We start from the raw sequence: 72,089 nt of genomic DNA on the forward strand, positions 1-72,089 counted from the left end.
CTCCTAGATACATGGCACATAGCATCCCCTCTAATGAGAGTAGTCCCCACACTATGAACAATGTCCTAAGAAAAAAGGTAATATAATTAAAACTTCTCAAATCTAAAAGAAGCTTTGTGAAAAATTACCATAGCCATCTCAATCATAATAAGACAATGATCAAAAGCAATTCGAGGAAGATGATGTTTCTGATAATCTGGATGACTTTGAATCCAACCTCCAGTAACAAAAGCTCGATCAAGTCTCTCTCATATCCTCGCTTGATCAATCTGATTATTACACCATGTAAGGTGTACACTTGAATACTCTAAATCAATAAGACCCTGTAAGCAATAAAAGATCGAAATCCACGAATACCAATTTTCTCAGTAAAAGGTTTGCAATCTATTTTGTCAGATGGCTTATTAATGCACTCACAGTTACCCGCAAGAACAGTTATTAGACCTTGATTGAAAATAATAGAAGCCTCTACCCATAGCAATCAATGATGCTGATATTTTAGATCCACATAAATGGCTAGAAGAATCCAAGGATGTTTTCCTAGCTCTGTCATGACAAATACCACTTACTATGAACTCTTATTGAAAGCTTCAATCTTCACATTATCTTGTAGCCAAATTGCAATAATACCATCCTCAAGTCCCTAAGACTCCACTACGGGAAAACACCAGCTTGGTGGAAGATGAAAATGTGCCTTATCTAAACTTCCACCAGATAATCTTGTTTCAAAAAATACACAAATATAAGGATCATGTAACTAAAGTAGTCGTCTAACATTTGGTAAAAATGCAGGTTTATCGACCCCTTTATAATTCTATAATAAAATCTTCATTGTAAATTAGAAGAAGACTGATCAATGTCCCTCTGAACTTCACCTATTGGTGGCTCCAATGGATGAATGCATTCCATCTCATCATCTTGTTCCTCTGTCGAAGTTTCTAACTCCAAAGCCTACTTTATGGAAACAATTGTCTGGTTCTGCTTATCTTTTTTGATTTCTTGTCCAACTTTATCTGCCTTGTGGTTCCCATCAAGAACTATTGAACTAGAAGTTTTCACTAGTAATTTAACATTCTCTTGACCTGCAGATGATGATGATTCACCAGCCCCCTACTGTGTGGCAGAAAAAAATACAAAAAGCTCATTAGATGGTGGCCTAGGAAGAGAAAGATCAATCATCATAGCTTTTAGATCTGCCAAATAACTGGAGCCGCTTGGTATGTGCTATTTCCGACAATTTTCATGGTGTAGTTTGATCTCCAACCTTGTTTCCACCCTTTCGTGTAGTGCTAACTTGGCCATAGTTAGCTGCATCGTAGAATCCTTAAGCCCAGAATCCATAGTTGTCAAAGGTCCAAATTTACTCATTGGGCCAAATCTATCACACATAAAAGATTGGTGCCGGGCTAAGTTAGTGTGCTTTTCCCAACCCATTTCGAAAATTTCCTTGTCAGGAGAATCAGGTCTTTGAGTTAACTCGGGTGAGTTAACTCACTATAAGCCCATGTTAACTCACTATGAGACGCTGATCTAGTCAATCTTACATCACTCGGATCATCTTCTTCAGCATCCATGCCACTTCAAAGCTAGGGTTTCTCAGGTTTTTCCCCCAGCTCCACTTATCCGTGGCCCAAACAATCTCTTTGGCATATTAACTCTGTTATTATCACCGGTGATGTGAGGGAGCTCTAACTAATCATCTACAGCCTCATTGATAATGATAAAGTTCCTCTTACAATAATCCCCTTCCAGATGCTCCAATCGACCACATCGGTAACAAACGATTGGGACATCCTAGAAACAAATGGTTGCCAAAATGAGTGCTTAGCCCCTTGAACCATCTATCTCGATTGCAAGGGTTTCTTGAGATCAACCTTAACACAAACCCTAGTGTAGCCAAGTCGTTGGACTTGTAACGTGAAATCATCAATAAACACAAGCTAGCCGACCATCAAAACAAGCTTCAGTAGAGTTACCCTATTCCAGTACTTTGGTGGGAGATGAGGTAAATGGATTCAAAGCAATGTTGATATAATCGCATCATCTATGGGGAACAAATCCAGCGATCGTTGCTCAACAGCAAGGATATGACCCCTGATTAACCAAGAGCTTTTTGCAAGCATAGCATCCCTAATTTCCTCAAACGAAAAATAGAACAAGTAACATCCCTTTCCCATCGAGAAAGATTCAAAATCATCCACGATCCAAAACCTTGCTCTGATAGATTGGGCAATTATATCCATTGAAATTTGACGACCTAAACTTCAGACAAACAAGGAAGTCTTCTTCCACCATCTATGAGCCACCACCAACTCTTCCTCCGACAGAATCAAGATGTTGAAAAAGTGTTTCTGAAGTTTGATGATTTATTCACCAATGATTTTACTTATGTACCAAGAAGATTTCCACCCTAAAACCACCCCCTTCCATGTTCGAGAACTAGAGCCTTGAATTGGTGTAGCAGCCATGAATCCGATGATCACCACCGACATTGCAATATTAATAATGAAAACCCCTAGAATTGCATGAACACACGTAAAAACATAATATTTTTCTTAATCAAAAAACTCACTCAAAATTCAGTTTTCCTGTAGGCCATTTGTAAATTTGGAGTGTTGAAACTAAGAGTACAAATGGATCGGTTTGGAACGAATCATGAGTAATCCCAATCCAATCCGATTCCTTGATCGAATCCTAATATTGGATCCAGATCCAATCCAATAAAAGATTGGATCAGATCAACGATCAAAAATTTTACTCCATTGGATCATTTAGATCGGATCAGGTCTATATATAATCCGATCCCAACCTAAAAAATTTGAATCTGGTTCAAATCCAGATCCTAATCAGGCTTGGTTCGTATGATAGACCAATATATGAAAAGTTATGACAAAAGAAAACAAACATTACTTTACCTGAACTATTAATTTATAAACAATCCATAATTTTTAACTACTAAAGCTCAATCATTATTTAAAAAAAAAATCATACGAAATTTCACAAATGAACGAATACCATCAAATATTATAATAACTTTGATACAAGAGCTAACTAAAATATAGCTATGATCTAAAAGAAAAAAATGAATACAAAAACCAACTTGAAGATATTCAGTTCTCCGCAACATCTTCATCTTTTCTTGATAACTGAAATATTCTTTTTATTTATCGTATGATGTTTGTTCTATAACCTAAGTAAACAAATCATAACAAACAAATAGATTAATAGCCTTTGCCTTGATAGCATGTATAAGATAAACATAATATATAATATCAGTTGGCAAAGACCAACCATCTAAGCATAAATACAATTTCTTAAAATCTCACAATTATATTAAGTAAAATTATATAACAAATAGTAATACTACAAAAACATTTGAAATTTTAATCACACTCTATTTATTTTATGATTTACATGTTAAAGCTAATACTAAATTCAGGTTGGATCTAGTTGGGTTCGAATTCAGTAAATCCAAACCCGACCTGACCCCACAAATCCTTTAAAACGGATCAGATCGGATCTAGATGGATTGGACCGGATCGGGTTACAGGTCAATCCGACCCATTTGCAGCCCTAGTTGAAACCCTTCATTCTCAGCAGAAAATGCCCTCCACAGATCTGAAGTCCCTACTTTCTACTGTTTCATTGAAACTTGTTTTAGTTTGGATCTCTGGTTGGATTACTGGGCTCAACTTGTTAGTCACAAGCACAAAACACAAAAGGAATAAAAAAAAGAAAAGAAACATGAAAAAACGAAATACCATGATGATTGATGAATGAGGATTAATTGCATAAGCAAAATACTTCTAAACACAAGTCAAGCACAGATCAATATCCAACTTTGGTAAAGCATAAGTTTAGGGGCAGGTATTTGTGCTGCCCCATATCATTCACCGGTCTGACGACAAAAGGATCAAAACTCTCCTTAAATCTAACAAAATGAGAACTGAAAACTTTTATTAAATATAATTGCCCAATCTAAGATCAGAAGTAGTGGATGCTAGGTTATCATTTGACAATAAGGATAAACAAACTCCTCCATGATCAGGGTAAATCTTTCAAGGGCATCATGTGGACCAAAAGAATCTTCAGGCTGGAACGAAACAGAAGGTACAACACTTGCAGCTGAAGCACCAAACGGTAACATGAAATTTCAACTATCAGCTGATGATTATCATATCTTGGTTTCCATCATTCAGATTATAATTTACAACTATGCAAATAAGACAAAATTTTCAACTGCTGAATCATAAGTTGCATTGTCATACCAGCTCGAGATATTTCAACTAGGGCACTGCAGTGCAGTAAGGTAGAAAGGATGTCCTCGACTTGTACCAGAAGACCATCTTTTTACATCATTACCAAGTCTTTCCTCGGAAGGTTGTAGCTTCCAATGCAATTCATAATTTGATAAATCATATGTCCCAGGCGTAAATATGCAGATCCTAAGAGGAACTTCAGCAGTGCATCCTGGCTCCAGTATAAGCTGAGTAGAGCTTGCCCCACACCAAACATAGGGAGAGATGCTTTCAGATAATGGCTTCCGTGGATGGCTTGCTTGAACGTTGGAGATTACCTTAATTTCATCCACCAGAGATACATCATGCCATCCTCCTTGATTTCCAGAAAGATCAGAAGACTGAACAGCATCACTAATTTGGTCTATTGCTGGCAGGCTATCAAAGGTTGCGAGCCTGATGGACACACTGGTTTCGGAACAATTGTGGATGGTTACACAGAAACTAGCTTCGCAGAAAGAAGTGGAGAAATCATGATAAATCATTCGGAGCCCATCCATTAGCCACCATATTGGGCTCTTGCTGGTGATACTGGAAAACAGAAAGGCAATAAATCCATTAGAACATACAAGATCCCTGGAAGCTCAAGCACAACCAAGCAGTCATCTGGTTTTAGCTCTTGCCTGCAATGACATGCATGACTGGACAAAAGCTGTGATGATGCTTCCGGCACAATGTCTGGATTACCTCCTAGGGTCCTCGAGATTAGGATGAAGTCAACAATGCTTGGACTTCCCTGAAATGCAAAGTACAATTGATGAATCCTGTCGAATGCTATGTTCACGAGAAGCAAGAATAGGCTAGTATCATTCATTTAATATCTCGAGCATGAAATTACAAGCGTTGCAACAAACATAGATTAGTTCTACAGGTAGTGCGACCAATATCAATATTGCCAACACAGATATCTGTCAAAAGGTTTAACATCCCCTATGCAGATTATATATGTGGGATATCTGCAAAACAGAACAGCCAAAGGACATCACAAAAGAAACTGACATAATGACAAAACAATGGGAATCACATTTCAAGAACCATCTATCACTCATAAAATTTTAGGTAACATTGTTATGCATTTAACCGAACAACATTCGACCTGAAAAGTGACAAAGTCAAATGACATTTGCTGTAAGAATTCAATAATTTGTCAAAAAATGATGGTAATACAAATGGTAAAGTTCCAAAAGAGGAGATGGAGAGAGCTTTAGAGTATAACAGGGATTTGAAAGAGCTGAACCTACGCAACCTCCAGGCATGAAGTAACAAGACTTTGTACAATTTTCCTCACAAATTACAGAAGAAGTATTAAGATAGATCCTAAGGTATCACTAGGAACATTTTGCATTTGGAAGCATCAAGATACAGAGTGGAGGGATGTGAAGAACCAAGTGCAAAAAGTTGAAGTGTTTGATAGCCATCCCAAAAAAGATGGCAAGATTTTAAAGATTTTAATTTCACACAGTTCCAGTTGTTGGAGAATTTGGCAAATTAGTTTTTAAAAAAAATCAAGGGAGTCTCATAGCCCTGTTCAAACAGCTTGAGAGAATGAAAAGCTCCAAATGCCTAAGTACTGATTATAAATGTGTTAAATTTGCCAGACCATGTAAGCACCACACAGTTTATTCAGATAGCAGTAAAAAATTGATGAAAAATTATACAAGAGTTCACAACTTCATATAAACAATAGTGAGTATAGACAACCAATTAATATAATTAAAAAACAAGTGAAATCTGCTGAACCTGCACCAACTTCCCCTGGTGATATCTTTCATGGTGGTGAAAATCAACCAAAGGTGACCTGGATATATCAATTAAAACTTTATTGCTTCCCTGAGAACCCAGTAGTACATCACTTCCTTGGACACTAAGATTTCTTTCTTTATTTGTTCTTCTACAATCCTGAAATGCAAATAAATTTAATGGAGTTTTAAATACGAAATGGCAATGTAAGAAATTTTGTATAGCCCATTACTTTTTATTTCTATAATTTCTATCGCCCGACTAAGATCTTTCTGTAACAACATTTTTTTCCTTTTTCTTGGGGTACAATAAAGCTTGCAAACCTTTAGCTTAAAGAAGCATGATAATGCCTGACCAGCAGATAAACTTTGTGTTGGGCAGACAGAAACACATGCTGGCAGTGCTGATATTTCCCACTGATCACCAACACATGACAGCTGATTAAGACAGAATGTCTCTGAACTTGTCCTGTTCACAATGTCCATGCGCACAAGAAACTCCTGCAACCTTGATGGGCAAGGACTGATCAGGAATGATACATCTAATGATGGCAGTACCTGCAAAATGAAGAAATATTACTTGAGAATTCACAGTTGCAAGACTCATCCGAAGATCAATAGTCCAACAAAAGACTTCCAGAATCATAATGAACCAGAAACCCTAAGAAATCATTTGTTAGAAAACGATCCAGAAACCTTAAGAAATCATTAGTTAGAAAACAATCTGCTGAGACGGTCATGACTCGTAGAAACACGTTTGAACAAGGTCAAGAATTACAAAGTAAAACTTTCTATGGAAGAACTTTAACCCAGGGAAGAAAGTGGGAGTCTCATGGCGGTCATCTCCATTGACCCGGCGGATTCATCAAAACCAAACTTAACATATATGTCATCTTGGGTCATCATCAGGTTGTCATAACATACAAAGCAAACCCTTGAAGATATATCTTTTTGTAACAAATCTAAAACACACTAATTATCTGTCTTCAAGATCACATTGATGTAATAGAAGAAGGAACCATGAATTTCCCCTTTTTTCCAACAACACCATGATCTTCTCCGATATGTCAGTAAATTTTCAAGAATACAATGAGATCAATTTCATGGATTCTACTTCTGCGTTGGCTCCTATACAGTGCAACTCGAAAACAAGTGCCTTTAAATTCTTCTGACCTTCCAATTAAGTCTTCTTAAAACTACTCTTCAACATGTTGAAGAGATTGAGAGCAGTCCCCTTATGATATTTATAGCATTCATAGTTGAAACTTGAAACTCATCAATATGTTTCAAAATGGGTTGAGCCTAGCACCATAACAAGGCTCTCGCCATTCCAATAGTAACCAGTTAAAATCAACCTTGATAATAGAACCTTATAGGAATGTCATCTATAATTAATATCTGATATAACACAAAGTGCAAGGTGGAGGGTTTCGATCAAGTTTACAATTGAATGTGAGGTGAATTCCCAAAACAAGGTATTAATCTACACAAGAAAATTAGAAGCAAGGTTCTCAATTCCGGTTGGCCGGCGGCACGGTCCGGTATGGTTCCGTACCGGATCAGACGGGCACGAACCGACAAAGAGAGGAAAGGATGAACCGAAGAGGAGAAAAAAGAGAGGAAAAGAGAGGAAGAGAAAGAGAGAAGAAGAGAAAGAGAGGGGGGTCCGTCGGAGAGGCAAGCCAGAGGCCAAGAGAGAAAAAGAGAAGAAGAGAGAGAGAGGAAAAGAAAAAGAGAGGGGGGCCTATCGGAGGGCCTCCGGCTGGCCGCCGTGGCCATCGAGCATCGTAAATGCCGCCTGCAGCTCCACGGCATGAAACAAGAACGATCGCTCCTATTTCACGGATTTTTTTAGAAAAGTCTGATAATAGTGAAGTCAACAATAGATTTTCCGACTTCACTATTTCTCAATTTTTTTAAAACAATTTGAAATAGTGAAGCCGGCAAATCGATTGCCGACTTCACTATTTTTAAACTTTTTTAAAAAAATTCTAAAAAAATGAAGCTAGCAAACCAAATGCCGGCTTCACTGTTCTTCCTTTTTAAAAAACGTGAACAAGGACAGTCACCCTTGTTCCGCAGCCGCGACTCCACCCGCACCGCTTCCGTCGTCCGGTGGCCGCGGCGGCCACTCGGAGACCTCCGACGGCCCCTTCGCCGTCCCGTCCTCGTGTCTCCGGTGGCCTCCCCCTCTATCTCTCTTTCTCGCTTGTTGCGACAGCCCTATCGGGACAACCAAGCCACCACCGGCCTCCGACGGCCTCTCCCTCTCCTCTCTCTCTCTTCCTTTATTTCTCTCTTTCTTCTCCGGCACTGGCGTGTGCCATTTTCGTTGCCGAAACCGTCCCGATTCTCCACCAGTCCGATTCGACACGCCCCAAACTGCCCAATTCAGTACGGTTCTGAAAACCATGCTTAAAAGTCAGTATGTGAAGAAGATAATGGAATGAGAGAAGTTGTTTCTTCATTTCACAAACTCATCAAGCTTTAATGAAATTACAGGACTAGTTACTCCTTTTATATAGGCCTATGTTCAACTAAAGATGTATGTTTTCTACTGCAGAAACAGAACTTTAAATCAAATAATATCAAAGAAAAAATAATTTTCTATACACTATGAATCCCATCAGTTAAATTTGAAAAGCAAATATAAAGAATGAGGCCGTATGGCGGCCGGGCACACAAAATATTCTCCATATTGTGGTTGGCCACTTCTAAATTCTCCCAGTCTTCCCTCTCTCTCCCTCTCCTTTCTCCTTTTTATCCTTTCTTTTTCTGCTATCTTCTCATTTTTTTTCCTTTTTACCCCATTTTTCCTCCTTTCTACCATCCACACTCTTCCTTTTCTATCTCTTTCTGTTTCTCTTCTTAGAAAACCATCCGGCATCCTTCTATTTCCTCTTCTCTTATGCAGAAGGGTCCACTTTGACCAACTGATCCCCCAAAGACTAATTACTACAGGCTGGCCCCTTATTTTCTGCAGAACAAATAAGAAAACAGCAAACTAATATAAGAGAGGTCTTTTAGCAGAATATTACACCAAAGCTTCCATCCCATCTAACGCCAGCTCAGATAACTTTCGTATTTTTTGAAGCAATGAAACTGCTTTATAAGCAAGATCAGATTACACAAATAATTGTTTTTAATCTAGCAGAGCATTTAATTAGAAATATTCCAAGAAATCAGTAGACAATAAAATACTTTTCTTCTTAGAAATTTTAAGAATATGATCATGTCTAATTAATTGCATTTTTGTATAAATAATTTAAGAATTGCAACACCAGCATGCATGCATGCACACACTTTCAAACTATTAAGGGATCCTTCCTGGAGCATTATGTTTTGTTTAACAGTTAAAGCATACAAAGGACATGACATTCCATAACAAGTTGAAGCATCAAAAAATCTGTCTCTTCCCCTATTCCTTCTTTATAGCATAATTCCTAGGTCAAAACTCTACAATTAAGCTAATGAAGGTCTTAAGACTGACAAATAATAGGCACTATTACTCACAAGAAATCTGCAAAGCAGGACAGTTAATAAAAAACCTTGTTTACATACTTTAATTAACTTGGAAATTTATTGTTTATATGGAAGGGGCACTAAAATATTTTGCTAAGTTGTCAACTCAATAAAGTACCCAAATATTATCCCAATCCAGTGGTTATTTTAGATTAAAGGATTTATTGGTTTACGAAATCACATCGAGAATTCAAATTGAATGTATCATATATATGCTCTCTCATTTCATCTAAACAAAATTTTCATATTTTGTATTTTTAATTTTCATATCCTTGCAAAGATCTAACCATCACCCATCAATGCAACAAACTATGTCTGCCCCTTTGTAAATGATTTTAGATTTTTACAAATCAAGCTCAGTATTCTTTCTATGCTACAAACAGTTCTTGCGATTTCATCTTTTTTATAGGCTAGACCAAAATTCTAGCTGGAATAAAGCTTGCATGATGGTTGTTCCGGACTAGCATCCACTGAAAAACAATACTTCAAAGGTGTCAATTCTCCTATTCTATGCTACTCCAAGGTTTGTTCTAAATTAGGTATTCTTAACTTTGTTTTTTCCCAATTTTGGAGCAAGTTACCTCAACATCCTCATCCATACCGCAATCATCTTATGTGGGTTAATATTTTATGCGCAACAATCAAAATGTTCTCAATTTCATCTTATAAAGCTTCCTGCTAAGCATATTATCTGTGGTGACTTTATTTCCTTTTATGCCACCTCGTCACTTTATCTCTTGCCGCATGTAGCTGGGATAAAGGATCCTCATTATGGCATTTATTCTAAAATTTCATGTTATACAACCTAATAGTCAATACATGTTTTCACGTTAAAATTAACTTCCTCATACTCTTTTAGTTAAAATCAAATAAACTACTTCAAAGAATTCCTTCTTCATTCTGGTTTAACTCTCCCCCCTAACCCAGTCAGAAAAACTACACTTGATCTTTTAAAATGACATAAACATGAGGCCCAATCCTGAATGCTGGAAGAAAATATTAGCACAAGCTTTTCTTATACATGCAGGCAGAAATTCAATAATTGACTTCCACCGGAGAAATGGTTTGGTTGCTGATTAAGTTAATAAAAATGGATTTTGAGCATTTTCTGCTGCAGTTGTTGATATAATATGGTTAAGCACTTATCTAGAAGGACCTGTGCTAACTCATCTTATCCATCTTAAATTTATAAAATGTAATGTACCCAGACAAATAGTCAAATACAAGAGCGGCAAGAATACAGCCCAATGTATAAGAATTAATGAATAATGTTTTCTTTTTGTTGTTTGTTGGCTGTCTTCTAGGTTTATAGAAAAGTAACTTAAGTGTACATCGTCTCTCACATTTGGAATGCAACATACCTCTTTTGCTGAGTTAGACATTTTGTCATGTACTAAAAGTGTAAAAGCTGTGAATGGAGCCCCACATCCTTCAGTTACTAACCTAGTCTAAATCCATATGTAAGTGCTTAACACACGATATGCGATTGCATTTATCTCTCTTTAGGATTTTGGGCAGCACACAAGTGAATCCAAAAACTTGCATCAAATATAATTAGTTTCATAAAGCTATCCAAGATTAAAATACAAGAATGACTCTAATGAAGCCATAATCTAAATTTCATTGTCTTACCTCCAAATTATAATGCATGCGCAGTGTGCGATAAGTCATGTCGGTAGAATTTTCCATCTCATAATACACTGATACATAGAAGGAAATGCTCCCACAGAGTCCAGCATGAAACCAAAGAGGCCACATAAATGTTGTCCCCCCTTGAATACTAGCATCCTGTAGATATAAAGATAATAAACTCACAAACCATTGAAAAAGCACTATATTTTTCCAAGTAAACTAGAATAGAGGGCTTAGGGCTTAGCATGCCAGTGTCATTCTCTACTCACATTGGGAAATGAAAACAAAAGGCTCCTGGACTTCTCCATTATATTTTCTGGTACATCATTGCTCGCAGAACTTATCTGCTTTTCTAGACACCGAGGAAAATCCAGGTTTAGGTCTGCTGAGCTCCCAGGAATCAAGAACCTTGCGTGACTAATCTTCATTTTCATGTTCTGCAAATTCCCAGTTCATTTGAGCAAGTTGAGTTTGAGCATTTGCAAGTGGTATAATGCAATAAGTACTTTCATTCAAGCAATCAGTACATAGGAGGATAATGGCATAGTTCCATACTTCCATCAGTTACAACTGGCATACCATCTCTATTTCTCAGACAATGCCTATATATTGCTCCTAGGCTACGGCATTACAGATTCAGAAGAAAATTATGACAAAAAAAGGAAATAATAGCTGCAAAGCAGAAAGTAACATATGATCAAAGCATCGCAGATCAGACCTTCACGGAATATTCTGACTGGTTTCTCAGTTCCAGCATGAGAAGTCGTAAATCACCTGTAAATACATTTTTTGGTAGGTGATGAATACATCCCTCGAGTTTGGGTAGACCCTGAATATAAAGAAAGAGTCATTATTCTTAAATTCCAACAGATATCAAAGAAATAGAGGAAAAAAGAGAACCTTGATCACAATAAAATTCAGGTTCCTCTGCAAAGAATGCCTAGCTCCCTTTCTCCCTTTCTTGTTTTTCTTTGTATCAAACTCAAAGTACTGATAACCTACGACTGAATCTGATAATGTCCACCTCACTCCAACTATTTTCAGTATACCTTCGACTCGTGGAGTAACTTTTAGTTGTATCTGAAAGTGAACAAAAAATCACATATTTTGTGACATATGTAAACTGATGATTGTCAAAGAATGAATTTTTCACAAATGGTAAATCATGTGTAAATTGCAATGTTATGATCTTGATCAGTGATTCAGTATAAGTTAAAATGCATTAAAAAGCAAAAGGAAGTGCTCCTCCAATCCAACTATAGTTGTATCTGTCATTTTATATCTCTTGCTAAAGTATAAAAGTGGAAGTTGAATGGTAACTCTAGGCACACATGTTAAACAGGGAGCTAGATTGTGATAATTTAGTAATGGAGAGTAGACAATATATGACAGCGACTTTTCATAATGGTAAAAAGATAAATGCAGGCAACATGTTTCTTATGCAATTAAATTTTCCTGGAAAAATGGATTCTATTTGGTTTAACTAAAATGGGGAATGGATTGGAAAACACTCACAAAATACCCATAAAACCAGTATAAACTGAAAGGAACATATCAAGGAAAAAAAAATCAAAGAGAATCACTTCTAGACATTTTTCTAGTATTTCCCATAGTTTCTCTTGCACTTCCCACATAATTGTCACTTGTTTTGCATCATTGTCTCCTATTTGCGGCTGTTAAAATTTATTGGATACTTGGTTTTTGCTTCCATTTCATGTACTATTTGTTACATCTGTTTCTGAAAGTGATAACTGTTATTTAAAATGCAAACGCCGTTACACTTTATTTAATTTAATGCCATTTCTTCTAGACACACAATCTGCTATGAAAATTCATGAAGAACTTACAAGTCTACAATTATTCTCAGAAGGTTCCTAGAATAGACAACAAACTTCATTAGCGTTTACTGCTTTAAAGTAGAATCAACTCCTAACTCCCAAATGTAATCTATCAAGCATTTAACTCAAAAAGCAGGCATCAGAGGAACAAAATATTCTTCTGGAAATACTTCCTTGCATTAATACCTGATTTGCTTCATCGCCAAGCAACGGCTTGCATAGGACATCTCTTTAACATTTTTTAACGGGTAAGAATTGAAGAAAAATTGTCTTGGAGAATGGAAAGTAACACTACTATATTTTTCCACTAAAACCTCCATATCTGTAATGTTCTTCTTGTGGACAACTGATAACTCATTGTCTTCAGTCGATTAATTAAAGCTAGAAGACATACCCCAAAAAATTTAGTGACTGCCTCGAGTTTTCCTTATCATATAATATAATAATTTATTGTATAAAAAAATTATAAATCAAATATATGGATATACATCCATGTACCAGGATAGATAAGGTAGCATGTTTGATAGTGACTTGATTGCTACTAATCCATTTTCCCATACATTCATAAATAGGCACTCAAGTTCATGGAAGAGGTTAAAGTATGTGAGATATTAACTAACTGCAAAACATAGGAGATATAGCATACACATGCAGGAGATATCAGAGTTACTGACTAGATAATCCAGAAACTCAAATCCCTACTCGCTGCCATTCTTGAATTTTAATGATTAAAAAAGAAATCTTCTTAATCAAATTCTTACCTTTTTAGTCTCGCCTCCTTTAAGAACAAAATCAAATTTTGATAACATTAAGGACGAGTCATCACTAGGATCCCTGCAACAAGCAGCCATGACAACATTTAGTAGTAGCAAAAGCAATGTTGACCATCTCAGTACCAAACCCATACTGTACATGATGGAACAATGTTGGGACACCTGATATAGGCTTGGTATGGCGACACACATGAAGTCTCAGTTTGGTATCAGTACGATACGATATGCCCGGTATGGGGTGGTAGGTACTAGTGAGGTTGCTAAATTGAGACTTAGAAGTTATGGGTTCAAAACACGAAAACAATCTCTCTGCATGTGGAGTTAAGGCTATATACATCTAACCTTTTCTAGACCCCTAGACCCCACAGCGGTGGAAGCCTTGTACACCGAGCTGCCCTTTTATGAACAATTAAGAAGATTTTGGCATCAGAGATTATTTAACATAAACAACAAGTACCTACAACTAGGAGGCTCTGTGAATTCTGCATCCTCCTGAAGGGCCGTTTCTGTTGCACTATTACCTGCATAATTGGTTCAAGGGAGCAAAATTTACAAACTTAAATCTATATGGGACAAACTGGAATATGAACATATGCAGGTTGTATACCAAAATTTGTTGCCCCAGATTCTGCAGAGAGTTCGCATATAAGAGAAACGCCAGAAACAGAAATTGAAATCTGAAGAGGGTTTTTGAACTCAAGATCCAGTTTTATTGCTTCTGCATTAAATATATTCCAGGCTTCAGAACCAAATTCATAAGAAATGCTAGAATGTCATAACCGTCAATTCTTTAACATCTACTACACAATACTATGATGCTATGAAACATGGACATCGCTTTGGGGTATAGATACCACATTATATGAATAAGCTAATATACAAAATTCTGGAATGATAAAATTTGATAATGCTGGGATATGGCAGTAAATAAATAAATAAAGTGTACGTATATGTGAAAGGAATCTATGAAGCATGATAGGTTATCACAATGACAGCCATACTTCACACAATAACATCAACATCCACAAATTTCATCATTTAGTCATCATTCAAATTCATAGATCACAAACTATAGCCCATTCAATCGGCCATTCCATCACATCAACATCATAAAATCTAAAATCAACCTTCCATCATTACAAGGTCAGCATTCATCATTAAGGAAAAGCCATTCTGTGTCTCCCAAAATATTCAGGAAGTATCCTGGGCGTATCTTGGGCATACTTGTGCTTCCTAGCAATGATGGAAAGAGATTATATTGCAATAAGATTTATACTAATTTTTCAATGATCCTCTGGTTTCCTCTAAGTTTTCTCAATTCGCTTTACAAACCTATTTTCCTTAGGCAATCCAACAATAGGATATTATGAAAACAGATTCTTCGAAGAAAACAGTCACAGCACATTCTATCCACATAGCATTATAAAGCCTAATAAAAGTACTTCTGTAGATATGTGCATGCCAACACCAAACAAAGAAAGGACCAAATGTAAGGTACTACAAGAAATCAATGCAAGTTTTGATGAAGGTTACTAATCATCAAGAAGAAAAGGTCATCCCCACATGTTCTTCTATATCCAATAATTCGTTAGATAAATCAACAAACATACCTCCCAATTTACGACATCAAAACTTGTTACATGAATAATGTGAAATAAACAGGTAGATGAGAGATGACAAAAAAGCTTCTTGCATAAAATATGATTAAACACAACAAGTCAGTTTTACTCTGTCTTCAGTGGCCAACAAGCCTTATACATCAAATATGGGTTGGTCTTGAGCTTTAATTTTTTCCCATTAAGGGTTAATAACTTTCAAGTCCTAACAACTGCTCATACTTAGGTAGGTTTAAGCTTTGAATTCTTTTCTATCTACAGCAAATTCCTCAGATTTCCCTTCTGTAAGCAATGGGAGTATTTCTGGCTCTTTCTTAGAAAACAAAGATCATGTAATGACCTCCGAAGAAGATATTGAAATTCCTCCATAGGAATCAAAAACAAGGTTCCCAAATCACAAAACATATATTACAAAAATTTACTCTTAGTTGGAAAAGAAAGTAAGACAATCAGACTCTTAGGTGTAATTTAAACTAAACAAGAATGCATTCAAACATCACAATTTAATTATAACAAAGACAGTAAATCAGCATTCAGCCAAACCGACCTGAACTATAGCAATTCAAACTGACAGCAAATTATGATGGTTTGGTTTATAAAACCCCTCTGCTCTCCCTGTTCGATGATTTAAGTGTTTGCTTGCACTCTTGATGGTTCAAGAGCCCTTCAAGAGCTCTCTTGCTCGCTCGCTCTCTCTGCTGGATGCTCGCTCGCAGAATGCTCAGCTGCCCTCAAAGTAAGCCTCCCCCACTTCCCTCCCTCCCTCTCTATCTCTCTCAGCCAGATGCTCACTCGCACTCTCTCCACTCCCCCACCCCACCCCCCTCATTGATGTCGCAATATCAGCCACCCTCAAGGTAAGCCCCCCCTCTCTCCCTCTCCACAACCCACTCCCCCCCACCCCCCCTCCTTTTCCCTAACCAACACCCAACATCTCGACATGGCAACCTGTTGGCCATCCTTGAGGTAAGCCTCCCCCCTTCTCTCTCTCTTCCTCCCTCTCCCTCCCCATGTTTCAGTACGCTCCAACTCGGTATGGTACATACTAATACCATACCAAACCAATCACCGGCCAGTTGCAAACCCTGTATCAGTCCAACAGACCTTGCAATTAATACTTATAATAACTATTGATCTCTAAGTTTTACGTTCTCAAGCAAGCTACTTTCTTAGGTCTAAGTTAGCTGTAAATGATGAAAATTTTTGGATGATAGAAAAGGGAGAATGTTAATAATAAACTTAATCATCTAGCCTTTTCCCAACTATTTGGAGTCAGCTTTATGGATCTTTGTTCGCTAAGTGTTTCTATTTCGGGCCACCTTTCATATTATTGTAAGTCTCTCTATATCTTTCCTCACAACCTCCATCCATGTTAGTTTAGATCTTCCTCTCTTTTTGTTACCACCTTCGATACAAACCAAAGTACTCCCTATTGAACCCATCTCAAATCTTCATCATACAAGTTCATACCATTTAAATCAATTTTCCACCACTTTGTCCTTGAGTAATGAAAACAGTCACTTTGTGGTATCTCTTGGTCATAGTCTTACTTTGTATCATTTCTTCGTTTCCGTTCTCACTAAATTTACATTCCACAAATTATGAATTTTCTGCAACTATCTCACCATATATACACTGGCTCAACCCAGCACAAAAAACTGTAAACAGCTTTTCCCAAATAAAAACACAGTTAATTGCATTTTTACATCATATGTAAACTAACATTGTATGAAATCCATGTTCAAAATTTAAGTAATTTTGCTTAAAAATAATAAAATAATGTGATCAAGTGTGCAGATTCATTAAAAATGTTACAGCATAGCAAGTTCCCTATCACAAGAAAGCAACAGACTGAAGATTCAAGGCATCCTACATATAATTCCAGTTCCCGACTGCCTGTACATATATGCACACTAGTACTTTAACTACACTATAAGAATTGTTGCAAGCAAAACCTCTTCTGGAAACACCCAGTCACTAGCACAAGCACAGAAACGGGATAGTACTAAGTTAATAGTTTTACTTGTAATAGTTTAAGACATTTCAAGTAGAAAACATTAGTTGAACATTTATAAACATCTCATCCCCAAAACATACTATGACAGATTAATGGACTGGCCCATCAATTGATTGCTAAGAGAAGTTTGCTGATAGTACATATTAGTAATAGAAACAACGGGTTGGACCATACCAAGGTGTAATTTCATCACTGCATCTTAGTGGTGTTTGAATATCTGGCATACTGCTCAAGGCTAAGATGCCAGGATGTCCCATCTTACGATAAATATTTGCCATGTCAATATACAAGCATAGATGTAGTAGGATGGGAGCAATTTAAGATAAGGAGAGGTGTGCACTGGAACTTTGGAACATCTCTTGACACAACAAACCACCTTCTAGACATAATAGAAATAGAAGGATGAGATTGTAGATCATGGTCTAAGTAAATGGTCGATGTTGCCTTCCTTCTACAAGCTAATTTTCAATTTCAAGATAAGGTCATGTTCCAGCAATGCTTTCCTTGGATAGCATGCTGGCTCATCCGAACCTTTGTACCTGAAACTTCCACCCAAGACACCACACATGCTTCATAATCTTGCTCACACACCCAGAAAAGCTCCTTATAATTTGACTCTCAAATCAAGTTTGTTTTTTCCCTTTCTTGCTATCCTTTTTCTATTAAAAAAAAAAAAGTACAAACAATGCATGTATGCATAATCTTAGAGACAATCATCAAAAACTAAATTCTTGTATCTACTCAGACACTTCCAAGAGCACAAATTCTACAATCTCGCACTCAGCTTGGCTTCCACAATCACTTCTAATAAGAGACAAATTGAAGCACCCCATTAAAGTTTATGCATATTTATGTAAGTTAAAAGTAACAACATGATAGCTGCCAAACCCTACCTCCTGCCACACAAACACAAGAGCTATTGTCTTTTTTCAACGGGGAAGTTTTTGGCTGTTTATCTAGCCAGTTAGATCTGACAGTGGATATTGAAGGAACCATTTCTTCCTCCAAAGCTTGCCACATGCTTTCGCTCACTTGGACCTGCTTGAAAGAAACAATTCAATATACAAGTGAAGAAGTGAAGATTTCATTTTATTCCGCTGACAATAAAAGGCAAGCAGATAAACGAACTGTATCTTGTATTAAATGATTAGTTGAGATATATATAACCTTCTATAACAAACAGTTAAGCCATAAAAATTGCAATTTATCAACAATGCCATTCCATTTGTATATATCCAGATTATATAGAGCAGGCAATGGCCGTTCTTACAGAATTGAACAAAAATTAAACTAACACTAATATGAATTGTCAGTTTTTTTCTACCAAATCCTAAAATTAGCCGAACGAAATGCTTTGCTTGACCAATGATAAAAAGAAACGACTCTTACCAAATAACCTCAAAATCAATGTGCTATCTTCATTGCAATTAAGTTGCTGGGTCAAGAAAAACAAAGCCAGCACCATATAGATCAGGTAAGGCTTGCAGATAAAGTTGAATTTCATAAGAAAAATACAATTAATGTCCCATTTGGTATTGCTTTTGTTTGTGTTTTTGTTTTCAAAAACCCAAGAAAAAAAAACGAACTAGATTGAAACAACATGTATGATAATACCCTTCTATTTTTTTTTTTTTAACAAAAGTACTGAAAAGCAATGAATAACAGAGTTTTCATGCAAGTGATCTTCAAATCAGTTGCCACGGATATTTCACCATTTTGTAGAGAAACAGAAACACAACCAATATTGACTCCAAAAAGGTCCTTAATTAACATTCCAAAAGCATAGATTCCAACTCTCTGACCAGTGCATTAACATTTAGCTATTTTACTTCAGAATAGTTTCTACTTTCTTTTATTGTGCATTTGTTACACCAGGAATGACCGTTTCTCGTTTATTTTTCAATTGAAATAGAAATGCTGAATCTGAATGTATGAATAATTTGATCAATTATTACCATCAACATCATGTTTTTGTTTGCACTCGGACAATTGTCACTAACAACAAATACAAAATTATGGGCAGGATAACTATCAGTATCCAATAAATATACAGAGAAGGTCATAAATAGGAAACCATGAAGACAATTTCCTTAGCACCTTCAGAGCCAGAACCCCACTTGAGACTTTTGATTCCAGCTTCAGCAAACAGCCCAAAAATAGGCGAAATTTCAAGAACATTGCAATAAAACTCACCAAACAAGAACCAGCATTGCCAAGTCATGAATGACAACATCTACAACTGCCAGATACTCGCAATGGATAATATTTAAGGGATGATAGCATCATAACTATTTTGAACACAAGATTGTAAATGGAGAATATTTATTTTATGAAGAAAGAAACCTATATGTCCAATGTGACAGATTTTCTACCAACTCCAGAACCAAAACATCACTAGAGGCCTCAGATTCCAATTTCAGATCTAGCTAGGAAGGGACATGGATTGAAAAGCATAAAGACATCAGGAAAAAGAAATTAGAAACAAGCTTTGGTAAGAAAGAATGACAAGTTTTCACCCCAGTAGTATCAATGACCTTAAGGGTCCGTTCTTTTGTGAGTAAAAAATTATCTGGGAATCTATATTTTCCTAGGTAAATATTTCCTAAGCAACATTTACATAGGAAAATAATTTACCCATGTTCTTTTATGTACAGGAAAGTGGCTTTGAAATTTGTTATCCATGTTTTTTTTGCATTACTACTTTCCTCGGTAAGTTGCTAAAATTTATTTATATTTTCCATAATACCCTTTGGGCCCATTCTTTTGAGGGTAAAAAATTTACCTGAGAATCTGTATTTTTCTAAATAAGTATTTCCTAGGCAATATTTAGACAGAAAAATAATTTACCCATATTCTTTTATGCATTGAAAAATGGCTCGAAAATCTGTTATCCATATTCTTTTACATTACTAGTTTCCTAGATAAGTTGCTAAGATCTATCCATATTTCTCATAATACCCTTTATTATATAAATATTATTATATATAATAGTATAATATAATATATCATTATATTACATTATATTAATATCTTATATTAATATAATACAATATATATTATACAATATTATTATATAAATAATATTATATATAATAATATAACATAATATAATATAATATATTGTTATATTATTGTATTATAATATATTAATATATAATCATATATTTATTATTATTATAATATATTACAGTATACTAAAATATAATATATTGTTATATTAAGGTTTTCTGTACCGGTACACTCCGTACCATACCGGACCGGTGGAAAACCGGCACGGTTCGGCCAATTCAATCGGTATACCGGCGAAAGGAAAGGGAAAGAGAGCGAAAGTGAGAAAGAGAGAAAGAGAGGAGAGGAAGGGAAACCATGGCGACCGGAGGCTGACGGTGGCCCGCTGCGGCCATCGGAGAGCTTCCACCCACGCCTGATTATCGCCCAATAGGGCTTTTACAAGAGCGAAAAAAAGAGAGAAAGCTTAGAGGGGGTAGCGATGTACCGGAGACCGGCAGAAGGGCCGTCCGTGTTTGCCGAATAGCCGTCGTGACCATCGGATGGTAGAAACGGGTACACGAAGCCGCGGCTGCGGAACAGGGGCGACAGCATTTATTCATCGCCCTTTTTTTAAAACGAAGGTGAATAGTGAAGCCGGCAATCAGTTTGCCGGCTTCACTTTGAATTTCTTTTTTAAAAAAGGCAACAATGAAGCCAGCAATCGGCTTCACTTAAGTGAAGCCGGCAATCGGATTGCTGGCTTCACGTTTTTCCGACTTTTTTAAAAAAAAATCATGAAACAGGGGCAATGCCCTGTTTCACGCCCACGGTGCTGCGCGCATGGACTGCGCCATCCGACGGTCAATCGGAGGCCATCTGGCGGCCCCTCCGGCTCCTTGCCCACCCTCCGTTTCTTTCTTCCTCCCTCTCTCTATTTCTCTCTTTTTCTTTGGTTGATTCGCTTCCATTTGCCTTCGTCGATACGACCGCTAATATCGATTCCAAAAATCTCGTTATATATAATAATATATTATGTTATTATTATTATTATATTATTATAGTATTATATTATAATATATGATAGTAATATAGTATATTATATTATATTACATTATAAGAATTTATTATAATATTATAATAAAATATTTTATATTATATTATAATATACTATATTAAAAAAATAATACAGTATATTATATTATACTATAATAGAATATATTATATTATGTTGATATCTTATATTAATATAATATAATATATTATTATATTATTATAGTATTATATTATGTTGATATCTTATATTAATATAATATAATATATTATTATATTATTATAGTATTATATTATTATAATATATTATAATAATATAGTATATGATATTATAATAATATATTATATTATATTATATTATTATGAGGTTAAAGGTATATTAGGAATGAATTAAAAAGGTTATTTTGCCGATTGGTGAAAAAATCATTTAGCCACTCCTTGGATAAGATTTTCACCCATTTTATGAATAAATGCTATCCATGAAAAAGTAACTTACTCATGTTGAAAAACATGAGAACATAGGTAAGTTGGTCAATGGAAAAGTTGACCAACTTTTGCATGATATTTATCCACAAAAAACAGGCCCTTTATGCATTGAATGATGGAGGTATTGGAAATGAGGATGGGGCATTTTAGAAGTAAAATTAAATGCCTACTTTACTGGTTAATGAAAAAATGATTTAACCACCTCCTAGGTGGGTAAATTTTTTTTCCTATTTCATGGATAAATGCTATCCATGGAAGAGTAACTTATCCATCTTGAAAAAGCATGAGAACATAGGTAAGTTGATCAATGGAAAAGCTGACCAACTTTCCCATGATACTTTAACCACCAAAGAACGGGCCCTAAAGGAACATCATGCTATGGGGAAAAGATGATCGCTAGTACATGACCATGTGCAGAGAATATAAGTAACTTTTAGAAAGAAAGCTCAATGTACAAAGTAACATGTTCCCATCAACTCCAAAACAAGAATCTATTTACAGGTTTTTATAAACAAGGGTGAACTTATGGTTTGATAACTGTCCATAGGATAGGAGAAAACCACCTGGAACTAATTCTTCCAGTCAAGTTTCTCATTCAACACCATGCACAATCATCCATGAAAATCTGCTGAAATAAGTAATCAACTTACATCTGCAGATGATGCGTAAGTCCGAGTATCTTCATAAAAAACTTTGAGTGAGGCCATGTTGATAACAGGAAGTTGAAGCTTGTATACCTCAAATATCTTGCCCATACTCTGGTTTGTTCAAAGCAGCAGACTTGTCAACATTATATCAAGCTGCTAAAAAAGAACTTTTGTAACTATTACCTGAACAACACGAAAAAAGTCATTAAGAAATATAGTTTGTGTTGCCAAGGACTGATGGCTGCATGCGAGAACCTCCAGCATGTGCTTGATTGCAATGTCAAACATTCCAAGAAAAGCGTACCACCTTAGGTATATGAAGGAAATGAAATGCCCCAGATTAAAAATCTATTATGCAAATATAAAAAGAAAGAAACACATAAATTTTATGTAATACCTTCCAATATTAAAATGGACATGATTAGTGATATAAGTCCAAGCATTTCCTTTGTACACACAGAGTGCATTTCTGTATGCTCGAATTGCATGTTGTCTCTGCATTCAGCAAAATGAAACCCAGCATCGACAAAGTCTTTAGAAGCTTCTAAATGTCAATCATAAATTTGCTTATTCGATAAAGATGTCATGATGTTGTAACAAGAATTGCATACCTGTTCAGAGATATAGTAACGATTACCAGCCAGAATAAGATGAAATCCGTATTTGCGTAATAATGGTGGATTGGAAAGCAAATAGCAATATGAGGCCTGCTCAAGCATTACAGCTGCATGCAAACAAGGCTCCTGTAAAACTATGATCTGTCAGCAGCAGATATAAAAGCAGAAGTCTGTTTTTAATTCTTTAATTACCTCATTAGAAATGCGGAAATATACACTGGCTGCCTCCTTAAATTGGCCTCTGGCCTTGAGCATTTCTGCCCACCATAGCCCACATCTTGTTGCATTTCTTTGCCCAGAAGATCCCATTTTCTGTATGGAGAATGGTCAATCATCAATTAAGCGAAATTGTTACGCACAGAAGTAGATGACAGTACAAATATTATGGTGATTTAAGAAAAGATATTCTAAGTTACATGTGCTTAATTGTCTTAATCATTGCACAGAAAACTGAAGTGACTGAAATTACAGACCAGTTTAATCAAAGGAAAATAAATACAGAAGATAAGTAACACTCTTGACCAAGGTTGCTGTGCTGGTACCAGGGTCCATACCAGAGCCAGTGGCACAATTTTGTATGCCCCCCATGCCATTCCGTGCTGGGCCAAACCGATACAACAGAGAGAGTGGGGGAGAGGGAGAACTAGAGAGAGGAAAGGAGAGGGGGAGGGGGGAAGGAAGGAGAGAGGGAGGGCAGGGAGGCCGGTGGTAGCTGTTGGAGGTCCACCGAGGCTTTTGGATGGCCGGATTTTCCTCCTCGACCTCCATTGGATCAAAAGAGGGGCCAATTTCACTGTGAATCGAGAAAAAGTTTTAAATCCCGATCAAAATTTAAATCCTCTACTTCAATCCAATAGAGGCCGGGGAAGAAATTCCGGCCATCTAGGGCCTCCACAGCCCTCCAACAACCACCACTGGCCTCCCCGCTCTATCCTGCTCCCTCCCTCTCTCTCTCTCTCTTCCTCTCTCCAGAGGAGGGCGGAGCTCCGAAGGCACCCTCAACCTTTTCCTCTCCTTCCCTTCCCTCCTCTTTTTGTCTCTTTCCTTCTCCCTCTCCCCATCCTTGCTGGTGTTTCATTTTGAATGTCGGAACCGTCTCAATCAACTGTTGGTATGGTTTGGAACGGTTAGGTGAACCTTCCTCATGACAATAAACTAAAAAGTTCATCTAAATATTAGATGGCTTTTTGCAAATACAGATATTAGACGGCCTTCGTAACAAGCAAACCTCAAGGAATAAGGAGCAAAAATGTCTAAATATTACTTAATTTATATAAGTGTTCAAGCTTTTATATGTGAAGGTAAAGATGCCAAAGTCATGTCTACCAACATTCAACATCATAAAAGCCAGAGGTCAGTACATTTTGCCAAGTAGGGTGCTGCACCCTCCCTAAGATCTCACAATCTGTGTTCACTTCCTCACCCACTTCCCAACTTCAGCACTCTAATTTATCTCTAATGGCATATACAATTGCCACTTGATTTTATCCAAGTTAACCTTAGTTCCATCACAAATGCAATCACTTGAAATTATATCTTTTCTGAATATCTGAATCATGTAGATCTATAATGTGCATTGTCAAATGCCACTGCACAACGAGCTTGAACATCCTCAATTATTTGAAAGTTTTTCTTTCTGATTCCATCCCTCGAATTTGTTTCACGCCTACTCTTAATAGAAGCAACTAAATTCTTGAACTTGAAAACCTTCTAATGACAAGTATCCAATTTATAATTCAAAGATCATCAATATTGAGAGGCAAACTGGCCAGAGCAACTTATTCAATAAGTTAGCACAGGGTTCCAAAATTCCTGATGATAAAATCATAAATTAAAAAAAGTTTCTAATTTTGTTCCGACAGAATATCACTTTCACAATCCAATCCTTGAAACATCATATAGCTTCTCTATTTGCATAATGCAAGAAATGCCATCCAGTGTCAAGATGGCAACATGAACCTGCAAGTCCAACATATAACATTCGCACAGGCGCATGAGACTTTTGTATTAATAAGCACCATAATTTGGATCACAAACTCACAAACTTCCCCTTTAAGTTGCTCTTTTATTTGTTGATTAACATGGATTACAAATTATCTTTTCTTTTTCCAAGGAATGAAGATAAAAATCAGCTATTCCAATTGGAATAGTCAATTACAAGCAATGTGGTAACTAGGATGGGGTACCATCCGATATGTCAGCAGAGCCGTCTCACTAGCATCCCAGCATCCCGATTGGAAAGACATCCTCTGTTCCAAGTGTCGGGACAAGGCGGGATGGCGGCGCATCCCATTCCATGGGAAAATCGGGATAGCTCGTCCACAGGATTTAAAACCTTGCATATGGTTAGACTTTTGACCTTGTCTCCTCATGAATTCAAATTTTATATATGTTAGCAACTCATTTCCATTCCAATTGCAAACTAAATATATGCATGCATATCCATATCTACATATAATATCCAAATAAAAAGAACAAAATCTAAAGCTTATATGTTTTAGTTTGGAACACTATTATCATTTAAGCAGTGTTCAACAAACCGAACCTACAATCCTTAATAAGGATGATTTAGTAGTGCTACATTTCTCATAAAGAAGCTCAACATCTGCCAACATATTAATAATAGTTATAGCTACTTACTCTAAATGCTTAAATATCTCTCTAACATTTATAGGTTTCAATCATCTTTTCTGTCATCAAGCAAATAAAAGTCCAACAGAAAATTTAAGTAAATTTGAATTGTGAATGAAACCTCCACCATCTGTCCATATTTATTCTCTATTCATCTACTTCATAGTTGACTCATGTTTCAATCTTCACATTATATATATATATATATATATATATATATATATATATATATATATATATATATATATATATATATATATTTTAAAATTTTGAAACATCAGGAAAATATTATGATCTACAATCTGATCCATGATCTAGTCTGATCTGAATTAGCCTCTTCTATGATGTACAACTTGATCCTAATCTTAATAACATTTCTCAAAACCATTCAATGATTCAGAATTGACTGTTGGTCAGCTAATCGAAATTTCTCCATAAATTTTTGATGACAGTTTGTTAAGTTCTTATTGACTAATAATGATGCCTTTGTATGTCCAAGCTTGGGTCATAGATTTATGGACCCAATAGCCTGGCCTAGCCAGCCTGATATTTTTTATAGTATGTATATGTATGAGGTATACATATCACCCATGTATGGTACAAATTACAAAGAATACTAAATACAGCCTATCATGCAAGTAAAGGTTACTAATCATTTTAGAAGCTACTCTTCTAATTGGGTATTGTACATGAATTATTGAATCAGATTTTGAAATTATAAATGACAGGGTACCTTGACGGGTAGTTGCTAAAAATGGAGTCCTAGAGGTTTTGGTGGATAATTCAACTTGTCTGTTATAATGGGTGGGATTTTTATCTCCACAATCCAAATTCACTCAAATACACAATGGATGGCTTAGATTCACTAGTAATTTCTTATATTCCTTCCTGTAAAATTTAAAATTTATCAAACATTTGACATAAACTTGGGTTGGCCTGACGGGCAGCACAACAATCCTTCGTGGCTTGCCCAAGCTAGCATGGACTAGTCCAATTTCAATCTAAATTCACTTGTAGCTTCTTTGGACGAGCTTGGGCTCACACACATTCAGTGAGCATCGGCCTGGCTGATCTTCGGCCAAGAATCTAGTAACCAGTTACCTTCTCCAATGTTTCAGAAGATTGTAGGTGGTAGACTGGTGCCCAGGGGGTTGCCTAGAATCTGTGCAGCCAAAGATCAAGATTGCCCAAGCTAATATGCTCAGAAGTTCAATAGACATGAGGAGAAACTTAAAAAAAAAATATGTTAGAATATACGAAATGAAACATATAATTATCAAAGAAGATGTAACAAGTCAATATGAAGATTGCCAAAGCTAAGATGTTCAAAAGTTCAGCAGATAGAAGGAGAAACTTGAATGTTCAGCAGATAGAAGGAGAAACTTATATATATATATATATATACATTCAAGATAGAAGGAGAAACTTGAATGTTCAGCAGATAGAAGGAGAAACTTATATATATATATATATATACATTCAAGATAGAAGGAGAAACTTATATATATATATATATATATATATATATATATATATGTATATATATATATATATATATATATATATATACATATATTATAATCTAAAAAATGAAACATAAAATTATCAAATATGATGTAGCAAGTCAACAGGAAGCACCAATTTTAAGCAAAATTTGATATCGATTCATTAATAGTCTTCATCCTTCACACTTAACATGATGTAAAACATGATGAGATACACCTATGTGGCCATTTTTTTTACAACATCGTACATCTTATCATTGACAATTGAATAAATGTGCACCTTATATCTAATTAAAAATGACGTAAGTCCCCTTACAAATTTAATTATTTAAAGTAGAAAGATTAAATGTCATTCCTAGTTTACAAACATAGTCATGAACCATGCCATGGACATGTTAAAGAATCACAAATGATGATAGATTTGATATAGTAGCTCATGAGTATTTCTCAAACATGTCAGAAAACGGATAATAAAGAGTTAAAAATTCATCCAGGCAAAAAAAATAGTTTGCATTTCAAGCTTGCTGGTTGCATCCCCACTAACTGGATTGTGTATCTTTCACTACCAGTGAATGCCAAGTGTCTTCCAAGAATAATGTTGCTTCTATACCACTGTATATGTTTTTTTTTTCCCTAAAATCATATGTGCAAGCACATAATTTAATTTTGGTGTACGTCTAGTACTTCCATAATTTTATCTATCTCCCTCCTTTGAAAACTTATTTCCATGAATTTTAGATTTATTCGTGTTAGTAGTATTCGTTGTCAAATGTGATCTTAATATGATACGCAAGTTAAAACTATGCAATTAACATGTCAAATAATGATCCTCAAACATATGAAGGATAACATTTGATGAATCTATAGATTAGTTAAATTTTCAAAAAATCATCTTTGGTATAAGTTTGAAAGAATGATTAAAGCAGCGTACTCAGGTGTTTCAATTAGGGGTGGCAATTTTTGACTTGGACCTGCCAAACTGCTCAAAATAAATGGTGGCTTTTATAATTGGATCTGTTTTAGGTTAGTCAAGGCCAACCTGATGATATATAGGTGTGGACCTAGTGGTGTCACCATACATTGGACAAGCCCTTAAAACTGCAGCCCTGGACTTCTAAGATAGTGATATAGCATGGTGGCCTGTGTACCAGTCAAGGCTTGTTTTGAATGACTATAAAACCATGTACTTCATGATTAAGTGAATATACAACTAAAGAGAAAAGTGAAGAGGGAAGGATAAAATTTATAAAGTTCAGTTCTCCACTATAACTCTCTCTCTCCCTCTCTCTCTCTCTCCCTCCCTCTCCCCCTCTATACATACATACACACACATATACAAACATATCATTTTTTAAGGTATATGACTAAGTAGTGAAGCCTTAAGTTTGTCGATAGGTCAGATAAAGGTCCATACATAGAGTAAACAGGTCGGGTATGGGTTCATTCTTATCAATCCAATCATAAATGAGATGGTATGGGTTGAATATTTTATTGACCCTCCCTAAATTTCGCCTATCCAGGACCCAACCCTACTTGACCCATTCCCACCCCTAGCTCCAATTATGTATCCATATACAACAAATAGGCATTTCTCTATGCTAGTTTGTGCCAAGTCTAGGGGAATTCTGAATGATTACTCCTTAGTTGATTGAACTAAGTTGCAATCAATAAGGTAGATATCCCTACATGGCAATGGCCGTACAGGTTTTATGGTAGGTTTCTCACTTTTCTAAATCTGCCTTGGTTTGACATTCTGCATAAATTTCTATAGGGTTGACATCAGCCTGATCGCTAGTTGACAATACAGTCACTCCTTCCAAAAAAACTTCTCATCTTTAAGTTATGCTCCATAGTTGACCCCATATTTGATGAGAAAACATAGGATATGATGATATATTTTCTTCATACTAATAAAAGAAAAATTCATATCCACTTGAAGCTCTTTGACACACAATGCCTAAATACCCAAAAACATCTTCTCATGAGTTCATGCATTCATTCTTTCCAATGTTGTGTCCATACAATTGGTGATCACGAAGAGTGATCATATCAACAATAGTCTAATTTTATCTTTAATTCCTCCACCTCCTGGCCCCACAAATGATCATCTTATCAAATATCTTTTTTCAGGTCTCACCAATAATGATGGCAGAAATGTCCTGAACCGTCTGATTTGGGGCATACTGAGATATATCGCAACCGACCAGGATAATTCCGGCCTTCAAATCAAGAAATTGGCGGAGGAGAGGGAGAAGGACAAAGAGGAAGAGAGAGAGAGAGAGTCGGCATCAGTGTCAAAATAGGGCCAAGGAAGGGGGAGGGCCCTCCTCCATGCATCGGAACAGGACGGAGCCCCTATTTCAAAAGAGAACAACCTTCGGCCACTTCTTATACTTTTTTTTTCCAAAAAAAAGAGGGGCTTCGGCCCCTATTGACTTCACTTTAAAGAATTCAAAAAAAATATATAAAAAGGGGCTTAAGCCCCTACTCATTTAAAAATAGGGGCTCCGACCCTATTCCAAAGTGCAGAGGAGAGAGGGCTTCGCACTTCGGAGAGAGGGCTTCGAAAGCCCTCTCTTCCCCCTCCCTCGGCCCTATTCCGGCACCATCACCCTCTCCCTCTCTCTCCCTCCCTTCCTCTCCCTCTTCCTCCCTCTCTCTCTCTTTACCTCTCTTTCCTTCTCCCTCTCCTCCTCCCTTCGCCTTTCTCTCTCTCCACCGCCCTCTCTCGCTCTCCCCCTCTCTCTCTTCCCCCCCTCCCTCCTTCTCTCTTTTCCTCTCTCTCCTCCTCCCTTTCCTCCTCTCTTGCCAATTTCCCTATCAGTTCATGTAGGAATGGCATGGCATGGGACGTACCATACTACATCGCCGGCCTACCAACATGAGTGCCAATTCCGGTACTGTGGACCTTGCTCACCATTATCCACAACCACAAAGTAATCAAAGGAGTAACAATGCAATTCATCCACCTCACTTATATAAAGTTCACATAGAAGGTCAGACTTTATAACTCCAAGGAAAATGTTGTACATATAGAGTTGTAACTAGAGGTGGAGAGTGGAATGGAATGATACAACTTCACCAAGACTATCAACTAATTGCGACTTGCTGTACAACATAATCGTTGGAAAATAAGAGGACTGGAATCTAACATTAGCAGCCACCTCCCCCTTCTCCTCCAATGGGAACTCTTGTTAGTCAATAAAGTAGTCACTACAACATCCTCCTCCCTCTCCACCTTGCCCACAAAACTTGGGGGAAAAATGTGCTGACTGCTGAGCAAACAAAGCCAAGCTTATGTGCCCAAACTCCTTCTAGGGAGGCATAACACCACCATCATCAGGGATGAGGTAGGTCCTTATTATGTTCTACATTAGGTTCTAGTGATGCTACCTCAAACACAAACAGATCTTGCAAAAGAAAGCTGCCTCGCCATTTAACATTTCAATTGCTAAATCCACTGAATAAATACAAAATTAGAAAATCCAATAAAGAAGACAAAATCAAGGCCAAGTTAAATTCTCGAAAGGATAAAAAGAGCACAAAATTTGCTATTCTAATATGAAAACATATCTGGGAGACATATGTGAATAAAAATAAACAAATCATTCATTCAAATCTTATTACATAAATCCCTTAACATTTAAATAATTGATAGCCCTTATCTAGAAAGCAACATTTTTTACTATTTTAAGAAGAGGGAAAAATGTACCAAATATGTAGTAAAAGCATTTTCCATGCAATACTCGGATTCCTTTCTTGATTGATCCAACATAAAGTAGGAAAGCCCACTCATTTCCTGCATGAGCAACAAGATGAACAAATGATATATTAAAATAGAGTAAACTAAGTGAGAATATTTTCCAACCAAAACTGACACTACAGGTAAGAACGCAACAGAAAGAAACGAGAACAAAATGGAAATCAAATAGCATTGCAAAGACCATGCAAGAATAAAGCTCACAAAAAGATAGAAATGTGTGCCATGAAAATAATTAAGCTCTCTGTTCCAAATTCAACTAAAAACACAAAACATTGTACATGTACTATGGTCATTCCTTATGTCTTATTATGTGCAACATTTGCATCAGCAATTTGATGTTAAACCTCTAGCATTTTTCATGACAAAAGAAATGTCATGCACTATTCAAAATGATAAATGAATAACTAAGAACCCCATCATCTACCAAAGTTACATTTAGTGTTACTTCCACCAAACAAAAATAAAGATGTTAAGGACCTAAATTTACAACTCTTCTAGATGCTTTGAAGACTTCACACACCTGTCACCTGTCCAAGTAACATTGGATATAACTATTAATATTGCGCTGTACTAAATTGTATGGTACATATCATGATAGTGAGTAAGTAGCATGATCCCACCTTATGTATCATGTATTGACCCATATTGTTCTATACCATTTTGGCTCATGCCATCCGAGAAAAATATAAGGGATACCATGGAAACAAGTCAGCATAAGCTGATAATATAATACAAGCAACCAGACATCCCACACAAATTGATTTGCTTCAACTCCATTCAAGATAACCCTTTTCCCCCACTTAATGCACCCAGATCAAGTGGATGCCTCACCATTTGTTATGCACATCAGCAGTCAAAAAAAGGGGAAAAATAAAACTTTGAAAACTCAATGCTCATAAACATTGTTCAAATTCAGAGGAACATGAGCCCTACAACACTTAATGTACCATTTGTTGGGGGTGATTTCGTACTGGACGAAGACATGAAGCATGCGAGAACACGAAGGACCTCGGACTCAGCCAGCTTCTCCTGATTCGCTCACTTTGGATAGCTTCCAATCTGAAGCCCAGTAGGGGCTCGGCCATCTCTCCAATCCCGACCCAACAAGGCATTTGAGCTGGTCTCATTCGGCAAAACAGAAAAGATTGATCTTCAGCCCCCATGCAAATTCTCGAATCTTATAACCACCAGGAATAAATGATGACGAGCGGATAAGGAATAAATAACAAACAAATCTCTCCAGATAAGAGAAGGATAACGACCGAATCTCGTCAGATAAAGTAAGACTAGCCACCCGATTCTTTTTCCTTCTCCCGGCTCTTCAGCCTCCTATAAATCAAGGTCCACAGGAGACTCTCAAGGTATAAAAAAACTTCTCTCTACACACTCACTCCTTCTCATCTGTGCCAGAGATTTGACTTGAGCGTCGGAGGTTCCTCACTGGAGCCAACTGTGGTCAAAAATTTTTCTTGCAAACCCTGTCGCCGTCGTCCAGCCATCGCCGACCTGCAATCACCGCCAAGCTCCACCTGATCCGACCTCAGGATAAATTTCTACTGTAATAGATTGACGCTAAAGAAAGGATCATAAGCCCGTTTACGGGAAGGAGTAAGCATCTAGCAGGAGGAAACTTTGTTACATCACTCTAATGCCACCAACGCCAATGAGATCCAGGCCGACCATTTCTCAATCGACCGACATCGATCAAATCTAATCATCTCCGAACTAGTCAACGTCCTCCAAACTATCCTAATCGGGCTCAAAATTGGAGGGCTTGCAATCCAAATGAGGAAGGAGATCATGACATCCAAATCAGGATTCAAATAAGGAAAGAGATTGTCACATCCAAATTAGGATTCAAATGAGGAAGGAAATGATAACGTCCAAATAAAAAAAGATGATCCAAACAAGAAAGGATGTCGCAAGATCCAGATAAAGAATAAAATTATAAAAATCTCTTAATCATGATAGATTCATGTTTTCTCTCACATATTTTTGAATTTTTTTGCAGGATCCAAACGAAGAAGATCGCGATGGACTAAAAACAAACAAAATTTATCTTTTGATATTAAAAAAAAAATTCTCTTGAGATTAAAAAAATCTTTTGAATTCCGCTCTCCAAATCGTGAGGGATCCATGTTCCTCATCTTCAAGGACATCCCTGAAGAGCAGGCTCGGAGTGGGAGAGACTCCCACGACTCAAGATTCTCATGGTAAGGGGCTTTCGAGTTCTCATTCATTGTTTTATTTTCTTTCATCCTCGCAGGACCATAAGACCTTGAGCATCCGAGCCAAAATAAAGATTACGTCCAAATTGAGGCAAAGAACGATCAAATTGAAGTGAAGATCGTATAGAGCCGATCTCATGAAGACCAATTTCCCGAAGCTAAATATATTTGAGCAGCTGGAAATCCAATCATGCAGATCTGGCCCTCTACTCGTGATAGGCAGATTTTGGGAAGCGATCTGATGGTGTGGGTCATGGGGAGTGAAAGCACATGATGGCCTCCAATACTTGAAGGGGGGGGATCCACGACCAGTACAACAAGGGACTCGAGGGGTAGATCCTCCTCCTCCGGCATTGGTGGCGGCGGTCGAAACGACTATGAGGCCGCCAACACTGCCCTCCACACCAGACCCTTTGTCCCCGATGTCCATGGTAGCAGTATTTACAACCTCCTCGATCCCAACCTCGCCCTCCTCGTCGACTGCTCCATCTACATCATCTTCGTCGACTCCTTCCTCCCCATCGCAAGAGCCACTACATCTCCCTCTTCTGATCCATCTTCAACTTCGACGGCATGGGGATTACCTTAGCCAGACCTGCACCTAGGTACCCAACTTCGTCACCACCGCGAGGACCTCGTATACCTCCCAAAAAATTAGAACCTGCTCGGTTGGATCCGCAGTAAGCCCAACGCGGTAGCGGACTTAGAGGTCGATGAACCCTCGGCGGCAACCACCCTTTTGCCCTGCCACCGCCAGCATCAGAGGATAAAATTTGCACTCCCTCCAAGGCTTCGGGAATTCAGAGCCAACCCGAAGCAACCCAACTCAAATGACGAGGATTGTGTGGCCACATAGAGACTCATCTTCGGGCGGATCATATTGTACAGTGCATCGATCGGCCGACCGGCGAAGGTTGAAATGAAAGCGAGCTGAACCAACTTGATGGGGCCTATGTCACGCAACGAGAGGGCCTTCTCTAGATCGTCGAGGCTGAAGGCCTCCGCATGTACACGGGCCCTTGCGTGAAATCCCAACTCAGATCGCAGGCAACGCAGACCCAGCTGGCACGAGAAAATCAACAGGGACCTCTCGAAAAAATTGACCCCCGTAAGGCAGGAATGGGGTTATGAGCTCCCAAGGCAAATATGAAGTCAGAATCAAAACGATCCAAAGCAAAGGTCAAAAGCTGATCCGAAGTTAGAATCAAAGCCAATCCAAAACCAAATCCAAGCAGATCCGAAAGCAAAATCAAGACTAATCTGAAACTCAGATCTAGGCTGATCTGAAGCTCAGATCTAGGCCAATCTAAAGCCCAGATCCAGGCTAATCTGAAGTCAAAATCAAAGGCCGATCCAAAGTTAGAATCAAGGCTGAACCAAGGTACAGAACAAGGCAAAATTGAAGCAAAAATAAGACCAGACTAAGGCAAATAACAAGAAGAAATCAAGTAGAATCCAAGGGCTCTCAAACAAAACTCAACTCTCACGATAAGAGGCTCTCAAGCCCTATCTACTATTCTATATCCTTCTTTCAGAACAATAGGTCCTTAAGCACCTAAGCCGAAGCAAAGATCAAACCAAGGCCATAGTGAAGATCAAGCCCAAAGATGATGTGAGGATCAAGTTGAGGTAAAGACAGCCCAAGACTTAGGTCATCAGAAAGTCAGTCTTAAAAGGTCAATATCACCAGAAGGCCGAGAACATCAGAAAATCAATTTGAGCAAATCGAGATCGAGCTGTCAAGCAAAAGGCCAAAAGCTAAGATGAAATATCGGGGCTGAAATGAAGCTCGATGCCAAGATGAAGCCCAAGACCGATCTGAGAAGGCTGTGCTCCCGATGTGGATTATCTTAAATCCAACCTCGAAAGGTCCACCCTCCCTAAAAAGTGGACTCCTGAAAGTCGAACTTTCAAAGATCAACCTCCCAAAGCCGAGCTATAGAAAGCTAAAGATTTAAGAATGCCAACCAATGAAGATCAACTAGAGGCAAACTGACTAAAACAGGATAACACCACACTAATTATCTGTTATCCTCTTCACTCCAAAGCTCAACCTAACTTGGAAATCGAGAGGCTCAACCAGAGCTGATCAAGCAAGTTCTTTTTCTTTTTGTAGGTCCGTAACTCAACGGCCCAATAGCGCTCCTTGCCAATGGACAAGTTGAACAGAAGCCATGACGATAGCGACCTAATGGCGCTCTTTATCCACGGACAAGACAAACGAAAGCCATGGCGACAACAGCCCAATGGTGCTCTTTGCCCATGGGCAAGCCGAGCGGAGCCAACGAACTTCAAGTCATCCAGACCGAATACCTCGGTGACTATGAAGCAGAAGCTAACCTATAAGGACCCCCGAAGGCCGTTCGCTTTTCAGCGAGCCAGTGCCTATGAAGACCTTACCCATGCGAAAAGCAAGGACTAATCTAAAAGGACCCTCGAAACCCATCGATCCAAGAGATCAACAATGAAGACCTCGACGGCTAAAAAGTGGGGGTTAACCTATGAAAACCCCGAAGGCTGCTCGCTGAAAAACGAGCTAGCACCCATGAAAATCTTAGTCGTACGGAAAGTGGAGGCTAACCTATAAGCACCCCCCGTACACGCCGATCCAACCTACATAGGCAGAAGACCTCGATGACTAAAAAGTGAGGGCTAACCTATAAAGACTCCCGAAGGCCCCTCGCTTTTCAGCGAGCCAGCATCCATCAAGACTTTGGTCATGCGAGAGGCGAAAGCCAACCTAAAAGGATCTTCGAAGGGCTAACCTATAAGGATCCTCAGTCCACCGACTTCAGCTACACGAGAAACGAGAGCTAACCTGCAGGACCTCCGAAGGTCTCTCACTTTTTCAGCAAGTAGAACCTATGAAGACCTCGACGATCAAACTGAAGCAGAAACATGCGCCCCATGTCTTCGACAGCTTCGACTGGATATACTCCCTTTGTCCGGACCAACTCTGGCTCGAACTAGGGATTAGGGGAGCTTATGTTGGGAGTGATTTTGTACTAGCCGAAGACATGAGGCATCCGAAAACATGAAGGTACCTCAGGCTTGGCCAGCTTCTCCTAATTTGCTCACTTTGGATAGCTTCCGATCTAAAGCCTGGTAGGGGCTCGACCATCTCTCCAATCCCGACCCAATAAGGCACTTGAACTGATCTCATTCGGCAAAATAGGAAAGGTTGATCTTCGACCCCCATGCAGATCCTCGAATCCCATAACCACCAGGAATAAATGATGATGAGCGGATAAAGAATAAATAACAAACAAATCTCTCCAGATAAGAAAAGGAGAATGATCGAAGCTCGTCAGATAAAGTAAAACTAACCACCTAATCCTCTTTTCTTCTCACAGCTCTTCAACCTCCACCTATAAATAAAGGTCCATAAAAGACCCCCAAGATATTAAAAAATCTCTCCCTACATGCTCACACCTTCCCATTTGTGCCAGAGATTTGACTTGAGCGTCGAAGGGTCCCCCCTGGAGCCAACTCCGATCGAAGATTTTTCTTGCAGGTCCTGCCGCCGGCGTCCAGTCGTTGCCGAACTGCAATCGCTGCCAAGTTCCGGCCAATCCGACCTCAAGATGAATTTCTGTCGCAACACCATTTAACAAAGATTTAACTCACTTTCCAATTATTATTATTATTATTATTTCTCGTCTCCTTAGTTCTCTAGCCATTATTTTTAAGGAATTGTTGCAAAATCAATTGTCAATCAATGTTGACAAAACCAACATCAGCATTATAAAATGCCATTCAACACATCACCTTGCAAGAAAAAGAATGCCATTAATATTCTCGTCCCCCTAGTTCCCTAGGCTATTTTTTTAAAATAATTGCTTGTTTGCAAAACCAATATTATTGGTAAGACATGCTATTTAATGAACCACCTTACTTTCGCGTAGGATTCACCATCTTGGTACTAGACCCCTATCGATGCCATGCTGGTACAATGTCAATATGCTGGTACAAGGGTCAATTTGGCATACTGAGACTCGATATACCTCCGTACTGAGTCTCGATTTGGTAATGGTATGATATGGTATTCTTGGTACAAGGTGGTACATACTGGTACAATGAACCTGGCTCTCACCACTTGTGGTATCAAAAAAGTTCAAGAATGCAAGAAAAAAGAAAGGTATCGTAGTGCATCATTTGTTGTCCCATCTAAATGGAGATTCTTTTTACAAGCAAGAGTTTTTGTTTCTTTTTGAGTTATGCCCTAGTAATATGAATCTATTAAAAAATATCAATATACAATACAATTCCTAAATATAACTGTGCAAATAAAATTTATGCATACTTTCAAGCACATCTATTGTCAATAAATCATTTCATTCTACCGAGGTGCTCTCCAGATTTCTATCCTCTATGCAGTGGACCTTAAAAGCCTTCATAACTTGTTTGAGGTTTTGGGCTGGAGACACAAGCAGGTTTGAAACAATGAAACTGAAAAGTTCATTTTGCATTCAGCTGACAAATTTATGTAAGTCCAACATTATTTCAAAAATCACAACACTTAAAAAGAATCTAGATAAACCAATGAAATTTTAAGTACAGAAGTAACAGAACTGTAAGATCCAATAAAATCAAACTACGGAATATAGTGAACCTGAATAGTAAAATAATCATCATAGTACGAAAACACACCATCGATGTTTCTCCTTTTTAATTAAGAAACAAAGAAAGAAGATAGCCAAAAGGATTGCAGTCGAACGACATGTTTCGTCAACTAAATAGCAGCATGATAAAATTTTGAAAAGCTACCTGCACGCCTGCATAGTGTTTCCAGGCTTTATCAAGCTTGTAATCGGTAGAAAGTAATCGGAAATTTGACAAGGCAAGTTCATAGTCTCGCAACATGAAGGCATAATCACCCAAGACTCTAATTTGTGACTCAGTAGAGCTAAATGTATACCTATGGCAAGAGATATAAAAACATTTCAGAAGACACATAAACAGAAACTGGAATATCAAATACAAATGCAACTTCAATATGCTAGCAATAAAATCTCTTACGTAGGGCCATTAGGAGCTTCAGGTGTATCTTCTTTTCCTTTTCTCCACCACAAGTTTTTAATTTGATTTCTAAAGCCCTTCCTAGTTGCAGAAACCTAAAACAGGAGTCCATAGAATATAGGTACTTGATATATAAATATGATAATATTACTAAAGAAGCAGTACCTGCTGATTGAGAATCCGTATCTTTTGCTCCATATGTGGAATGATATGATTAGAAGCAAGGTCTAGCATGAAATCCCTTATCTTAAAGAAAAAAAAAAGAAGTTAAGCACATAAGTTTCCACTATATGTACTTGAAACAAAAGTGCACATTATGCAAGCACACCGTCAAACAGCCACAATTAAAATGTCAGATGCTGAAGCTAACCAAACAAATATCCTGATGAGGCACACCTGAGACACATCACTTTTATGGCCTCAGGAAGAAAACGACCTTAGCCCTAAAAATCATGTATTATAAAAGCAGAAATTTATAATTCATGGATAATGCATACTTACCCCATTAAGATCATCAACGTCAAGGAAACGAGCAATTTCACGGCTAAGCGAGGCATGAGTTTTCTGATGAGAATGAAAGTAAGCCATAGAGCTGCAAATTATTAGTTGTCCTAAACAAAGCATATGGAAAATCATTTCCAATTACTTGCTGCCTTTCCTAGTGAACTTACATAAGGTACCCATGAAATATCTCTCCTATCACCCACACCTTGAGCAGAATTGATGCACAACAATTTGCAGTCATTTGAGCCAAAAGTGGTCTTCATTTCTGCTAAAATGTTGGCCGCTCTGCAGGAAAAAAAAAACAAAGAAAGAAAGAAAAGAAACAGAATTATGTCTTGCGAGCATGAAAAATTAACTGCAATATCTTGAAATAAATAAACAAAAGAAAAGATCTGATAGATACAGAATTTAACCACCAAGGTCAGCAAAATATTGCAAACTGCAGTGGCGGTAATGAAAAGTATACATCAGGAAAATACTGATACCAATTAGTACAAGATAGTGCAATAACATAGATCCATTGGGAGAAAAAAAGCTCTTGCACTTTCTTGTCCCAACAAAGATCCCCATCACAATTTTAAGTTCAAAGGGCCATTGCTTGGTGCAGTGGTAAAAGGCTTGGACTGGGTTCAAGTCCTGAGGCAGCCATTTTGTGAACAAAAAAAAATAGCCAAATGTTAGATCTATCTCAGTTTGCCCCTCCTGGGACACTGAATTGCCGGGACCATAAATGGGTAATGTCCTTTTTCGATCTTTAAGTTCAACCAGTCATTGGTAAGTATTCCACAAAGAAACAGTAATCTGCTATTGGAAACACCTTCCCAATTGTTTGAACCGTCCCCTTCAAGAACCCTAGCAATTCCTCATAAATTAAAGAAATAAAACAATCACAAGAACTCCAAATGACAAAATAGCAAATAAGGGTAAAAAAGGCATGTCTGTAGTCATGAAATGCAGCATGCTATTTGCTGGACTTGCATTATGATGCCATATCAAAAAAGCCAGTACTTAAACTGTTTGGGTACTGCTAACAGCTTAGATGACCAACGTAGTTTTGGGATGGGGTTAGGCAGTTCCACCTAGAACTTCAATGCAACTTATGTGAGCTTGCTATTAAGTTACTCTAAGTGAATATCCCAAACAACCAGCTTAGTGGCATGAGAAAACTTGACCCGTGCATTTCATCATGTTATTACAAAAATAAATAAAAAAAATAAAAATATATATATAAAAAAAACAAGAAGAAGGAAAAAAGAAGCATCCATCATCTTATATGCAACCTGAATCCTTGCTCATATGATCAATTAACATTATCCACAGACAGTGTCCTCATTTTATTATGACTCATTAGGGAAATATAAATCCAAACAGATTCTGTCTGAAGTAGCATTTTTTGACAAGAATAAAAACAAACTTTATACCTGGACAAGAGAAATATATTATAAAGTATCAAACGATATATCCTTGCTAAAAAATTATCTCCCTGTTGAGTCAACTGTAACCACTTCTGACCAAACATGAGATGGCTTAACAAAATCAACAAAGACATCCAAAGGCAACCATGTCGACACTGAAGTGCCTGAAGCAGGAATTGGATATGGAATTGTAAGATCATTTGACATAAATGCAACAAAGAAAAAAAGAAATATATAAACATCTGCTTCTAACATGATTTGGATGTGTAATTGACTTTAGCAGTAGTAGCTCAAAAATGGGGCAACTTATTTGATAAAATTATAAAAATGGCAGCTGGAAGATTAAGTTGAAGTTTATTTGTACTGAGTCAGGATTGAGAACATGAAAAGGGAACTCAAAATCAACATACCACTCATCTATCTCATCGTAAATATATTAAATGCATTGTCTACAATAGCTCATACAAGGCTTACTGTCAAAAGAATAACAGGTTCAACGACCAAGTTGCAGGCAGATAAAATATAAGGTATAAAAGGAACAAACAAAAATACTTTTCTGGAGTGCCATCTTGGTTATCATGCAGTAACAGATAATGTTTCAATATCTTTGGATCCATGGCGCCATCATTCAGAAGAGAGGGCAACTGATCTGTGTTGAAAAGATCAACAAATCTGTTGACAGGTTGTTCATCCTTTGATGACACAACTAAAAGACCTGCACATAAATTCACATTCATGTTCCATGCACATAAGTGAGAATACAACATAAACCAATACCTAAAAAAATTGATAAAATAGAGGGTCACAGATCATTCATCATAGTACCGTCACGATGCTCTATTTAATAAGTATATGCATCATTTTAAAAAAAAACTGAGCACAAGTTTCAAAACTTACATGCCACTGGGTGGTCAAAAGTTTCATGCTCTGAAAAGGATAGAGTCCGTATAAGCTCTTTATTAAAGGTCTGAATCCATGATGGGCATAAGTGAGATACAGATTCTGCACACAAATATCAGCAAATACCAGACAAGTGAATGAGATTGTTTAGTTGTGTCCATAATTTTCCAAGATCAATGCTTTTTATAAAAGAATACTCTAACATCACATGACATTAAGTTCATCTTAAAATCTTAGCTGAAAGATCATAGATCAATTTACTAAGTTCATCCTTCAATTAAGCAATTCAGAAGACTGCATGTAAGAAATGGACAGTATTATAACAGAATGAAAACCATGCAACACAGTAAAACCCATGTAACACATTGAAATCAATTGGGATTTAAAACAGATAAACAAACAAAAGTTTCTTCAGAAACTCTCCTATACAGTAACTTGCACACATTTTTCTTTGCCTAGAAGGTACGTCCCTGCAAAAGACAGATGGAGAATTGACTAAAAGAGCTGATATAGCTGTGAAGAATGGAATGGAAAAAACAAATCTTACATTTATGCTGCCTCAACCTAGCAAGTCCTAGCAATTAATGGAATCTGAACCTTTCGAGGGAAAAAAGAAAAACCAACTAAGCTCTTGGGTTGGTTTCTGATTGAGAACCCTTGAGCAAAAAGTGTAGCATTGACTTATTTTCATGGTTAAAATTCTTCAAACAAATAATCATCGACAACACTTGCAGAAAATTTGTTGTATATCAAGGTCCGACATGTAACAAAAGGAATATTGAGAAAGAGGTTCCACTTAAAGGGAGGGCAAAGAAGAAAGGGCATTACTTTAAAAGATATGACAAAGGCAAGGAGACTAAAATATTACACTCGGATGGACTTGGATGGTTCAATCAGGTCTCTAAGATGCATATGACCCTATGAGATCTCATTAGAACTATTGCATATGAGTTAACCAGTCGTATGATTATTTACCCTATAACTAGATCCCATTCAGAGCAACTTTATGGTTCCATAAACTTAAAATATGAAATGAATGGCATCAAACTTTTGTAGTCACTGCTACATTTTTAAGTGGTCAAAACTGATCTAGATTTCAAAGATAGACCTCTACACATGTGCTCACAACAAGGCAAACCCTACAAGCACTTTAACCTATCACAGGGCCTAGCTCCTTTCATGTCAGCGGCTCAAGAGGGTTGAACATTCATGTGAAAACCGGGGGCCTAGCTCATGGTTCCCCACTTAGTGCGAGACTAGGTCCCTAAATGTGAAACATTCAAAGTTTCAAACCAAGGTGATAAACCATCGCAAACCTAATCCAAAAGGAATGTTCGAGTTTAAACATGAATTCCGTACAAGTACAAGAATTTAAATGGTTGGTGGTTGGCCTTGAGTGTCAAAATTTGCATTTACATATATTTGCACTTTAAGTTGTTCAAAGAAATACACAAAGCAAGGTTCCTAATCATTTACATGGCCATTCGTTGAGGAAAGTGAACTGTCTTCTTAGATGACCCTACAGGCTGCAGGGCGGAACATGAATCATTTTGTTGCATTCATACCTATATTATATTTTGATTGTCACCATCCTAAGCTTTTTTTTTTTCTTTTTGCTGATTAGATGTGTTTTAACTAATTGCTAGGTCAAATTGTAAGTGTAAAATATCATAGTATGAATAAATTTGCAAGTCAAGGATTACCTACAAAAAGAGTGAAAGCAGAAGTGGCAAAAGAGAAGCCACATAGACACTTTAAGTAGTGCATCCAAGAACTCAGAGACTAGAACCCTTGCAAAGTCTATGAATCAGCATATGCTTTTTCCAAACTTTGCTTTCCCTAGTATCTAAAATTCCCAGAAAAATGCATAGAGAATGAAACTGCAAGCCTTCAATGATTCAAACAATTGAGAAAGTGGGAGAGAATTAACCACACTAGTGTACACTTTGCTAAAGGTGGAAGCAAACCTTATAAAATAAAAGGCCCTAATAAGTGACGATAATGATGAAGATGAGAATTTCATTATATTCTCAAAGAGCACAAATTTAATAGTTCACCTGACTGTACAAAGGTCCAATGCAAAAATTTAAAAAAAAAAAAAGGAAAGACAAGTCACAACACCTGGCCAAGCATCCTTTTATATATTATAATCTAAATTAATCTAAATTATAGTCCAATTTTACCAATAGCTCATAAAATCTCCCCTTACAAGTAGGAGCAGCAATGATGATAGAGCTTTGCACATCTGCATGAAGTTATTAACATGATCCCTTGATTCCCTTCTTTTTCTTTCACATCCAACATCCTTACAAAGCTATCTCTATCTTTTTAATCCCACCTATTAGTAACTCATGATCATCCATCCTCTCACCCTCAACCTTCCCAAATTCATAAATCAGAAGAAATCCATCTACATCATGCCCCCACCATCCCTAGGACAAATACTTTGGATATTCCCTGATCCAGCAAATGAAGGGCAAAACCTTGAACATATGTAATGCACAATGGTTGCATAAAGAAGCTCTAACAATGGTACATCTTTTCCTTAAGCAGTACTACTGCACTACAAGACATATGCCTATCGATTTTTTCCACTATATGGTCAAATTTGTATTTATTAGTCTTCCCAAGTGTAAAGGAAGACTTCATTCACATGTGCATATCTCATTTTTCTGTTGTCAACCTTCATCTGGATTGTAAGTAAAGAAGTTTATGTAATGCCTCTTAGACAGTCATAAAATAAAAATTCAATCTCAACTAAATAAGTGGACAAAGATGCTAGTAAAAGGTATGTCATCTCACTGCTGAGTATGGTTTCAAGTTGTGGTGGATCAGAAAGCAAATCAGGGAGTGCATTTTCACTGGCATCACAAACCACCTTCTTCAAATGCTCTTCTGCAGCCTGATTTTAGAAAGTCAAAATCAATATTAGAGGACAGCAAACAGGCACTTGTTCAGTTGTTGCATGTAATTCACCAACAATAAACTATTGCATCACATATTCACATATTTTTTTTAACTTATCAAATTGTTTCTTTCATAGACACAACTAGCAAAGAAAATTCATTATTCACAGCACAAACAAATGATAAAGGCTTCACATAAATGCTTATACTTCATAATAATTTAGGCAGTAGATAGGGGTGGCAATTTGGTCTAGTCAGATCAGATTCAGGTTGGGTCAAAAATTTGTCACTTGAAACCAACCTGCTTGTTAAAGGCCTATTTGGATATTCCTACAGGATTGGGCTGAAAATCCTGTTTGGATTCATCCCGTATCAACCAAACACCACCCCCCCAAATCCTGTGGGAAGGAAAAAAGACCTCCATGGGACCTTTTTTTCCTTCCTGCAACCCAAAGGCTAGGAACCGGACTGGATTTAGACAAGCTTTCAGAAAATGTAAGCTAGATAGATCAACAAGCTCTATTCCTAGAAGATTTTCCGCCCAATCCTATAAGAATATCCCAACAAGCCCTAAGTATGTCAAAAATCCTAATCCAAACCCGACCTTGTTATTACCCAGGTAACCCAACCTATCCTTACTCAACAAGTTAATCAGGTTAAACGAGTTAAACAAGTTAAGTGGGTTTTTAACAGGTTAAATGGGTTTAAAGAGGTTAAATAAGTTAAGTGGGTCAAGTTAAACAAGCTTGAAATAGGTTAATAGGTTTTAATTTTTAAATGGGTTAAAATCAAGGTTTGTGGTACCAATTGGTACCATACGATACTATACCAATACCAAACCGACACGCAGTCTCATACTGTACCAACATCGGTACGTCTCACCATCTTATACCATGCCACATACCGACATTATAATAGGATGACACCGGTATGGAGTCCAATATTAAGGAGGCAAACCTTGGGTTAAACAAGTTTCAAATAGGTTAAAGAGGTCAAGCCATGACCTGATCCAATTATTAAATGGGGCAAAATAGGTATGTCAAACATTTAAATCTAAACCTGGCCTGTTTAATAAACGTAGATGGATTGCTTGTTTATAACCCAAAACCATTTGTGCCCAACCTGAATCTGCTTAAACAGGCAGATTGATGAGTTGGGTCATAAATTGCCAACCCTAGTAAAAAAGACTAGTATAGCTCAAAGGAGTAATGTTAAAGACATTGAATACAGTAAAATTAGTATTGTTGCCATGCAACACATGCAGAATTCAATAAGGATGAGAATGGCAATTGCACTGCAACAATGTGGTCATGTACAAAGAATAACATGACATCATAGACCTGAAGATAATCACATTTCCTGATAGGAACGGAACTAAAATTAGAATAAACTACAAAATAATTGGAAAGCTATTATAATGAAACAACTTAGTTGTGCTGACATGCGGGAACAAGAATAAGGTCCCAACTTCCAACATGCACTCCTAACGACTTAGAAGACTTTTTGAAAGAAGAAAACGGTATTTACCTAAAATAAATATTGATCGATAAAATGAATGAAAAATGTTGTACTCAAGATTTTAAATCCCGTAGGACAGGGCTGTCTTGGATTTCCCATGGAATGGGATACGCCACCATCCCATCCCATTCCGATGCTCGGGACAGGGAATGTCCCAAGATGTCCCGATCGAGATGCTGGGGTGCTAGTGGGATGTCCCTGTCCTGACACATGGGATTAGGGGTGGCAATTGGTTGGGTCTGGATCAAGTCAATCAATATTTGTACCAATCCTGCTATGAATAAATCTATATCTATACCCACCCCATACTCGTCTCACGATGGATAAAATAAAGGACATAGATTAGGTCGGGTCAGGAATACCTACTTTGTCGGACCGGATCGGGTTAGATTGGATCAAGTCTTACAAAAATTCTCAAACCCTACAAATAATCATCCCTCTGCTAGGATTAAGCTCTCAAAACCTAAGAGACTGACTCCCACAACCACAACTGGCACAAGATTCCCCCGATCTCCCTCAGGTGCTCTCGTTCCCCATAGATCTCCCAAAAGAAGAATGAAATAAAAAGAAAAGAAAGCAAAAATAGAAAAATCTCCCAAAGATATCCAAAAAAGAGAATGAAATAAAGGGAAAATAAACAAAAAGGTAAAAAAATAAGGGAAAAGTCTTACCTTTTAAATTTTTCTGTCTTTCCTTTGTTTGCATGGATCTGCCTACGATTTCCCCCAATTTTTCCTCTATTTTTACCATCCTCAAGAGTGTCAATCGGGCGAGAGGCTTGGAGCAGCCCAATAAGAAGGTTCCCCTAATTTTTCCTTTGTTTTTTCTATCCTCCCAATTGGGTGGAAGGCTTGGAGCAGCCAAATAGGAAGGTTTTTTTCTTGATTTTCTGCCAAATACGAAAGGAGCTCAATCATCCTGAGTCTCAATCGCGTGGGAGGCTTGGAGTGGCCGAATATGGAAGGAGATCAATCGGGTGGGAGGTTGAAGCGGCCAAATAGGGAAGCTTAGATGGCTAGGGATGTGTTGGATATTTATATATAAGAGATTAAATAAATTTTATATATATATATATATATATATATGTATGTATATACATACATACATACATATACACACACACATACACACATATACATACATATACATATACATACATACATATATATATATATACATATACATACATACATACATATATATATATATATATATATATATATATATATATATATATATATATATATCGGGTCGGGTTCGGGGCAGGGCATATTATTATCCATACCTGATCTGAATCCACTTCAGATTTTTTTTCTAGAACCCATAATCACCCCGGATTTTAATCAGATCAGATAAAACCCACCCTATTCAGATCAGGTCGGGTACCCGACGGATCGGACAAAATTGCCAAGCCTACATGCGATGGTACCCCATCCCATTGTCCCACGAGACATCCCGCCAGGATCTGAATACTTGGTTGTAGCCATAGATCCAGAGAAGTCAAACACTAGTTTTCCTATGCAAGATGGAAGATCAAATAAGAAAAAGAAAGGTAAAATACACTAGCAGGATTATAAATTTTATCTTCTAATATTCCTACAATTTTTTCGCAAGCTTATTGGTATACATTGTCACAAGTAGCCTCCAAAAGTGCACTTCACTTCAGTTGTCCCATTCTAAGCCTATTCAAGACTTCCAAGCCTCACATCTATTTCTCAACTTTTTATATAATTCAAAGAATCTTCTTGTGCCTCAGAACCAACTGAATCTTCATTTCTGCACCATAATGGCAGCACCAGTATCTGTGAAACTGCACAACTTCACAAGAAGAGTCATGACCATCCCTGCTTCACTTTGTTGTATTCTTTAAACCTAAACTTGGAAACTGTCATTCCTAAGAACTCTCCATGTTCTAATTTCAGATCCTCTGTTTGCTCCCATCTTCTACATGATAAAGTTCCAGCCATATTTTCTGCGAATAACAATATGGGACCTTTACCTGAATATCTGAAGTTACTGTATCTGCAACCAGTGTAAGGGCTAATGCTGAATTTGTAACTACACCATCTACCTAAGAATGGAAACAGAACATTCTATTCTATAGAAATATAACAATGAGAAGGATAAAAATATGAATGCATATGGGACTTCTTTTGCTTCAATCAAAAGCAAGACTCAATCTCCAATCACAATTTAAAATTTTAAGCAACAGAATAACTTCATATTTAATCTACGTAGTGATTAAAATATTACCTCATAATTTTGCTGGCATATATCAGAAGCATAAACCAGTTGTAGCTTGAACATCTGCAACCTGTAAGGTTGATCACTCGCAGTACGAACGGGTACTGAACAAGAAATTTACAGTAAAATGAAATTTCTGGTGGCAGAAATGTTTCGCAGAATGAAATAAAATATTATTTTCCTACCATCAATTTTGTTAAACAGAGAGAATGGGAGAAGCATCTCAACAAAGTTCAGTCCATTCTTTTGGCAAGCATCTTCCGCAAGAGGAGTTGACAGGACCATGACAACAGGAGTAAGCTCTTCCAGAAGCAATCTTCCCAAAAATGAATTTACTGGATCCATCTTATTTTCTGAAGGCAGTGACATCAGGGCTTCTATCAAAACAGATGCCTCTGCTATCTAGTGTCTAAGCAGGTAACAGCAATAACCAACTTTTTTTATCGGTGTCTCATCATAATATTGACAGGTATTCGGCAATAAACTCTCAACCTAAACCTGTGATTAGGACAAAGCAAACTATAAGCAAATGACATGCATAGTATTCGATAATGTGCAGCTATGCATAATGCACATGGAGAAAGTGATTGCCCAAGGATAAAATACAGCATAATCAAATAGTCCTATGTAGAAAGATCATATTAATGCAATATTTCTATGTGCACAACTGCTACTTATAAGCCCTACAATTCGAGCTACATCGGACAATACATTCCAAATTAAAATAGTAAAATTTTCATTTCTATGTCATCCCTTGAAACTGGGGAGGTTATTGGATTCTTGAATACCAATATATAGTCGCAATGGACAGTTATGGCATGCATAATTTCAATTTGACATTTTCTTTTCCTGAGACATGCTCCAGTAGTGGTTAAGTTCAAATATACAAGTAACAGCACGAAAATTTACACATCGTTGGTCATGCAAAAAGCTACAAACTTGAGTAAGCAGCATGAAAACAGTTCATCTCCTACTATTTAGAACATAAAATAGATCACATGATGAACAATTAGAAAAGCACCGACTATGGTTGTAGTCCTCACAAAGTTTTTGAAAATAACATTCTCCTAAAGCCATCAAATGCATAAAGAATTCAATATACTGCAGTAATCTAGCCTTCCAGTACAATAATGGCTGCCGATATTTACCCTTATTAGTTAAAGAAAACCTATAAAGATGGCAGAATTCACCATCTAAACAATGATGGAAGTGATGACATTACAATCAAAATCTAGATTCAAATTTCTCGACGACTACTGAGTGCCATAATAAACTGGTACCTCCAAACAGAGATCAAGGACTTCTCTTGCAGCAAAACATTGGAAGAGATCAATTTATGCAAGGACTGAAACCCTGGATCAAATTGTGTTCCTCCCCAATCCCTTTCTTGGAATGCAGCATAAACACAACATAGGAATCAAAAGGTTGGAGAAGAGATGCAGGACTAGTGGAGATAAAAGATGTGGGAGGGTTCTAGAAATCGGGCCTTCATCCATGCTTCGACCTACATTATTGGGATGGCTGGCGACGTCCACCAGCCGGGGCAAAAAAGAGGACTGCTGGTGGCTAATTATTTATTGGGCTTGATTCATCGAACCCAACCAGGCCTTAATGTGCCAAGCAATTGGAGGGTTGGAATGGGTTTTGCCCGTATAAAGCCCAATAACTAAACTAAAGAAATCTGGGGCTAGGGATGTACATGGTTTGAGTCAAGTCAGTTGAGGATTATTCTTGAAACCAAACCAAATACATTTCCAAAAACCGAAACCGGAATCAAACCATCCACATGCAAAAATTTATTCAGACCAAGGTTCGCGGACTCAGTACCAGAATCCATGCCGGTCGGTCAGTGTGGGTCCATATCGAATCGGACCGGCGCGAACTGACACAGGCAAAGAAAGCGAACTGGGAGGAGGAAAAGAAAAAAAGAGAGACATAGAGAGGAGAGAAAAAAAGAAAAGGAGGAAGGGGAGGCCATCGAACAACCTTCGGCTGGACGCCATGGCCGCCAGATGATGCACTCCATGTGTGTGGCACCGTAGGCATGAAACAGGATCATCGCTCCTGTTTCACATATATTTTTTTAAAAAAATCCAGAAAATCATGAAGCCGGCAATTCAATTACCGGCTTCACATAAATGAAGCCGACAAACCCATTATCGACTTCACTATTTTCGAATTTAAAAAAAAAAATCAAAAAATAAAACCGGCAAACCGATTGCTGGCTTCACTATTCATTGTCGTTTTTAAAAAGTGTCGCCCCTGTTCCACGGCAGCGGCTCCGCCCGCCAATGGCCGCTGTCCAGTGGCCACGGCGGCCATCCGACAAACTCCTATGACCCCTCCACCAGCTGCGCCTCCCTGCAGTACGTCGCTCTCCTTTTTTTTCTCTTTCTCGCTCATTTAAAAGTCCTGTCGGGTAACAGTTGAGCCTCAGAGGCTTCCGCAGCCCTTCAGCAGCCACAGCAGGCCACCACCAACCTTCGACGGCATCTACTCTCTCTCCCTCTCCTCCTCTCTCTCTTCCTCTCTCCTCCAGCATACCGCTTTCCCTGATCGAACTGTCTCATTCCCTATAGGTCCGGCTCGATATGAGGTGTATCAACCGGTTCGAGCCGGTACGAAATTCCTTGATTCAGACCAACCTGAGAAATTCATTCGGTTTGATTCGGTTTCTTGGGTTGAGTAGAGCTATTTTAGTTGGGCTTCCCATAAATAGGCAGTACAAGATGCTCATTGGGCTAAATGGGCTTCCCATAGGTTGCCGTGCAGAGCCAAGCGAGGGTATCTTTTTTACATGTAATTAGCACACAATAATCAGGCTATGGTCTGCTACCAAATGACTAGCTTGAACCAAACAATGGTTGCACCCATTCCTTATTTGAAAGCAGCAAGACTTGGTTAGGAACAGTTCACAACAACATAGAGATATCAAACAAATTCCCCAGCAATGAACATGAATGCCTTTGTGGTCTATAATTCTAGACCAAGCAATTTGTGCCCTTCCTTACCAAAGATGTAGTCAGATCAGTCACAACAAAATGGCCCCCTCTAGAAAAGAATATTAATCCTCATTTGTTAGGTTGGATAAGCAAGGGACAAAAATACAGTCTGCCAAAGCTAATGCAACACTCACATGCTTTGTGATATGCTACATCATTGACCCATTCCACAGGCATTTCCAAACATCAGCTGTTATGTTAATGATCAACCTGGCAATCTGTCCAAAAATTATGAAGAACACCTCAAGTAGGGTAGGCAAACAGGTTACAGGTTAACTTCCACTATTAGGATCCAAAAATAGGGTTCCATCACCATATATCCTACCTCTCATGCACAACCTACACAAGGCATCACAAAAATATTTCTAGTTCTAGGTTTATAATCTAAATTCACAGCCTGAAGCTGCAAGTACCAAATTTCAGCATACAGTATATTAACATGCAAGTAAATTAAATAGGAGGGTACATCAAGCTGCCACATCTAAAAGCCAAAAGCCAAGTCCAATAATTAAGTACTCTGCTAGTACTACAAACTGCAACATCCTACATGGCTAAAACAAAATGAGAATGGTATCAAAAGTATGCATGACCAAAGCAAGTTTAACAGACACTTGAGAAAGCCACAACAATCTCTACTAGAAAAGTTTACAAGACTCAGACTTTTACTAGTTTCAATAAACTTTCTTGATAGTTTATAGTCTCCATAAACTTTTATAGTTTCCATAAACTTGGCTTGTTCTGGATGCACAAAAGGGGACAAAATGGAAACCTTGCCAACCAAAACCAACAAGCACTCACAACTGCTGCAAAACCTAACTGAGAGAAGACAAAACTGTTGCAAAACCTTGCCAACCAAAACAAGTGAACATTCACAAGAGCTGAAAAATAGACACAGATGCAGATAATAATGAAATCACAAAAAACAAAAGTAAGAACTTTGGTGTATCTTTGCAATCAGAGATATCTTTGCTGCAATGTGAATATCAATCATTCATGGAATATCAATCATAGGAAAAATAAAAAGGAAATGAAAATACCACCAAATGTGGATCAATTTTTGCGCTCTGGCTTGCTTGAATGGGCAGACAGACGAAAACTTCTCACCCCAACGTGGGCTAAGGAAAATGGTTATGACACAACAAAAAGGGCGAAAACTGGGCTTAAAATGGACTGAGAAGTGACCTGAATCCACTCTGCTGTTATAACACCACAATATTCCTCCTTTTGGGGTTAATGCTCTCAATGGTGTATCGAGCATTCGCTATCCCATGGTAGATACCGATTAATGAGAGCGTGTGGCCTAGTTTTCACCAAGTCACATACTTCCACAATCATATCCAGATCTTTTGGTAGCGACACTATCAATTCAGAGTCCTTCCTCTTCTCTTATCATCAAATTCTTTTCTTTTTCATTTTCACAAAAGAAAAAAAAAAGAGAATTTTTTTTTCTTCATGTACAGCAATTCCACCAGAGAGAATTCAACCAAAAATAAAGGCAGCTTGAAGGGGAAAAGCCACTGATACACTGCAAGTCTTTTTCCCATGGCAATACAGCATGATTGCGACGATGCTAGGCCGCTCATCATTCTTTAGAGTCTCCTTAGATTTGTCGACATTCAGATCATTGTCAACGACATTGGGCTGTTCATAAACTTCTTCGGATACTTAATCTCCATCAGTTCTTCTATCAGCTTTGGGCCATGTTGTTCACTTCATTCATGATGGGCGGGGACTCAACAATCCTTTCCCGCAGAATGAAAGGCCAGAAACGCAGACCAAAGAAGCAGGTCGGCCAAGTCCCATTAACTGATCATAACGATATCATGGAAATGCTGCACAGATCCATATATATAGGAATGGAAAAAGAATCACCTTGCTACTAAACCAGATCGGCATGGGCTCCTGCGGCAAGTACTGCGCCAGAGGAAGGGAACGCCTTCGACTTTCTTGAAGCGGTGGATGAGATTGCCCGGAATTACTCATACCAAAACTGGAGCAAAACTTCCATCTTGGAGGGAGGGACAAGACTCGGTTGAGAAAGAGAGTTGGCCCAAGGGGATAGGTCTGGAATAAGTCTTGTATGAGTCCTTTAATCAAGTCTCTCTTCTTTAATAGGCGCTACCTATCTAATGATATGGAAGGGGATTGTCAAGTGGAAAAAAGACCATTCGATTCACCTTGACCTAACAGAATGAAATGCAAAATGAAATGGGACTTGCTTCTACTTTGCAATTGGCCTTAGATCCAACCGATATTTTTTTCTAAAACGATATTTTTGACTAATGTGCACAGCCAAGAGGCTTTCGTCGTCCGCAAAGGACCTAAGGGAAGACCATGCTCCAGCCTAGCAAAGCCAATGGAGTCATCTTTTCTCTTTCCATGCACACTAACCTATGCTACTCTAACTCTATGGAAGAAGCAGGCGTTTGCCGCAACTACGAGCTGCCAGTGCACCTTTAGTTGGGTTGCTATGGGCGATTCCCTCATTATTGTAAACCAAATGTCGATGTTGAAATATTCGAAGGTGCGTGATAATTCACTCGCTGCTGTATGATAGGGTAAGAGATCTGATTTTCTAACTTCAACTTCATAGACGCCATTCATTTAGTTAATTACCAACCCCACTTTTGGGGTTACTTCGGGCAAGCTCTTAGGGTATATTGTTAGCGAGAGAGGAATTGAGGTGGATCCAGCAAAAGTGAAAGCAATTGTCAACATGCCTAATCGAAACCTTAAAGAGTTTCATAGCCAACAAACGGAGGATTAGTGCGTGAGACCGTGATCCACAAAAGCATATGACCCACCCTTAACTTGGGAATGGAGAAGCAAAGAACCATAAAAGTTGAAAACTAGAAATGAAACTTATTGGAATAAACAATAAATCATCAAACTCATAAAAGTGTGGATTCCATCACCAAAGTTCTAAATTCTGAAATAGACAATACATTAAGTTATATTTTCATGAATTGAATGATAAACGTACTAAGCTACTAGCAAATAAAACTATAATTGAATAAATTCATTAGTCATTACCTGATTCAAGTCATTGAAGCTCATCCATGCTTTCTTCACAATAAATTGAAAGTGGTGAAGCTCGTAGCCAATCTTGTGCACATATAAGAGCCTCCACTAATTAAGGAGTCAAACAACTCCGCAATGAGTCAACTAATGTATATTGCTAATTAATTATTAACTGTACGTACATACTAATAAATAAACTTACCAAGCAGAAGAAACAGAAGTTGCTTCCTCTGTGATGCAATTGGTGCTTAAAAGAGATAGAGATGTATGCAAACTTCTTCCTTTTTCAAGATAATAATATTCTGAAACAGAGAAGTAACCAAAAATCAAAGCAATAAGATGATTTTATTTGCTGAAATCATTTTTGTAATTCCAATCATTAGAAACATTTTATTTGCTAAATCAGATGTAAATAAAATCATTAGTAATGATGACTATGCCAATATGCAAACATCTAATCACAGAGTATTTATTCTGATCGAATTGCTTTTGCATAGTTCTTTAATTCAGAAAGAAAAATCTTCACTCAGATTTCTTAACAACAAGGACAAGGCACTTGGCATCATGCACACAGTAACTGCTCTCAATTAATAGCATCTTCCTTGCTGCCAACCTTACATTCTTCAGCAACAATCCCCCATTTGCAAGGAAAAGATCAACATGTTACTTGAAATATCTCTCAGTCCAAAGCCTCCTTCACACTTCAAATAACATTCCCTTCTCCAAAATAACCAAATGTATGACTTCCCACAAACCTTCATGGCTTCGAAACACAACATTGATTTATGTTGAAGAAACAGTGAATTTATTCAAAATCAGTTTCATATGTAAAAGAGATGTAAAAAAAGCTATCACATTCAATACAAGCACGCATATCAATTTTACCAGTCTTAGTCTGCCAATGCAATAGATTAGGAAAAATAAAATAAAATTATACTATATCGGGACAGTCTCTTAGAAGCAATATGCTGAGATCAAGGCAACTGTACACAAACAACAGTATTACAACCTGGCTCCCTACATATCTACAAGAACAGAAACGAATTTATGAAGCATCCAATGCAAGATTGTTGTGGTCCTAGGAACCAATCTGTTCATGGACCTGATGGATTTTTCCTTTTTTCCCTGGAGGCAGTAAAAACCTGGATAGAGAAACAAAAATCAAGCAACCATATGTTTCTTCCATATCATTGTTTCTTCTATTCCGTGTAATAGCAGAACGCCAGTGAAATCAGATGCCTGATGATTGCTGTTACTGTCCTCAAGTTCTCTTAGGAGCAACTAAGTAGGAAACAATTTCTAATTGATTTGGGGTCTGTTTTATATGTGCTACCTGAAATCGATCTCATTACGTACATAGATTTCAGTTGATGATCTTGTTGCATCAGAAAGCAAAAAAACGGGATGCTAGACATAAATTTATAACTTGCCAAGGAACCTAATTGGCAGTCACGGTAGTTGATTCAACCTATTTTATTACTTAGCCTAATCTATTTGAAAGATGAAGCAGAACAGCATACGGTAATCTCTTGAAGGACCAATCTTTTAAGATCATTCATCACCAATGTTGCCGATCTCAGCCGAGATCTATCTGGGGAAGAAGAAGAGAAGAGGAGAGGAGAAGAGATCTCACCTGAGCCGCTGAGCGAGAGGTTGGAGAAGTAGGGTGGCGAGGGAGACCGGGAGGCTCCGCTGAGGAGGGTGGGCGAAGGGAGATTCCGAACAGCGGAGTGAGAGGAGATTTGTTGGGGGGCAGGGAGGAGGGCGATCCCGAGCGGCGAGCACGAAAAATAGTTGGGGGCGCTATTGCTGGCTGCGGCCCAACCCCGGCCTGGTAGACAATAGTCTGGCCCAGCGGAAACAGCACGGACCGAGCCCGACATAAAATTAAATTAATTATAGATTAATATTGTCACATAAACTTAAGTATAAATTATATTTTTGGTTTCTAACCTTTAGATCCATTTTTTGAATGATCCCTGAAGTTTAAAAATCTCACAATTAATCCTTAAAATTTAAATAATATATCGAGTCTTTGCCCATAATAATGACACACCAGATAGGGGATCGAGATCCACCTCGATTTTTTGAGGCTGAGATCTGCTTCGACTGACTGTGAGGCTTCTCAGACTGTACACATCGGAGTCCCTCTTGACTGGAGATTATGGTTCTAATAATGTGGAGGGCACCAATAATCCCACATCAATTGTGAGTCAAAGAGAACTCGTGCTTATAAGAAAGAAAAAATCCTTCCCATGTGAAACTCTTTTTAAAGGATAAAATCGTGAAGCCCATGGATCAGCTTATAATATTTTTTTATTTAAAAATATAACATCTATAAAATATTATTTTTATCAATTATATATTTTATTCTAAAAATAATATATATTTTATTAAAAATATGAATTTTTTAAAAATATTATTAATAAAAAATTAGTATTATTAAAATATATTATTTTATTTAAATATTATTCATATTATCAATATTACTAATATTATTATTTTTATTATTTTTAAAAAATTTATTATTTTTGTAAATATATTAAAATATAAATTTTTAAATTCTGAAGCCATTTAGTCTGATAATATAAATTATTAGATCTTCAAGAAAATTACATTTTTATCTACGCTACTTTACGAAGTAACCCCTGGACAGGCACGTGAGAAGCAGGTTTTGATGCTTTCACATAAGTTATTTGAATACGTAGCGTAATAGTATTAATATATTTTATTATATTTTCTAAAATTACCTATCTACCGTTAGGTGGATAAAAATAATATGTGGAAGTAGAGCGAGATGTCAAAACATTGTTTCTGGGTTATACGACCGCTGTGGTATGGACCCTATGAAATGCCCTTTCTTTACTCCTAAATTACAAAAATGCCTATTACTCTATAAAATGTGATAACATTATTTTTAGGGATATATGCCTATCATGGTATCCTTTGAAATATCCTCCAATTAACATATAATGGGATAGCATTCTACATGTGAAGCATTCCGCTTGGTATTAAATGACATTTGCATACATGCCATTTTAATGTATATATATATATATATATTAGATTAATCACGTATTAATATGGTCATATAAAATTAAGGATAAATTATATGTTTGGTCACTCAAATTAAAAATTTTTAATGATTCTTGAAGTTTAAAAATTCAAATTTGATCTTTCTATTTTTTTTAACTATTTTAATATAATTTTTTCTTGAATTACGATCTATTTCTCTCATCAAAAGTCTATTTAGATGATTTCTGTCACATAGGCATCCATTTTTGCCATATAAGCCCAATTATTACTAGTTAGGACCTACAGTGAAAAAAAGTGACCAAAATTCAAGGAAATCACCACAGTAAAACGATTCAAAAACGAAACAGTTTCTTGTGGCTTGTCATATCATCCCTTCTCATTTATAATGATGTGGTCTCTGTCAGAGTGTGATTGAAGATTGTACTCATATTTTTCTCAAGTACTCTTTTGTTATGGATTGTTGGCATTTTATTAATACTCATTATAGACTATCGATTTCTTTTTTTGACTCACTGGATATGTTCGACTATGTGTGGTCTTCCTCCATTGATCAATAGCAAAAATAGTTTGTTGCTTGTGTGATTTGTGTGATTTGGCATGTGCAAAATGATAGAATTTTTAGTGGTGCCGTTCTACCCTGCGACAAGTTTGTCACTATGCTCTAATGTACTCACCAAACATTATCTTGTCCCCCATTTAGGTGTTGTGGTAGTTCTCTTTCTTAAAGCCATTGAAGAACAAAGCTTAACATAAAATTTAAAGTAGGAGCATAAACTTATAAATTTCTTTCAAACAAATCTCATGGATTGATGTTGGATCATATAAAGAAAATACTCTTTGATTCAAAATCTAAATATCTTTTGTGATGGATATATGTAGAGAGAGTGATAGAGTATCTAGAGAAAGAGAGGAAGAGGAAGAGAAAAGAAAATCACCATGAAGTCCCTGAAGAGGTTAGATTTATGAGGGATAATTTTTTTTACGTTCAAAAAGTTATATAGCAATTTTCATTTTTAGTGGGATATTAGCTTCCTCATCTATTCAAATTCAAACCCCCCCCCCTTCTTTTTCTTTTTGGATTATTGGATCGAGTCAGGTCAACCATCATGGATGCCCAATCCAGATCCAAAAATATCAATATCTCCCACTCACATATGATGGACTCGACTTTGTCCCCACATAAACATGTACCACTCTCTAATTACTCACATATGCATGCATTCATATTTGGCAAATAGATCATGCAACCAACAAATATATTTGAGTTTTTATAGCTATTCACTTGTTAAGGACAAATAGCAGCCTGAAACTTAAACAAAAATATCTTGCTGTAACCCAAACTCATTTTGATACAAAATCTCAACATCTCTAATCTCTTCAAAATATATTTTAATATATATAAGAGCATGCTAGATCATAGATATTATTTATATCCATAATTATGTCTCACACTTTTATAATTGACATAATCGGTCAACCAATAAATATAAGTAAGGATATAGATAAAATAATCTTCTTTTTCAATTTGAATCTCTCAATTTTAATTTAGCAACTTTTCCAAATATGCTTCATTAGATCATATTATTATGGTTATTGGTTGCATATTAAAGTAGCTATTACCAAACTGAAAAATCAAAAAATAATTAAAAGTTCTAAGGATACTATTAGAAATCATATAAACCTCAAGGATCTCACACAGTGATGAAATAGAGATTCATTCCCTCACTAACCTTTTTGGTTGTCTTAGCACATGGTATAAAACATGTGCTGCAGCATCATCTCTCTCCCCCAAAAAGAGCGTATATGTTATAGTGTCAAAAATATCATATAGACTTGAGTTTAGACATGCCACAGTATCCAACCTGAGTCCTTCAATTATCCTTTCTTTCATGACAATTAAAAACTTATGTTTGACTGTAAAACAAACTAAGTAGATGGTAGGGATGTCTACTCCGGTTACAGGATTTTTATTTTTAAAGTATTTCAGTGACCTCATCTTAACTTGTTTATCAAGGCAACAATTATTTTAAGCTCAAATTTTAATGTAAGATTCAGCTTAAAACTATCTTATCTCTACACGTCTTCAAAAAAATAAATGTCAGATGTAATTGCCTATGTGAGAAGATCAATCTCAGTTCGTCGACATATTTTTACAATATATGCCTAATACATGATTATCATGTGCGTATATTTTTCTTATCAAACTAGGTTAGAACCCCGTGCAATGCACGATATGTAATTCTTTCTTCAAATAATATTTTTATAAATTAAAAATCCAACATAGTATAAAAAACATAATAGATGATATCGAATGTTTTAAATAAAAACATAAACTTAGATTATTTAAATAACATGATACTAAGAAGTAACATAATCATTTCTATCTTTTATTAATAGAGAAATCATTCCTTGAATCATATTTCAGCATCAGTTGTTTCGAAATCCTCATCATTAAGGAGAGTATGATCATCTATTTGTATCCTATACACATCTCTTTTTTTTATAATCGTATCAATAACATAAATTTCATCTTCATTTACTTTAATCTACAAAAAGAGATTTAGTTATTAATTATTAGAATAAATATATAAATATAATCATCTATATGTAAAAGAATAAAAATACATCACTCACAATAGGTTTTCTCAATTTTTCTTATCTTCTGATTCATTGTATGCATCATTCGAAACTATTTTAAGAACAGTATAGCTTAGTTCTCCTTTGAGATTGTATTCATCAACTTTAATTTAGAAGATGTAACTGTTGGATATATGTCCTAGAAGGCAAATTGACAGATATATGTACACAATCTAAAAGCATAATTTTATAATTAAAATTTTAAAATAAATAAATTTAGATTATTTTTCATTCATGTTGTGTTTAAATTGTGTTTATGAATCGTCTGAAAAATTAATGGATAATAACACGTATTATCAAGAGTTAGAACTTGAGATACGTGTCATTAGTGGTTAATTTCTAAATACTCCTGATCAATGGATCATCACGAAAACAGTAAATAATCTGAATAGATTAGTACACAGATCACTTTTTTTCTCAGATAGATGAGTCTCGAGTCTACAGTGTGGAGACACTAGAATGAAAGTGCAGATACTTGATAGAGATCAAGGATACTGAGCATAATCAATATGAAAAATTACTTGGATGTCAGTCCATTCATCAGTGACTTACTCGATATTGTAGTTGTATAGATAGTTCTTTGACCTGCGGTACCTCATCTATTCATAGTGAAATTACTGTAGTTTGACTGTACAATCATTTGATTACCTAGCCATTCAAAATCTTGCAGTGTATGTTGGCTGCAGTAGGTCTATTGTAAGAATAGGATATGCATCAAGATAGAATCTGTCGATCCTGACAGACAGGGGGAGATCCTGTGCAGTTCATGAGACTAAGTCCTAAAATTTATGGCCATGGTAGGTGAATGATAGAAAAGAGTTTTCAGAAGATTTTGCATGAATTTGAGTCTGACATATGACGAACGAACGGATTTGTCGAGTTATCCTTGACCTGCATCTTGTCAGAACTCACAATAGAAGAATTAAACTACACGATAAATATACCTAGATGTTTAATATTTCATTCTACTGAATTACCACTACATACGGCTAGGTGTCACTAGTGGATTATAAGACTCATCGAGTATCATCTTGATGATCGATGATCTTTGATAGACAGAGTTGGAATCATTTCAACCAATCAAAAGAAGTTTCGATGATATTATGATGGAGATCATAGTATATCTCACTATCAGACAGAATAGAACCTATGGTGACACATAAAAAAGATCTTTGTTCGATCAGATGGTTGATTAGCGATTATAAATCACTATTGAATCTAATCTTCAATGTGATTGATGATTAATCCAATACAAGAGTTACAATAAAATAATTCGCTAAGAGTTAGTGAGTTGTAGGAGGATAAATTAGTAATTGGATTGCTAATTAGCTCAATTTGATTGAGCAATGAGGCTAAAATTAAGTTTAATTGAATTGGATTCAATTTGATATGGTTTAGATTTGATTAGATCAAGCCTAATTAAATTATAAGATAACCCAATTACAAAAGGAGATCAATTCTTTGTTCAATTAGGATTTGAGTTTGACTTAATTTCTAATTGAGTTAGGATTTAACCAAGAGAGTTTGGATTCCTATTTGGACTAAGAATCTTCTGTTAATTGGGTGCGACCAATCTCTAATTGGTTTGGAATTAGTTAGGGTTTTAGTGAAACACCAAGAGAGACCAAATTAATTGGGATTCTCTCTCTTGGTGCCGCCCCATGATACCACGCCCCATAAGAAAGTGCACCCCATATTCTTGCGCTATTTTTTTTTTTTGTGAGAAACCAATGCCCCATGTCCCTTCTCCATGCCAAAGGGTTTAGATAAGTTTCCTTTTAAAATCAAACTCCTTATTTGATAATGATTGATCCCTATCTTTCTCTCTTGGATGCCAAAATAAATGAAGATTTGTTTTAGGCATTGAGATGAGATGGAAATTTAATTTTAGCATGAAAAATTAGAAACAAAAGGGTGCATCATATCTCTTGGGAAAGGGGGCTTCTTGTGCATGAAATAGAGGAGAGGCATCTCCTCTTGTGGGCGTGTAGATTCTAGGGTTTCATCTAAGGTTTTGAGAAGAGAGAAAAGGGTTTTCTCATGAGTTTTCTTCTTCCTCCTCTATATCTTCTCCCTCCTCTAGTTCTCCATCATCTCTGAGAGATTTTGAGAGAAAATGACAAAAAAAATCAGCATCAACCATCAGAAGACAACTTCTATAAGGGAGCTAGCATCCTGATGAAGTCAGGAGCCTCTGATTGGATCGAAGATTTCGTGTGGATACCCGTAGAGGTCGGATGCATGTGTGGCTCTGTAGAAATCTCATCAGATTACCACGATCATCATATTATGGTGAAAGGCTATCCGTGCAAAGGTATGAAAATCGGATCTTTAATTTTTTATTTTTATTTAAATCTGATTTTTTTCAGCATCTTACAATATATGTGATCGATCTTGTTAACCCGTAGATTATATCTACTTTACGCATGTTAGATAAATTAAAGTGTTTAATCTAGATCAAAAAATATTTTTCACTGCGTGTTCTAATTTCTACATGCATGTTCCCAGATGTGCGACATCCTTGAAGTAGTATCAGAGTTAGGTTGTCGTTTCACATGCATTTTTTAAGATCTGAAATTCAGATTTAAATATTTGTTAGGAGCTGTTTTTACATTAGATATAAATAATCTAGATATGCATATGTGATATGTGTAGATTAAATTATTAGTGGTCTAGTACTCTTTGAAATTCATAGAAAAGACCGTCCTGCCATAGAGGACTACAGTGGAAGAGGTACCTGTATGAATCAAAAAGAAGAACCATGAAAATAATCTATTTTATAATCTATGAGATGCATATTAATAAATCTGAAATTTATGTAGTTATATATGAGATACATAATCTATTTTAATTTGCATGAGATGCATGTTTATTAGATCTGAAAATTGTATGAGATGTAATTTATTAGATCTGAAAATTGCATGAGATATGGTTTGTTAGATCTAAAAATTATATGAGATGTAGATTTGAAGATACATAAGATGTATATAATTAGATCTAATTTTTGATAAATATATGTAATATATTTGATCATGTTTAGATCAGGTGTTATGCTTATGTATGAGATACATAGATTTTTAGTTTAAATCTGAAAGTAGTTTCGACATCTAAACTATCTCATGTTCATAATGCACTTAATTAAAGATCTAAAATTATGAATTAAAAATCTAAAATTAAGTATTAAAGATCTGAAATTAAGATTAAAATCTAAAATTAAGAATTTAAGATCTTAATCTTAAGCATAAAATATGAGGATTTGGATTTCGGTAGTTCAATTAGGTCTAGTAATTCGATTACTTTTAGGTAATCGATTAATATATGGTAGGGCTCAATCAAGATGAGCGGTTGACCCATGTCAATCAAAAGTTGATTAGGATTAATTCAAGAGTGCTCGAGATCAATCCTAAATTGATCACATCACTTAACAGTCTCATATTGGATCGACTAACTTAAAGATCTAATTTGGCTCAATGATTTGAGCCTGAGTTACACAAGCTAATCTATTCGAAATTTATTGACCTATTGGTGTTTAAGAAAAGTGATTTGGTTCGACTTAAAGAGAGGTGGTTCTTTAATTCATTTCGTTTGCTGATCTGGCCAATTTATTGGTGTCTAAAGAAAGCAACCGGGAGGCCCCCACCGATCTTATACTTTTCTGATCAATTTGGTTGATTAGCCTAAATGTGGTTGCTTAGTGATTCGAGTTAGCTCATGCCCTTAGGGTTAGCCATAATAGTTATGACTAATTAGGATTAAAGAGATCTAAATTAAAAATCTCCTCAATAATATTAAGTCGAGGAGTCTTCCACCATTGTAGAATACCATGCCTTCTCTCATGTTAACTATTCTCGGTTAGATACAGTGGTTCAGTTGCATCAGGAGGGAAGCAATCACTCTATTGGCATTAGATGCTGTGGAGTGGAGATGGGGTTGGACCCAATATTTGTCAGGTGAGGGTCCAATGACGGCTTCACTCGCGCTCAATGGTAGGTCTGACTTAACTAAGGAATGAGGCCAAGATTTGTCGGGTAAGATCTCAGGATTTAAAGATAAAATTTGCTGTAATTTGCTTGAGAAGTATTGAGCAAGAGTTGTCCACTCATTGGTTGACACATTCATCAAGATCTGTCAGGTGAGGTAGTGTGCCAATCGGTGGGACCGCAGTATCCACTAGGAACCTTAAGTCGCGTACGGGTTTCCGCTTTCCAACCCGAGGAGTATTGGGATCTGAAGAAAAAGTGGGAGCTAAATTTATTTTTAAAATAAATTTTCAAAAATCAACTAAAATCAATTACAAAAGTCTAACTAGAAATTTATTCTTTCTGTAAGAAATTGTCTGCCTCTAATAATCTAGCCCGCATTTTAGAAATCAACAAATTGCTAGGTTCCAACTGTAAAGATTGGCTAGGGGTCTTAAAAAATATTTTGAGTTCCGAGAAGCAAGATTGTGTCTTAGATCAGGAAATGCCAATAAGAATCTTGAAAAGTTCAAGGGACACATTTTTAGAAGGTATGTCCCCTTGCTACATCATGGTTATCTTTTCACATTTTTTGTGTTCAAGGGTCTTCTACAACAATTTAATGGCTGCCCAGCAGCTTATCTTACAGAAGACTCAATTGCTGCTGGAGATCGGTATTGCAGAGATTCAACTGCTACTGGAGATCGATATTGCAGAGCTTCAATTGCTACCGGACTTCAACTTTTCTTACATGTGCTATATACTAATCTGTCTGCTATAATAATTCAATGGCTGCCCATGGCCTCCCATCACAGAGTTTTATTGCTTACATGTGGTCTTCTCTTGCTCCAGATTGTACTTTGTTCAGATGTTCGTTGCTTATCTTCTTTGTTGTGGTCATACATATGGTCCTCTTTGTTTGTATTTATGCTCCTTCTCAGCAGGTCATCTGAAGCCATTTTGTCATCAACATATTTTGTATCCCTTTACTGTTTGTTAATGTCAGCCTCTATCCTTTACCCAAAACAAAAAAAAGAAAGAAAATAGAGGGACCAAAGTTGAGTCAACACCGACCGAGTCCGTTGTCCATTTGGACCTGAAAAAAGAGAGCAATTCCTGTTTAATTCAATCAATACCGTCAATCAGCTCACCATTACTCCCCTTCAAGAGATAATGCTGTTCCCTTATATTCTGACAATGGATCGGTGCAAAATCTTTGTATTTCTATCCCTCTCCACATAATTCTTGATTGTTATTTCCAAAACATCTCTTGCTATCAAAGAATAGAGTAATGGCTGGCCAGCTTGGAACGGAGTGTAGTCAACTTTTCCAAAGACAACTCCCTGTACTGACCCCCCTCATCTATAATTCAGCAATTGATGCTTCCATTTGCTCCAGCCCCCTGAAAATATTTTCCATGCATTCCCTATTCCATCCATGCCAGAAGAAAGTTTCAAATGCCAATAGAACTAGCATGATAGCATCATTTTCATTCACAGGAAACAATCCACCAATCAACTAGTGACCAATCCAAAATAAGCATTACCGCAGGTTACCTACATTTATGTACAATGGTACATGAACATGACACTGATTCAACTATTTAGAATCCAGGTAGTTTATATTACAAATGGTGGCATCTAATGTTGTAACTATAGCCAACATAATATTCCTAGGCAATCTTCAACTGTAATTGCCCATGGCCTTCTGATTTGTCTGCAGCTCAGTTTCAAGAATCCACACTGCCATCACCCTTATTACATTCATTGGCGCCTCCATCATCATCACCAAGATTACCATTACCTGAATTGCTGACCTCCCTTGCAGGAGCAGGATCACTTGGTAAAGCAACATCCATCCTATTTATGCCACCTCCTTCGAGCACTTCTGGGTCCACAATCCAAGCTCCAGCATTATGAATCCTTCCTTCCGAGCATACTGGGTCATCCTCACCTCTTGGAAGGGCTTTACTTACCAAAGCCAGTGGTTGCCTAGTCAGGTCCAGGAGCGAAGAATAAGCAAGAAATATGAATAATTTTGTTTATCCCAGAGTTTAAAGTCAGAACTAGAATACTGGGCTATGGGAAATTACCTCTCTTGAAGACGCAAGTTATAGTGGACAAGCGCAAGATCATTCAACCTCTCCTGCTCCAATCTATTCTTGCTCGAATGCACACTTTCATTCATGGTCACAGTCCTATCAGATGTAGTTATGCTGCATGTCTGGCTTAGAATCCTAACAGCGAAGCGCTGGAGATCTGGATAGTCTGATGCATAAAGAGACCACCACGTGGCTGAACACAGTTCATTACACGAAAAAGCAAAACTTGGATCAGTCCAGGAATGCTAAGCAAGCAACAAAGATCTTACTGCAGCTAACAATTAAATGACAATAAACTTAAAATCACCTGGAGACAATGATTCTCTTCCTCTTAATGCCACAGGCCGACTGAAATCTCCCACAGCATCCTCATAGAAAGCTTTATGCTTAGTAATGTTATCCTGTGCTGTCAAATCAGGCTCTAAAGTCTCGATGCAATCAAGTAAACCTTTCTGAATCACGTTATTGATGGAAAAGGTGGGGCTAAAATATATGGAAGGATTAAGATAATAAGCAGCAGCATACAGGGGGCTATGGAGCTCATCTCGTACATGACCAATGACCTCCAAATATGGCAAGTAATCAGATTCCTTGTTATCAAAAGCTGAAATAATTTCTTTCTTTGCCTTTTCCATTGAATCATGTAGATATCCCATGGAAGGCCTTTCTCTGCTATCCAGTAGGTTAAGAACTGTGATAAGCGGTTTGGAGACTTTCATGATTTTTGTACATGATTCCCAAAATTGTGGATCTAACACAATTCTCATCACATCCATTCCCACTCTTTGTTTAGACAAAGATGACTGCTCCCAATTGGTACTAGTAAATATCTGCTGAAGAGAGTCTCTGACAGATACAATGTTCTGTAAAGTCAGAAAATTCATTACAAACTCTGTCATGGCATGCTGAATAAGATCCCTTCCTTCAGTTTTCTCCCTCAGTAAATTAAGAACCCAAGCACTGTTATATGTTAACTGACATATTTTCTTTGCCTTTGCCAATAACCCATTCACTTCATCCATTTCACCAAGGCCCTTGAGCATTAGTTCAATGCAATGATTTGCACACACACTCCAAAAAAAGGTCTTGTACTTCTTCATTAATGCCCTTCCTGCAGCTTTGTAGCAAGGTGCACTATCTGTTATAAAATTCACAACGTTTCTAGGACCAACATCTTGAACAATGCTATCAAATAAACTAAGCAGACCTTCTGAGGTATTTTCAATGTCAGAAGCATCTACTGACTTGAGAAACATGGTTCCCTTTGGACAATAGATGAAGAAATTAATAACAACCCGACTAGTTTTATCCATCCACCTATCAGCCATCACAGTACAACCCGTCACTTCCCAAGACTTTCGAAGCTCATTACAGATATCGCCTACTTCATGGACGCATCTATTTAATAACTTACCTCGCAAAGAATGATAAGAGGGCATCTTGTATCCAGGTCCTGCTGTAGCAATTGCATCAGCCATTCTTTGAAAATAAATTGAATTTGCTGCATTGAATGGTATGCCAGTATCATACATAAATTTTGCAACTGCAATATCAGCATGGTCTATACTTTCTTGTGAAGCAAAAGTATGTTGTACTGTAGCCAGAGCTATTGTTGAAGCCTGTGGAATGTGCAACTTTTTGATTCTCTTTCTTTTATTGGGGCTCCCTTCATCCACTTCCTTTCCTCTTCTTTCGCCAGAACCCTCCCGTGTGGAAATTGCATTGAGGATCTCAGAATCATACCCGTCTCTGCTCTGTTGAGTGGAGCTTGTAACAGCCTCAGAGTCTTTCTGCTTTTTAAGTCTTTCCAAAACCTTGAACCCCAGATGTTGTTGCATTTGTGTTCTGATATCATCAGGTACTTTCTCACATGGAGCTATATTCCCTCTTTCTCCTGCTAAATGTTGTTTAAGACGAGAAATCCCACCTCCTAATATTACCTTAAGGCAGTATTTGCACTGTATCTTTTGTCTGTCCCCATTTACCATCATTCCATGAGCCCATCCAAGGTCAGTGGCTCTAGGAGGTGCCAAACCCTTCAAAGATTTAGAAAAAAGAACAGAATATAAGAGCAAAGCAGTTCTACAGAGAAGAGTGATAACCGATGGTTTTACAATAGCATAGACAAGGAGAAAAGACAGCAATATATTGGTGAAGCAACATAGATTACATACTTGTTCATCCTTGCACGAGATAGTAGAAAAGGCATCAAAGAACTCCCTTGTGCCAACAATGAACTGTTGATCCGATGACTTGGGAGCTACATCAGGCAAGTAAAATGGCAGTCATAGAGAAAAATATCAGTTATTATAATCTAGAATTTAGCTAACTAAGTCTGAGGCATAAAATAGAAAAACCTAGACAATACTCCAACATTTTAATTTAATTACATCCAGCAGCCATTTCTATGAACCATTAAACAAATAGATATATAATTAAGTCTTCTCCTTCAGATACATCAAAACAATTCCCACAATGATAACAGCTACTCAAATAACAAGCATAGAAAAGTTATAAACCACTAAACAAAGGTTTACTTATTTTATATTGATAGGAAATGCTTACTGCAAATACAAAATAAAAAACCAAGCTTATTCTTATTGGGAAGCTTATACAAGGACTTCTAGAAGAAATAACATGCGCTTGCCATTCTTTCCAACTGACACAAAACTCGGAAAATAAAACCTCATAAAGTTACTAGGGAACCAAAATATAAATGCAACCATACTCGTTTAAAAGTAACAAAATACTTGCTAGGAAAAAATAGAGGCAAAAAGTTGCATCATATCTATAATACCATATTGGGTAAGCTTTATAGGTTCTGCTCTATCGTGGGCACTGATCATGTATTGAATCCAAAAGGAAAAATACCAGAATATCCCTTCTCATTTCCTTGCGCCCAAATCTTTGTTGGTCTTACACACTCCATTTTTGGAATTTCAGTTAATGGACAAGCTGACTGAATGCAAAAAATTTGCAATCAAAAGCCGCATCATACACAAAACAAAAACAAACCTCACAATCTTTATGAGTCCAAACCTATTTGTGAGTCCAAAAATTTACAAAACTTGGCCACTTTGCATCAAAGTAAGGCCAAGACTTCTGAAAGTTAAAGTGCCATGAGCTCTTTTCTATCTATTTTTATTTAAGCTTTCTTTTGTACCCCCGCTCCCCTTCTTCGTCCTCAACTTTATTCAGGGACCTTCTTAAAGTTTCTTTTTGGACTGCTGCACATGACTAAACAATTTCAAATGATCATCACTTTGTCCTCTATCAGTACTTGGTAGTAATCATAAGCATTGTAATGCTGAGAGAAGTTAATGCTGCATGCCAATTTGCCTAAACCAAATAGAAAAGGATTTGAAACAGCTAAAAGCTCACACCAGTGGGAAGGGATTTAAAGGAAATCATTTGAATATATAATTGCACCTGTAAATAGAATAATGAATAGGCCTACAGCTACCAACAAAGTACCTGGAGAGGAGATAAGTTGATGCAAGGAATCTTGAAGAAAAAATATTCCAAACTTCTGATTCACATGCTCATGTAGAGAATGAAAGGGTTCAAGTGGGTTGCTAAAAGACAAGGAGAAGTGATCTGCTTGGCAAGAAGAAAGATTTCCTTCTCCCCAATTGGATCAAGTTGGTATTAGAGCGTCGGTCCTCTATATTTGTGGGGGATTTTTAGTGCATAGTCCAGACACGCAAGCAATACAAGCAATCAGGAGAAGGGCTATCCATGCTTCAATTACATCGAAGGACAAAGAGTATGACTGCTAGTTATTCCTCGATGGATGATGAGATGAAAGGACATCTCACACAACTAAAGAAAAAGATTACCCCACTCATCGAGATCGTTTCTAAATTGGTGGTACCTTCAATGCAAACATAAGTACCAACAACTCCTGTTGCGAAACTGTCTCCAATGTTTGGAGAAGAAGATCCTCCATCTAGCGAGGAGGATGAGCAACCCAAAGGTGCGAACATTTTCTCTCTTCAATCATTTAAAGTTGAAGCTCGAATCGAGATCTCCGTATGCAATGGGATTGTTGATGCAGAAAAGCTAGATAACTAACTAGACCAATTAAAGGCCTACTTTACTATCTATGGATACTCTAGTATCTAAAAGGTAGATTTTGCTCATCTCAACCTTATTAATCATGCTCTCATGTGGTGGACTTCATACATGAGAAACAACGATGTTTCTAACCCGACATGAAGCACATTCAAAGGCTTAATCAAGAAGCAGTTTTATCCAATCAGCTACAAGGAAGATTGATGGATCAAGTGGCAGTACCTATGGCAGAAGTATAATCAATCTGTTCAGGACTATACCATCGAGTTCCACAAGTAAGAAATCTCCCTCAAAATCTCCATCAACAATCATGCAATTTTCATGAAGTACGTTGAAGTCTCCATAAGAACATCCAAAAGAAACTGAAACTCTTCAAAGTTGAAGACATCAGAAAAGCGAGTGTGAAGGCCATGAGGATTGAGGAGAAGAATCAATCTAAGACAAGAAGAATAAGTAGCATGTCAATATGACTCAAAAAAAATTATTGCGATCGTTGCAATCTTCACTGACACATCAAGGAGAAATATTGGAAGCTTCACCCTGAGTTAAAGCTGAAAGGGAAAAAGCTGAAGGATAACGATTCTAAGAAGAAAGAGAAGGAAAAGAAGACGGCCCTTAATGCTATGGAGGTTGAGGAGCTATTCGAACTTGAACAAAGAAGATCAAGATCAGAAACCATCTTCGGGCAAAGCCAGGTGCTTCAACTGTGAGACGGAGAAACAGGCATTTCCCCACCTTCAGTTCTGATCCAACGGGAGTGAAATCTCCTAGACAAGGAGAGCTCTGATCCAGGTAGATCATCAGACTCGATATAGAGTACTTTGACTACTACAGATATCCAGAAGGATCATTAGACTCGATATGGATTACTTTCGACACTATGAGGGCTTAATGCGATTCGCATTGGCCATTATGAGCAGGCTAGATAGAATCTATGAGCAAGATCTGTCATATCAAGAAGTCAAATCATACACCAAACTTTAGGAGACCATAAATTAATCATACGATGCTCGATTGAAATGATATTTTATTTGAAATTAAGTATCTTTTCGAGATCTACAATTTTGGGCATATCCCCAAAAGGCTACATCAGGCCAAAATTGCATTATTTGGGCCTCGAAATAGGCTGGTCAAATCGAAACTTTGTTTTTCATAAAAGACTTTGATCGGAAGCTATCTTCCAATCTATGAAGAATTAGGTAGGATGACAGAAAGCAACGCTAATGTGAAGTCAAGATATATCTCCTATAAAACTTTAGTATTTTTTCATGATTTTTATATTTATCATACCCTTTTTAGAGAGCTAGTTCTATTTAAAGTGTGAAGAGGAGTCTAACCGAACTTGTTCAATGGTGGATGTCCTTCTAGAAGATAAGAAGAAGAATCTAATCGAAATTATGCAAGGATAGACCTCACTATTATAAATAGAGGCTATGTACCTCAGTTTATGGCATGAAGAATTAATCAATAAAATAAATGGGGATTTAAGCTCTACTTTCGCAATTTTTCCATCATTTTTTTTATAAGATTCGAGTTGAGTGAGTTGAAGGAATCTTCCTTCTCCTCGACCAGATTGAGAAGGAAAATAACTCCTAGTTTAGCAAGGCATTACAAGATTGTTACATCTTTTAGATTAGGTCTAATGCTGAATAACTAACCAAACTACATAAAACTCCTTCGTAGCATCCAACAATCCAATTAAATTTTAAAATGGTCATGCATTGTGGATTTAGGTATAGGACGTGCTAGTCCATGCCGCCTGGAAAATAATATGCCAACGGCAAACCAGCACATGGCACAAAAGTCTGCTAGTGCTTGGTTCACTACAATTAATCATGTGTGCTAATGCATGCCTAGCACTCGCACTACATGGTACATTATGATACCTAAAGTGCCAATTCTAAGCTAGAACATGCAAACAAATAGTACTTAATACATTGTTAGCATAATTAAACATGACTCAATCTTCAATATCCTTAGTACTTCCAATATACCCCTTAATTGCTAGAAAAGGGAGGAGGCATAAGTTCAAGTTCAAGTATGGATGCAAGAAATCAGATATTTAGAAAACATTTGAAGCAAGCACTTATGAAGCAAATAATGTTGTGACACTTGTCAAGGTCAAATAGGCATTGACCAGTCTGACCCACCACTCCATCTATGTCAGGGTGGGTCAAACCTAAATCCATTTTCATAAAAACACATTCAATTGGTCACCAAGTAGTTCCATCATCTGAACCACCTGGACAAACGTCGAAGTGTCCAGGGGCTCCAGTTCCATATTAAGAAAAGAGGAAAACTGTATTATGTTTTTCACCCAACCCAACCCCATGGTTCTCAAGCGAAAAGCTCTCCATTGCCCGGTCCTCTTCAACCTCAAGTCTTGCCAATGGATGTCAA

General features: G+C 37.1%; 2 protein-coding genes across 3 annotated transcripts in view; both read right to left on the reverse strand.

Moving 5' to 3' along the window:
* Positions 1-3,932: 3,932 nt before the first annotated feature.
* On the reverse strand, positions 3,933-55,655 carry LOC105059818 (uncharacterized). Of its 2 annotated transcripts, XM_029260448.2 has the most exons (32): positions 55,516-55,655; positions 54,085-54,184; positions 53,895-53,990; positions 48,045-48,357; positions 47,869-47,963; positions 43,994-44,093; positions 41,189-41,293; positions 40,844-41,006; positions 39,044-39,161; positions 38,874-38,936; positions 38,538-38,618; positions 38,373-38,467; positions 38,121-38,271; positions 31,075-31,161; positions 23,419-23,538; positions 23,221-23,352; positions 23,007-23,104; positions 22,793-22,916; positions 22,613-22,720; positions 18,329-18,473; positions 14,410-14,520; positions 14,260-14,323; positions 13,791-13,863; positions 12,092-12,271; positions 11,910-12,020; positions 11,461-11,628; positions 11,192-11,347; positions 6,362-6,595; positions 6,039-6,197; positions 4,922-5,034; positions 4,269-4,829; positions 3,933-4,125 (listed from the first exon to the last, which is right to left on the reverse strand). In XM_029260448.2, the coding sequence occupies exons 4-31, from the start codon at positions 48,226-48,228 to the stop codon at positions 4,283-4,285; spliced, it is 3,885 nt and encodes a 1,294-aa protein (XP_029116281.1). In that variant the 5' UTR covers positions 48,229-48,357; positions 53,895-53,990; positions 54,085-54,184; positions 55,516-55,655; the 3' UTR covers positions 3,933-4,125; positions 4,269-4,282. The 2 variants fall into 2 exon arrangements, with proteins under 2 accessions (XP_029116281.1, XP_073107693.1); XM_073251592.1 differs by having other exon boundaries at positions 3,933-4,829.
* Positions 55,656-65,033: 9,378 nt separating this feature from the next.
* LOC105059810 (uncharacterized) overlaps positions 65,034-72,089 on the reverse strand; it is a 13,476-nt gene continuing 6,420 nt past the window's right edge. Inside the window, exons 3-6 of the mRNA XM_010943262.4 lie at positions 67,790-67,875; positions 65,923-67,651; positions 65,607-65,808; positions 65,034-65,505 (exon numbers count right to left, since the gene is read on the reverse strand). Of these exons, the coding sequence (XP_010941564.1) occupies positions 65,244-65,505; positions 65,607-65,808; positions 65,923-67,651; positions 67,790-67,875 (2,279 nt within the window). The 3' untranslated portion in view covers positions 65,034-65,243. The remainder of the gene's footprint in view (positions 65,506-65,606; positions 65,809-65,922; positions 67,652-67,789; positions 67,876-72,089) is intronic.

Source organism: Elaeis guineensis, chromosome 2 (assembly GCF_000442705.2).
Source record: "Elaeis guineensis isolate ETL-2024a chromosome 2, EG11, whole genome shotgun sequence".
NCBI classification, from domain to species: domain Eukaryota; kingdom Viridiplantae; phylum Streptophyta; class Magnoliopsida; order Arecales; family Arecaceae; genus Elaeis; species Elaeis guineensis.

Excerpts from the sequence above, each read along its gene's own strand:
- LOC105059818 (XM_029260448.2), bottom strand. The coding sequence starts at position 48,228 with ATGTCACTGCCTTCAGAAAATAAGATGGATCCAGTAAATTCATTTTTG. Across the intron at positions 38,937-39,043 it reads ATATTTCATGGGTACCTTAT|AAAACTCATGCCTCGCTTAG; the intron begins GTAAGTTCACTA and ends CATTCTCATCAG. Across the intron at positions 11,348-11,460 it reads TTTTGTTTTCATTTCCCAAT|GATGCTAGTATTCAAGGGGG; the intron begins GTGAGTAGAGAA and ends TTATATCTACAG.